Source organism: Lolium rigidum, chromosome 2 (assembly GCF_022539505.1).
Source record: "Lolium rigidum isolate FL_2022 chromosome 2, APGP_CSIRO_Lrig_0.1, whole genome shotgun sequence".
NCBI classification, from domain to species: domain Eukaryota; kingdom Viridiplantae; phylum Streptophyta; class Magnoliopsida; order Poales; family Poaceae; genus Lolium; species Lolium rigidum.
In genome coordinates, this window is record NC_061509.1 from 259,343,558 (window position 1) to 259,415,646 (window position 72,089).

The 72,089-nt window shown below is 47.6% G+C and overlaps 2 long non-coding RNA genes and 1 pseudogene across 7 annotated transcripts; all 3 read right to left on the reverse strand.

Moving 5' to 3' along the window:
* Nucleotides 1-22,421: 22,421 nt before the first annotated feature.
* LOC124693324 lies at nt 22,422-28,501 on the reverse strand. 5 transcript variants are annotated; one of them, XR_006999976.1, is made up of 4 exons: nt 28,385-28,501; nt 28,170-28,292; nt 24,790-26,607; nt 22,422-24,681 (listed from the first exon to the last, which is right to left on the reverse strand). It is a non-coding gene; the product is annotated as an uncharacterized LOC124693324 (long non-coding RNA). The 5 variants fall into 5 exon arrangements; XR_006999977.1 differs by having other exon boundaries at nt 24,790-25,793; nt 25,958-28,292; XR_006999979.1 differs by having other exon boundaries at nt 24,790-24,860; nt 25,555-28,292.
* Nucleotides 28,502-44,789: 16,288 nt separating this feature from the next.
* Nucleotides 44,790-50,852, reverse strand: LOC124693325. 2 transcript variants are annotated; one of them, XR_006999981.1, is made up of 3 exons: nt 49,322-50,852; nt 48,147-49,045; nt 44,790-45,183 (listed from the first exon to the last, which is right to left on the reverse strand). It is a non-coding gene; the product is annotated as an uncharacterized LOC124693325 (long non-coding RNA). The 2 variants fall into 2 exon arrangements; XR_006999980.1 differs by having other exon boundaries at nt 48,147-50,852.
* A 3,152-nt stretch (nt 50,853-54,004) lies between these two features.
* Nucleotides 54,005-55,721, reverse strand: LOC124690823 (annotated as a pseudogene).
* Nucleotides 55,722-72,089: the final 16,368 nt, after the last annotated feature.

The following is a 72,089-nucleotide window of genomic DNA, read 5'->3' on the forward strand; positions in this document are numbered from 1 at the left end:
TCTTGAATTTGATTATTCTAAACAATTGGTATACGTTCAGGGCCACTGAATTCAGATGTAAGTTTTCATGTAGCTTTCTCGTATAAAAAACATTTTCATCCGACATCGTATGCTGAAACATGGCATCATTTTGCAAAATATATCCAAATTCATGTTTCTTATTTTTCCTAACAAATTGTGTTCAAAACTTTTTTTTCCTAACAACCTGTGTTCAAAATATATCGAAACTTCTCCTATGTTCAAAATTTGTTTTTCTAAAATTGAAAAGGCGATCCAGGGGTGCAAATTGTTGCCTACACTTACCGCTGGCGCACCAATATAGATGTATGCCAGCGATAGCAATATAACACTAGCATACCATCCTATTGGTGCGCCGACAATATGTGTAGGGCACGACTCAGACCTGGGCGAGACTTATCCCCAGTCCGCAAAATTGGAGGTACGCCGATGGTATTTTGGCATCACCGACGCACCAATATTTGGTGCGGTGACGCTATTTTACAGTCGGCGGACCCCGTATTTGGCGCGTCGGCTGTAACTCGGCACAAAATTGAAGGGTTTTTCGCTCCACGAATCCACAAACAAGTCCAGAGGGTCCTCCTCGAAACTAGTGTTTGTAGGGCTCAACGTCAAACAAGTGGAGGGATTCTCCTAGCAGAGATCCATCTCGTGCATGACGGTCGATGCCGGGACATTTGCTGGTGTAGAAACAACCGGCACCACTGAGTGGGTGTGCGTGGTCATCGATGCACGCAGCGAGGCTATGTCCGAACTGATAGTGGAGTTTGTGTCGTGGGAGTTCGCCATGGTTGAGCGTGCACTTGAGATATCCAACACCGAGGTTGGAATCGAGGTCACTATTGTTGGCTCGAGGTCGAGGAAGTAGCACTCGCAACCGCCACCGACAGAGACCTTGGCGGACGTAGCTGATATAGCGGCATGGACAAGTGATGACACCGAGACGGCAACATCACGACTTGGGCATTGCATCGAACATGTTGTGGGTAGGCAAGCGGCGAGGTTGCCCTCGTGCACTGCACATGCAGTGATGACTAAGAGCATCTCTATCAGAACCCGTAAACCCCGCCGGAACTGAACTTTTCCGGCGGATTTACGGGTCCGGGCCGAATTCGCTATAGACCAAGCCCGAAACGGCGGCCCAGCCCGTAAAAAATTCTCGGGGGCCGAGAAACGCGAGCGTCACCCCGTATTAAAACGGGCCGCGAAGGGGAGTTCGGTTTCCAAACCCTACTCCCCTCCACCGCTGCCGCCCGCTCCGCCGCCTCGCTCCTCCGACGAGAAATCCGTACCTCACCAGCGCCGCTTCGCCGTCACTTCACCTCCCCATGGCTAGCTGCGCTAGCTCCGCTAGGGGAGGTGGTGGTTTGGGCAGCGGTGGTTTGGGCAGCGGTGGCTCGCCGCCGCAGCCCCCCATTTCTGCACGGAGGCGGAGCGGCAGAAATTCAACCGCTCGGAGGGCGCCCCCGGGGAAGCTCGCCAAGTACGCGAACGGAGGCGAGGGGTCCTCCTCTGGTGGGTCGTGCTGCCCCCTTGCCCGCCCGTGTACGAAAGCTCGTCGGAGGAGGAGGACGAGATGCCGGCGCGGGAGCCCAACCTTCTCCGCGGGTGACTACGTCTACGACGACCAGGAGGAGGACGCCGTCATCGCGCAGGTGGCGGCCATCTCCGAGGCGGAGGCGCGAGCTCGCAGGCGCCGGGAGGAGGCCAACGCCGTTCGCCAGGTCCGCTAGTACGAGGCGGCGCGCTGGGAGGAGCGCGTCCGCCGCGTCAAGCTCAAGATCGTCGAGGTTGACTCGGAGTAGGGGCCGCCACCTCGCATTCGTCCGCCACCACCGCCGCCGCCGCACGCAGAGGCCCTAGGGGCCCCATTTTGATCAAAATTAGGTCGCGCGGCGGTGCCTGTTACTTAATTTAGGTTCTTAGTATAAATTATGTAAAGTTTGATGCTCAATCGAAGCATCAACTATCGTCTATATGTGTTCATGGATGAATTCTTCCTCGAGAATTTAAATTTCGTGTTTTCAGTCCGATTTTACAGTTTTTGTTCTGCACGAGTGGCAAAATCAACCTAACACACGTTTTCAGAAGATTGAATAACAATTTTTCGGTTCTAACTTTTTCCAGTCTGTACTAGAAATGCTCTAAATTTACCAAAATTTACCGCAGGCTAGTACAAATACACACGGCAAATATAAAACATAAAACACTCGGCAAATTACAATTAAAACTCAGGGCAAACAGGCATCCATGTGTCCCAGCCGTCTACAATTGCCGGCGGAGTCGATTTGCCGTGTGTATTAAAAAAAGCCTACAGCAAATTACCGAGACTCATTCTCAACCATTTGATCCAGTCCACCTATCCAATCCACCGTACAAAGAAAACACAAGATCCGTGGACAGCTGAGCCTTGTGCTCTGATTGGTTGAGAACCTGTGGCCCCTCTCTCTCTCTGATCACTGCTGGTGGAAGCAGATAGGACGTCGGCCACCTCAAACAAAACAAAGAGACATGTTTGCTGCTGTTCAATATACTGTACAACCTTAAGAAGGGATACAACCTCCACGCACCACCGCTGCCGCCAAGTCCGACGGCAACCGGGACCTGCTCCTGTACAACCTCGCAGTCTCCGACTCCGGCGCCGGAGCGAGCGCCGGAGCGACGGCGGAGACCGAGGACAAAAGTCCGCATCGGCTGCGGCGAGCGGAGCTTGCATATCTTCATCCTGGCGATGGTCTCGGGGTCTGCCCCCGGCCGATGCGCCACAAAGACATAGGCTTCGCCGCCGGCGAGCCACAAAGCTGCAGGACAGCGAGTTCTTCCGGTGGTTGCTCCGGCGGCTTCGAAGATGGGCGGCGATCGATGGTTTGCTGCACAAAGGATCCCAGGGACCGTTTTGTAATTTCTTCTCTTTCGGGTTTCTTTCTGTAAGTGTGTGTGGACAGCTGGGTTTCCAGTGTCTTCTCGTGTATGCGTACGTGTCCTGTACGACCTGTTAATTATGAATGAAATAGAACACGTTTTGGCTCTCAAAAAAAAAAAAACCTCCACGCACCACAGACTAGCGGCACGCCTATATAATGGCACCTCGCGAGCTTCGTGCTTCATCATCGGAAGCTCTATCATCCACCAAAACAAGCTAGAGAAGAAAAAGCTTCCAAGTTCCATCTAGTGTGAGAGCTTCCAACATGGCAATGAAAGCCCTCGCACCGGTCTTGCTGGTCCTTGCCTTTGCTGTAGTGACCGCCCACGGCTGCAGCAAAACCGATCTGTGCGCCAACAACGAATGCTGCAGCCAGTGGGGGTTCTGCGGCACCGGCGGCTCCTACTGTGGGACTGGGTGTCAGAGCGGCCCGTGCTACCGTACCATTCTCCGCGCCGTGCTTGGCGAACCTACATGCGGCAGAGAGGCCGGCGGCCGCCAGTGCCCCGGCGGCGACTGCTGCAGTCAGTACGGGTACTGCGGCACTGGCGGCGCCTACTGTGGGTTTAAGTGCCAGAGCGGCCCCTGCTACGGAGCCAAGCTCCCCGCTCAGGTGGCAGGCGCGGTCACTGAGGCCCTCATCAATCAGGTGGTGCCGGCGGTGTAGACGTCATCTACTGCTCCGTGCCCGCCTTCAATAAAATAACGCCTCTAATAAAATAAGAAATCTACTTTGCACGCAATTTCATCGTCATGGCGACAGGAGGGTGAGGAGCACGGCCAGTAGTGTATATATGCATGCATGCATGCCTGTGCATGGATGTGTGGAAACTCCTTTGCATGTACGTATATATATAGGTGCTATATGTGCATCTATAAATAAAGACGGACCGCATGAAGTCCTTTGTGTGTCGTCAAAGCTCCCAAAGCACTAAGCTAGTCACGGTAGCTCGCTCTGTGTGTGCCTCTCCAAGACATACATGTATGATCCTTGATGTCGTTTCTTCAGATTCAACTCAAGGTAATTTCATCACTATGTTAAGTAGATGGCAATCAGCCGGCCAGGCTCGGCAAATTGCCACGCTTCTACTTATGAGTTCATTGATCAACATCCCGTAATATAAAACAACTCTTCCCTTCTCGGTCGCCTCACTGGCGATTCCGAAGAGTCCCATCGCCACCACCAAACACCACTCCGCTGTTGGAGGAGCCCGTCCAATGGCGGGCGGCAGCAGCAAGGTATCCCTGCATGTTCTTTTTCTATGTTAGAGGTCTTCGCTTATTCTCGATCTGGTTATGCTATGATAACAGCGATCTAAATCATGAAGCACGGCGTCAGGGGCAGATGAAGTTGGACCTGGTCAAATACATGCAGGCCAACGCGTAGATGCCATATTTTCGGTACGTACGAGCGAGGATGGGAGCAGAGGACGAGTCGGAGGCTAGAAAAAATAGGAGATAACAGGTGCTTACGGTGCGGGACTGAAGGCCCTGTCTCCACTAGTGATTTCTTTGACCACCTCGAAGTTGCAAGATGGGCTTGATCATAATACACTACCGGAAAACGTGTTTTTTATACTTTACTGAGAGTCATATTTATTTCTAGTCAGCAAAGATCGACTTTGCCGAGTGTTCTACAAAATACACTCGGCAAAAAGTCCATACACGCAAAAGGCAAAAAAACACACTTGGCAAAGAAAATACACTTGGCCGAGTGCCATGCACTGTAAAGAAAGAAGAGACAGCCAATGTCCCTCCATTTGACGGCAACCTTGACAGCCTCACCCTTTGCCAAGTGCCAATGAACGGGAACTGGGAAAATAATTTTTTTGCCTAGTGTTTCTTCGATGGCACATGGAAAAGATCCTCTTTGCCTAGTGTTTTTAGATGGCACTCGACAAAGACCCTCTTTGACAAGACTTTTCGCAAGAATGGGTGCTACGAGGCATCAACTTGGAAATGCGCATCTATGATAAAACAACACGTTGTGGAACTAAAAATATTTTTTTTGCAAAAAGTCTGTAACAAGAGAAAGTTGACACTTAGTTCAAATCAGACCCGCTTCAAGCGAAATTGGTAGGACACCGTAAAAAGTACCATGAAATCCCAGAAATCGAATGCGTGCTACGTGAAATATAGTGGGGGAAGTGGTCTTCTATTTTTGTGTGTATGTTTCGTACCATTTGAAGGGAATATATGCCGAGAGGCAATAATAAAATGGTTATATATTATTCCATATATATAATAGATGTTTATTTTTCATGCTAGAATTGTATTAACCGAAAACGTTAATACTCGTGTGCTTAATGACAGCATAGGGACCGTTTCGACAATCACAGGAATTGTCTCGGGATATCGAAATAGTCCATCAGGGCTGAATGTTAATGTTTGTTAATTCAAAGAATTGGCAAATATTCAGTAAAATAATTTAAAAAGTTTTATTCTTTTATGAGAGAAAAACATCTTCATTTTTAGTGGAGTTTTAAAACGATTATGGGGACCTTTTGAGTGGGTGAGTCGAGTGTCCACCACATAATGAGGTAAGACGTGGGGCACCCTCTAGGGGCGGCGCCCCCTTTGGGCGGTTGCCCCCTCCTCCTATATATAGATGGGTGGAGCACCTCTTTCTTGCTTGCTCATCTGTTGGACCTTTGGTTGGTCTCTTCTCCCTCTTCCCGCTAATCTACCATACAAGCTAGGGCTTAGGAGAAGCCTTGCTCAAATAGTTTGTCCACCAACACCACCACGCCGTAGTGGTGTTGGAGTGTCCAGGTGGATACTCTACTTCCGCTGCCCTGCTGGAATTAGGGATCGGAGGTCGTCGTCAAGCTGTATGTGTGCCCGAGTACGGAAGTGCTACCCGTTTGCAGCGCTAGTCTTCATCATGATCTTGAGATCGGCAAGTGATCTTGTACACCAACCACGAGAACCGTTCTTGTTAATGCTTTATGTCTTCAAGGGTGAGTTAATCTTAACCACGGTTTATCCGTTACTTCCATATCCTAGATATGATCTTGGTGCGTTGTTGGTTGCAACCGTATGAAATTTTTTATTGTCCGTGAAACGAATCCATCACCATTGCATATTGCGCTTCTTGTAGTTGCTGCACAGAAACCGTTTCGGTGCTTTAAATATGAAAATTGGTTTTTCGTGGATATAAAAAGGAAAAGCATAAATCCAAAATTGCTTCCCATCCTAAGCTCCATGCCTCTGAGCAATATGATCTCGTTCCGGCAAGCATTACCATGCTTAAGGTCATGACCTAGCTCATTCACCCTAAAAGCTCTAGAACTTCATAGGTGGTAGCTCATTTTGTGAAGTGTTTTTTTTAAATAATTGTTGTATTCCATGTTTGTAATTTATTTTGCAACTACGTTACATAAAGTGACGCCTCACGAAGATTTTCCATTTTTCTGATTTTTTAGTGAATTTTGCTCAAACTGGGAGTCGCTGGAATGACTTTTCGTAAGAACGGGCATGCGAAGCACACTGGAGGGAACCGCAAGAAATGCTTAGTTTAAATCTGGCCCATTTGCACCAAAATCAGTAGGACGCCATAGAAAATACTATGAATTCCCAGAAAGAGAAGCATGCGCATGTACGAAGTAATATTATATTTTTGTGCGTAAGTTTTGTACCATTGTAGATTACGTTTATTGTACCTTCTTCACAAAAATAAAACCGTTTCCATGCTATGAAAATGAAAGGTTCTATCAAGGATAGAAAAAAGAAACCTTCACAAAAATAAATCCGTTTCCGTGCTATGAAAACAAAAGGTCATGGATATAAAAAAGAAAACTCATAAAGCAACATTGCTTCCTGTCCCAAGTCCCATGCATGCATGTGCGCTAATATGGGCGTGCGCTAATATGGACCAAATTCATTGGCCATAAAAGACATAGAACTCCGTAGAATGTGACTTGTTTTGTGAAGGTTTGTTTTATAATTGTCGTATTTCAATATTGTAATTTTTCCTCGCAAGTAGGTCACCTAAAATGACACCTCTCGAAAGTTCTATACTTTTCTCCTTTTTAGTGAACTATGCTCAAACTAGGACAAGCCAAAATGATTTTCCATAAGAACAGGCCTTAGAGGCACACCTGAGGGGACCACACCAAATCGACATCATATCTATGATAAAACAACACTTTGCGAAACTAAAATGATTTTTGCAAAAAATATAGAATAATCGAAAGTTGACGCTTAGTTTAAATCTAGCTTGCTTCCAACGAAATAGGCAGGACATTGTATAATACACTATGAGATCGTAGAAAGCTAGCGCAACGTAATATGGAAGTGTTCTTATATTTTTCTTCATAGGTTCGTCGCATGCTTCTTGTAGCTGCTACACAATAAGTCTGTTTGGGACGCTCCCCCCCCCCCCCCCCCCATACCGCTCTCCTCCCTCTACAGTGCCCTTGAGAGGCCACCGCTGTTGACCGGGCCGCCGACGGCCGCTCCGCCAGAATAGCTGGCCGGAGTTGGTTTAGGTGGGCGCCGGAGTAGTCTAGGTCCTTAGATCCGTAGGTTTCTTGGTGTTTTCCGGCCTCTGCCGGCGTTTTGGGCGATCTGCCCGTAGTTGAAGGTGGAGCTCCAGATCCCTGCCACCGGATCCATGAAGCTTTTAGGGTTGTTGCTGCTTGTTCTTCTGCTCCTGCGGCTGGAGGGAAGAAGGAGTGTCGGCAACGCCGCCTTCCCCAATAATATGGTGGCTCCTGGCCCTGCTCATCCTCGATCTCTCGGCGTCGGTGAAGCCCTCCTGTCCGGCCGTGGTGGCGAGGGGGAGCGCCGATCTGATGCGGTGAAGCGGTCTTTTACTCCTCCCCTTGCTGGCCATGGTGGTCTGGAGGAGTTGGAGCAAGATCTGCTGTTTCTGGATCTGGGAGGTGGTGGTTCCTGTCGCCGGAGCTGTTCGAGGTGGTGGGTGTTTCGGCTGCACGCTCTCCCGGCCTGCCGTGGTGGCGAGGAGGAAAGGTGCGGCGGACCAGCTACCCTTCAAGGACAGCATCGACGACCCTTGCCTACGTGGTGCTATTCTTCTGAGTTCTTCCAAGCAGCTGGCGATCTCGCCGTTGCTATCCAAGGCCGTGAGGACGGCAACTCTTCAACCTCCGGTGAGGAGGCCATGATCCGACTCCGTCGCGGGTGCTTGAAGCCGCTATCCTGCGAAGTGATTCGTTCCCCGCAGGATGGTTGTGGACCGCGGCAGCGGGTTCTCGTCGGAAGGGGGCTCCCGAGCAGTTGGCCCCTGTTCCTCGGCGGTGACGCCTTGAGGACGCCGGCGGCGAGTGGCAGAGACACTCTTGTCCTTGATTGCTCCAATCTAGTTCTTTCCAGGGTGTTTTCTGTAAAGTGTAGGCCCCTTTCTTCAAATATTAGGTTCTTAGAGCGAGTTGTTGCAAGGGGCTTGCTGCAAAATGTAATCCTGCCACGTTATTGAAGTGTTCTCTGGGGTCTTCTAGGCCCCTCCTTGTGTGCAAAAAAAAAGTCTGTTTGGGCGCTGGGAAAATGAAAAAATATTTATTCATGGATAAAAATGGAAAACTCATGAAGCCAACATTCCTTAACATCCGAAACCCACACATGTGCGTAATATAGGCTCGTTCCGGCAAATGTTACCATGCTTAAGGTCATGAGCTATCTCATTTTCCCTAAAATTAAGGAATATACCTTAGTAGGAGGTAGATCAGCTCACTACTAGGGAATTGGCTATAGACGCACGAGCGTTAGTGGCGCGCCCTAATTTCAAATTTTTAGCTATTTTGGGGCAATTTTGGATTTGTTTTTGGATATATGCACATAGCTGTAGCGTGTTGGGCACGTTGCATGTATAACACTATCTGTAGTGTGGGTGGCATGGCTCAGACCTGGGCGAGACTTATCCCCAGTCCGCAAAATTGGAGGTACGCCGACGGTATTTTGGCATCACCGACGCACCAATATTTGGTGCGGTGACGCTATTTTACATTCGGTGGACCCCGTATTTGGCGCGTCGGCTGTAACTCGGCACAAAATTGAAGGGTTTTTGGCTCCACGAATCCACAAACAAGTCCAGAGGGTCCTCCTCGAAACTAGTGTTTGTAGGGCTCAACGTCAAACAAGTGGAGGGATTCTTCTAGCAGAGATCCATCTCGTACATGACAGTCGATGCCGGGACATTGGCTGGTGTAGAAACAACCGGCACCATTGAGTGGGTGTGCGTGGTCGTCGATGCACGCACCGAGGCTATGTCCGAACTGATAGTGGAGTTTGTGTCGTGGGAGTTCGCCATGGCTGAGCATGCACTTGAGATATCCAACACCGCGGTTGGAATCGAGGTCACTATTGTTGGCTCGAGGTCGAGGAAGTAGCACTCGCAACCGCCACCGAAGCTGATATAGCGGCATGGACAAGTGATGACACCGGGACGGCAACATCACGACTTGGGCATTGCATCGAACATGTTGTGGGTAGGCAAGCAGCGAGGTTGCCCTCGTGCACTGCACATGCAGTGATGACTAAGAGCATCTCTATCAGAACCCGTAAACCCCGCCGGAACTGAACTTTTCTGGCGGATTTACGGGTTCGGGCCGAATTCGCTATAGACCAAGCCCGAAACGGCGGCCCGGTGATACGTCCAAAACGTATCTACTTTCCCGAACACTTTTGCTATTGTTTTGCCTCTAATTTGTGTATTTTGGATACAACTAACACGGACTAACGCTGTTTTCAGCAGAATTGCCATGGTGTCTTATTTTTGTGCAGAAACTCAACTTTCAGGAAAATCCCCGGAAATAATTGCAATGGGCCTATTTTCACAGAAGATTGACGGAGCCAGAAGACGAGACGGAGGGGGGCCACGAGGCGTCCACCCTACAAGGCGGTGCGGTGGGCCCCTGGGCCACGCCGCCCTATGGTGGCGTCGCCTCGGCCACCCTCCGACGCTCCCCTCTGGACTACTTAAGGCTTTCGACCTAAAAACACAGGGGGGTTCGACCAATTTGCCAGAAGACATCCAGAACTCCGCCGCCATCGCGAAACTCCGTCTCGGGATCAAAAACTCCGTTCTGGCACCCTGCCGGGACGGGGAATTGGAGGAGATCATCGCCATCATCGCCACCGACGCCTCTCCATCAACCATCCATGTTTCCCCCATCCATGTGTGAGTAATTCCCCCGCTGTAGGCTAAAGGGGATGGTAGGGATTGGATGAGATTGTTCATGTAATAGCATAAGATTGTTAGGGCATAGTGCCTAGTATCCGTTGTTGGTACTTTTATGATATTGTTGCAACTTGTTATGCTTAATGCTTGTCACTAGGGCCCGAGTGCCATGATTTCAGATCTGAACATGTTATTGATTCATGATGATATTTATTGTTTTATGATCTTACCTGCAAGTTGTATATACATATTGCTGTCCGGAACCCGAGGCCCCAAAGTGACGAAATTGGGACAACCGGAGGGGAAGGCTGTGATATGAGGATCACATGTGTTCACGGAGTGTTAATGCTTTGCTCCGGTGCTCTATTAAAAGGAGTACCTTAATTACCGATAGATTCCCTAGAGGCCCGGCTGCCACCGGCTGGTAGGACAATAGATGTTGTGCAAGTTTCTCATTGCGAGCACGTACGACTATATACGGAACACATGCCTATGGTTATTTAGTACTTGGATACTGTTTTATTACTATCTGCAAATGTCCTACCTTGATTGTTACATGAGTTCTCTTATCCATGCAGCGCCCGTTCATCCATCTCTGTGCCTACAGTATTTTAATCCTGCTGTTTACTATAATCACTACTGCTGTCTTTATTACACTGCTGCTTATATTTCACTATCGCTACTTGCTATAAAGCTGTTGCTACTGATAAACTCTTGCGAGCAAGTCTGTTTCCGAGTGCAGCTGAATTGACAACTCCATTGTTAAGGCTTACAAATATTCTTTGGCTCCCCTTGTGTCGAATCAATAAATTGGGTTTTACTTCCCTCGATGATCTGTTGCGATCCCCTATACTTGTGGGTCATCAAGACTATTTTACAGCGCCGTTGCCGGGGAGCATAGCTTTATTTGCAAGTTCACCTGGATTGATATTGTTCGCTGCAAATCCTCCATCATGGGTAAATCTCGCGATGCTAAAGTCGCCATATTACCATCCACTACAAGAAAAGGTACAACTCTGAGTACCTCTGCTGCTCTTGATTCACCATCTGTGATAAGTCAACTTGTTTCACCACCACAAGCTTCACATGCTTTGGTACTTCTGCTGAATCTGAAAATTCCTCTTATAATTTTGATGATGCTTCTAGCTGTGCTTGATGATAATGGTTCATTAGGTTCTTTTCTAGATGCTACAATTGCTAGGTCTAGACAAATTGAAAATACTGAAATTCCTAATGAAAATACTTGTTACACTTGTTAATTCACCGAGTCTCGTTGAACACTCTAGTGATGATCTTGATGAAGATTATGTGGAACTTGATGATGATTTTATTGATAAATGTAATGCTACTACTGGTGCAAGTAACATTAAAAAGCTTCTTGCACAACATGCTTGTTAGATATAAACTCGTCTCCGATCCTAAATTTGCCACATCTCCTATAAACATTAAGGATAAGGATTATGATTTTTCTCTTGATTTATCTCATATATCAATTGTTGAGAAAACACCTTTTTGTGGTACTGAAAAAGAAAGTGCTGTAGAACACATGAATGAGCTTTCTACTTTGAGTAGCTTGTTTTCTGATGATATCAAGAAGCGTACTTATTTTGTTGCTAAAATTTTTCCTTTCTCATTAAAGGATGATGCTAAAACTTGGTATAATAGTTTGCCTCTTGATTCTATTGATAGTCCAAGTGGTTTGCTTGATGTTTTCTTTCGGAAGTATTTTCCTGCCAGTGCTCAACATATTGCTTTGCAAAAAATTTATAGTTTTGACCAGGAAGATAGAGAGAAATTGCCTGAGGCTTGGGCAAGGTTTTGCTCTCTTCTTAGAGCTCGGCCTGGACATGATTTGGAAAAGCATGACTTACTTGATATATTTTATAGTGGACTAACCATTGAGTCTAGGGCATACCTGGATAGTTGTGCTGGTTGTGTTTTCGGGAAAAGAACTCCGGACGAAGGTCTGAAGAATTAATGGCTAGAATAAGCCAAAATCACGATGATTGGACTACACACTGAACCAACCCCAACACCAATATTGAAGAAGAGGGGTATGATTAAATTAAATGATGAAGATATGAGGGAAGCCAAGAAATCTCTTAAGGAGAAAGGTATTAAATGCGAAGATGTGAAGAATTTACCCCCATAGAAGATTTATGTAAGATAATTCCCCCTTCATCCACAATTGAGGTACATTCTCTTCAACGCTTTGATAAAGAAGATATTCCTTACTCAAAACCTCCTGATCAATGTTTAGATGAATTTGATAATTATGTTGTTAAGCAAGATAATTTTAATATGAGAGTAGAGAATCATTTAATGGAAAATTCTCAAGCTATTAGTGAATTGCATGATATTGTGGAGAGAACCTCCAATGATGTTAAGATGCTTGTTAAACATTTTCATATGGTTCAAACTCAAATTGATCAACTCACTAAAGTGCAAAATGACTTGTTAAAAAATACTTCTAAAGAAAAACATGCTTATGAAGTAACAACTAGAGGCGGTGTTTCTACTCAGGATCCTCTATATCCTGAAGGACATCCCAAAAGAGTTGAACAAGATTCTCAACGAACTAAAGAAATTAGTGCTCCTTCTAGGAAAAAGAAGAAGAAACATAAAACTGTTGTAGAATCCTCTGAGCCTGTTAATGATCCTAATAGTATTTCTATTTCTGATGCTGAAACTGAAAGTGGCAATGAACATGATAAAGATAATGATAAGAATGATGCTTCGATAAAGAAGAGGTTGAAGATGAACACGAAAAGCATGCTAAAAATAAAAAGTATACTAAAGAAGATTTTCTTGCTAAGAAACATGGTAATGAAAGAGAACCTTGGGTTCAAAAGCAAATGCCTTTTCCTGTTAAGAAACTAAAATCAAAGGAGGAAGAACACTATAATAAATTTTGTGATTGGATGAAACCTTTGTTCCTGCAAATCCCTTTGACTGATGCTATTAAATTGCCTCCTTATTCAAAGTATATGAAATATATTGTCTCTAACAAAAGGAAAATTCCTAATGAGAAGATTTCCACTATGCTTGCTAATTACTCTTTCAATGGCAAGGTTCCAAAGAAGCTGGGAGACCCAGGTATACCGACTATCCCTTGTTCCATCAAGAATAATTATGTTAGAAGCTGCTCTATGTGATTTGGGAGCGAGGAGTTAGTGTTATGCCTTTTTCTCTTTACAAGAGACTTTATTTAGATAAGTTGATACCAACTGATATATCTTTGCAAATGGCTGATAAATCTACTGCTTGTTCTGTTGGTATATGCGAGGATGTTCCTGTTCAAGTTGCTAATAATTGCTTAATATTAACTAATTTTGTTGTGTTGGAAATGCACGAAGATGATAATATGTCTATTATTCTTGGAAGACCTTTTCTTAACACTGCAGGGGCTGTTATTGATTGCAATAAAGGAAAAGTTACTTTTAATGTTGATGACAAGGAGCATACTGTTTATTTTCCCAAGAGGATTGATAAAGTATATGGAGTTAATACAATTTCTAATTTGAGAACTATCAAAGTGGGAGTTATTGATTGTCCTATATATGAGCCTATACAAGGATATCAAAGCATTATGATTGGATCCATATCAATACAATATAAGGTAACATGATTGATTTGAGGTTTATTTCTTCTTATGTCATGTAAAATTTATTTGGTGGCAAGACTTGATCAACCTTGTTAACAAGTACATTTTATATGCATAGAAGAGCTAAACAATATTTCTTTCTTTCTCCCCACTTGTTTGCTTGCTATAGTACTACTTGTTTTGTAAGATGCTTTAGTTGTTTAGAAGTTTGAAAATCTTTTTCTGTCCTGAAATAGTAATTTTAACACCCAGAAATGTGCGTTTTTCGAAGTTTTCAAAAATTTACAAAAATTATAACGTTGGTCTTATTTTTCGAAATGCAACCTGGGAGTGCCTGGGGCTGACCAGTGGGGCACCCCAGGGCTGCACCCCACCTGGCGGCGCGGCCAGCAAGGGGGGCGCGCCACCCTGTGGTGAGGGCCCCTCCTGGCCCCACTTAGTCATCCTTTCCACTCATTCCACTCTCTCTCCCGAAAAAACTCGAACCAGTTCGTTCTCACTCGCGTTTTTGCCCGAGAGCTCAGGATTTCTTGATCTCCTTACTCAGCCCAGATTTCGTCCGAAATTTGGCACATTTGTTCTCCGGTATGTGACTCCTCGATTATCCAAATAGAATTTTGTTTGGTTGAGTATATCTTGAGTATTTTGCTGCTGTAGGTGACATGTTAAGTGAGTTTGCATGCTTGTTCTAAGTTGTAAAAATTAGTTTTGATGCATGTTTAGTACTCTACCAAGTTCCTATAGTAGTTTTCCTCATTTATATTTCTCAAAATCAACTTTTATAATGATTGTTGAATTTTTTTAGAAAATGGAGTGGAATAGACACCAACTCAACCAACATGAATTGGAGGTGCGTGAAGTTATGAGAGTCCACCATGAAGAGGGAGTATACCCCTCTTACTATCCATGCACCGATTTCATGAAGAGTGCAGGAATTTTTCAAGATGTTCAAAATCTAATTTCTAATGCAGGGTTAGAAGATTTTGTTGTTGGTGAACCTTACCAATATGCAAAACTAACCATGTCAGTGGTGCAGGATTTTGAATTCCATTGGTCCCAATCTAACCCCATTGTTCGATATAAAATCTACAACAAAACTATCAACTTGCCCTTTGATGATTTTTGTGCAGCTATTAAAGTGCCACAATGGGGATCATGTGAGAAGATTAGGGGGCTGCCGCAGGAAATCTTGAGTCTATACAAGATGATCTGTCAAGGGAGAAGTTTCTCAGATGAGAGTGGTAAAATTCGTAGTATTCAACTCCCAGCTATTCGCTATTTTGCATACTTTATCACGAAGTGCGTACTTGCTAGAAAGAATGCGAATAAGTTATCCATCCATGATTTGGTTTTCTTAGCTGCTGCATTGCAACGTGATAGAACTTATAATTTGGGTGCTTTGATAGCTTTTAGGCTTGCTACTAACCGTGATAAAGGAGGAATTTGTGGAGGTCTCATTGCCTCTCGTTTGCTAGCTATGCATGGTGTAGAACCTCACCCTCTTGATGTTCAGCTCTCTATAGAGAAACTTGATATTGTTTCCATGATAAAACATGACTTTGTTTCTAATTGGTCTAATTTGAATAACCTGTCCTATGAGATAACCTTTTTCAAGAAAAAGTGGAGAGTAACTAAATCTGAAAGGCTAGTTGGATTGCCTGCACCTGCTTTGTTTAACTTTGGTTCCAGGGAAAATTGGTCGGTCACAGAAGATGAACTTGATGCATACATAGAGAGGAGCGGCCATCATGCAGGGGACGGCATGGAGGAGGCCGAGGAACCCCTCAACTTGTCATCCGACGCAGCAAGTTCTTCACATCAGCATTTTGGGCATGTGGAGCCTTCATCCTTTTCTTCTGCACAGGGATCTTATTATGACCACGCCATGTATGATCCACCGGCGTGGGACCCTGACCCTCGCTGGGGTTGATCTCCACTTAGGCCAAAAGCCTAAGCTTGGGGGGGAGGTATGCCGGCATCACTCATTCATTGCATATTACAATTGCCGGTCATTTGTATATACTTGTTTCGCTTCTTTTGGTTGTTTCTCTTTAGGTTATTTTTATCTCAGTAGGCTCTTATTTTAGTTTTTAAAGGTTGTTACTACTGTAGTAACCTTTACTTTTACCTTTTTATTTCATTTGTGTGCCGTGCCTCTAATATGAGGAAGATGATATTTGGGGAAGTGCTATCTAAAAAACAGATTCTGGACTGATACTAAAAAATTCTTAAAAATAGCCAGAACGTTATTTTGAGCAGCCAATTTTTGTACATGTTCCCCAGGTTATCATCCAACTTTCATTAGTTGAGCACTTTTCGCGTTGAACAGCGAAAGATTTTCTTAAAAAATGATTACTGTACTGCTGTCAAGTTTGACGGATTTCTGCCACTTTGTGTTTATGTGACTCTTTTAGTTTTCATTCTCTTGTTTTTGCTTTGTTTCTTTCCTAAAACACAAAAAGACCATAAATATTTCTGTTGTTTCTCTTTACCATTTGTTTATTTGGTTTCTCGTTCCTATTTTGCTTTATTTACTACCGTTGGTTTGCTATGAGAAAATCCAAAAAGATTTTACTTTGTTTGCTTATTTCCTTTTGTTCTTGTTTCCAATTCGAAAACACCAAAAATATTTGTTGTTCTTCTTTGGTTTTGTAAAGTTCACTATGGAGTTCAGCGGTCTTTGGTGGTTGGAGCTTGGTTTTCATTCCATCTTATTCAAGCCACACAAGTGAAAGGCAATAATGACGATATACGACAACTCGACTGTGGTGAGAGGCTGGTATGAACTCTATTTGTTTTCATTTTTGTACATATACTCATCCATGTGAGCATGCTTAGTTGGTTCATGTGAGGTATATGTCATTTAATGAAAGTCTAGTAGTTCATGATCTCTCATGTTTAGTTCCAATTTATTAATATGAGTAGCATGTCATGAATACTTGCTTGCATTGTTTTATTCATAGATAGGTATGACATTGTGGTATCCTCCTCTGAATAATTCATTTGAATCGACTTGGCACATGCTCACGCATGCATATGACTGAAACAAAAGTCAATTAAGCCTCGGTGATTTACTTTGCTTCAGAGTTCTTGTATCACTTTTATGCCTCCGTTAATTTTATTTTGTCGCAAGCATGATTATGACAGTTATTGCTCTCTTGATTGTCGCTTCCCGATCTATTACTAGCCTTCACTTGTACCGAGCGGGAATACTTGCTCGTGCTTCCAAACCCTCGAAAACCAAGTTATTCCAAAGTGTCCACCATAAATACCTATGCATGGCATTTCAAACCATTCCAAGTAAATTTTCATGTGCTACCTTTAAAACCTTCAAAGTACTTCTCAATTTGTGTCAATGTTTTATAGCTCATGAGGAAGTATGTGGTGTTTTATCTTTCAACCTTGTCATTTACTCCTGACGGACTTTCACCAATGGACTAGTGGCATATCCGCTTATCCAATAATTTTGCAAAAAGAGCTGGCAACGGGGTGCCCAGCCCCAATTAATTAACTTTCATTAATAATTCTCTTCACATGTTTTGCCCTGATTTATCAGTAAGCAACTTAATTTGCAAATAGACACTCCTCCATGGTATGTGAATGTTGGAAGGCACCCGAGGATTCGGTTAGCCATGGCTTGTGTAAGCAAAGGTTGGGGGAGTGTCATCCATAATGAAACTAAAATACATGTGTAAACAAAAGAGAAGAGGGATGATTTACCTTGCTTGGTAGAGATAACGTCCTTCATGGGAGCCGCTCTTGAAAGTCTGGTTGACGAGGTAGTTAGAGTACCCACTACCATTCGTTGACAACAACAAACACCTCTCAAAACAATTTTACTCCTGTTTTTAAAATGAAAAGCTCTAGCACATGTTAATCCCTGCTTCCCTCTGCGAAGGGTCAATCTTTTACTTTTATGATTGAGTCACCATCCTTTCCTTGAGCACCTTCTTGAGAGCATAATTGTCATTCTTAGTGTAATATGCTTGTCCCAGAATATGGTTAACTGTGGTATAACTTTGATGCTTTTATCTTTGATAATCTTTATTTCTAGTCATTCCATGAAATTCAGAGGTGCCTGGGCATTTTTGTTTTGCTGTACAAATACGGGCAAGCGAGATACCACTTTATCATATCTTTTTATGAGCATTGCAATCCTGCTGATAGATATGATTCATGATGCTTATTATTAGTTTTTTGGTATCTTTTTCATGATTGACATAACTATTAGATGACTTTATTTGCATGTATCTTATTGTGAATTGCCTAAGTACTCGTCCATATCATGAGAATATTTACATCATATGAACAAATGTGTTCGTGAAAGTTCTTTTATCGCACTCAGTTGTTAACTGAATTGCTTGAGGACAAGCAATAAGCTAAGCTTGGGGGAGTTGATACGTCCAAAACGTATCTACTTTCCCGAACACTTTTGCTATTGTTTTGCCTCTAATTTGTGTATTTTGGATACAACTAACACGGACTAACGCTGTTTTCAGCGAGAATTGCCCTGGTGTCTTATTTTTGTGCGAAACTCAACTTTCAGGAAAATCCCGGAAATAATTGCAATGGGCCTATTTTCACAGAAGATTGACGGAGCCAGAAGACGAGACGGAGGGGGGCCACGAGGCGCCCACCCCACAAGGCGGCGCGGTGGGCCCCTGGGCCGCGCCGCCCTATGGTGGCGTCGCCTCGGCCACCCCCCCGACGCTCCCCTCTGGACTACTTAAGGCTTTCGACCTAAAAACGCAGGGGGGTTCGACCAATTTGCCAGAAGACATCCAGAACTCCGCCGCCATCACGAAACTCCGTCTCGGGATCAGAAACTCCGTTCTGGCACCCTGCCGGGACGGGGAATTGGAGGAGATCATCGCCATCATCGCCACCGACACCTCTCCATCAACCATCCATGTTTCCCCCATCCATGTGTGAGTAATTCCCCCGCTGTAGGCTAAAGGGGATGGTAGGGATTGGATGAGATTGTTCATGTAATAGCATAAGGTTGTTAGGGCATAGTGCCTAGTATCCGTTGTTGGTACTTTTATGATATTGTTGCAACTTGTTATGCTTAATGCTTGTCACTAGGGCCCGAGTGCCATGATTTCAGATCTGAACATGTTATTGATTCATGATGATATTCATTGTTTTATGATCTTACCCGCAAGTTGTATACACATATTGCTGTCCGGAACCCGAGGCCCCAAAGTGACGAAATTGGGACAACCGGAGGGAAGGCTGTGATATGAGGATCACATGTGTTCACGGAGTGTTAATGCTTTGCTCCGGTGCTCTATTAAAAGGAGTACCTTAATTACCAGTAGATTCCCTAGAGGCCCGGCTGCCACCGGCTGGTAGGACAATAGATGTTGTGCAAGTTTCTCATTGCGAGCACGTACGACTATATACGGAACACATGCCTATGGTTATTTAGTACTTGGATACTGTTTTATTACTATCTGCAAATGCCCTGCCTTGATTGTTACATGAGTTCTCTTATCCATGCAGCGCCCGTTCATCCATCCCTGTGCCTACAATATTTTAATCCTGCTGTTTACTATAATCACTACTGCTGTCTTTATTACACTGGTTGCTTATATTTCACTCACTGCTATCGCTATAAAGCTGTTGGTACCGATAAACTCTTGCGAGCAAGTCTGTTTCCAGGTGCAGCTGAATTGACAACTCCGCTGTTAAGGCTTACAAATATTCTTTGGCTCCCCTTGTGTCGAATCAATAAATTGGGTTTTACTTCCCTCGAAGACTGTTGCGATCCCCTATACTTGTGGGTCATCACCCAGCCCGTAAAAAATTCTCGGGGGCCGAGAAACGCGAGCGTCGCCCCGTATTAAAACGGGCCGCGGAGGGGAGTTCGGTTTCCAAACCCTACTCCCCTCCACCGCTGCCGCCCGCTCCGCCGCCTCGCTCCTCCGACGAGAAATCCGCACCTCACCAGCGCCGCTTCGCCGTCACTTCACCTCCCCATGGCTAGCTGCGCTAGCTCTGCTAGGGGAGGCGATGGTTTGGGCGGCGGTGACTCGCCGCCGCAGCCCCCCATTTCTGCACGGAGGTGGAGCGGCGGAAAATCAACCGCTCGGAGGGCGCCCCCAGGGAAGCTCGCCAAGTACGCGAACGGAGGCGAGGGGTCCTCCTCCGGTGGGTCGTGCTGCCCCCTCGCCCGCCCGTGTACGACAGCTCGTCGGAGGAGGAGGACGCGACGCCGGCGCGGGAGCCCAACCTTCTCCGCGGGCGACTACGTCTACGACGACCAGGAGGAGGACGCCGTCATTGCGCAGGTGGCGGCCATCTCCGAGGCGGAGGCGCGAGCTCGCTAGCACCGGGAGGAGGCCGACGCCGTTCGCCAGGTCCGCTAGTACGAGGCGGCGCGCTGGGAGAAGCTGGAGATCGTCGAGGTTGACTCGGAGTAGGAGCTGCCACCTCGCATTCATCTGCCACCACCGCCGGCGCCGCGCGCAGAGGCCCTCGGGGCCGTATTTTGTTCAAAATTAGGTCGCGCGGCGGTGCCTGTTAGTTAATTTAGGTTAATAGTACAAATTATGTAAAGTTTGATGCTCAATCGGAGCATCAACTATCATCTATATGTGTTCATCGATGAATTCTCCCTCGAGAATTTAAATTCGTGTTTTCAGTCCGATTTTACGGTTTCTGTTCCTGCGCGAGTGGCAAAATCAACCTAACACACGTTTTCAGGAAAATGAATTACAATTTTTCGGTTCTAACTTTTTCGGTCTGTACTAGAAATGCTCCAAGGGGCGGTAGAAGTCAAGTCGTCAATGCCGTGCTTGGTACGGACGTGGAGTGGTGAGACTCGATCAGCGTGGATGCAGCCAGAGTGGCAATGCTTGTGTTGGTATTGCTGTGGATGTTGGCACATCGCGGATGCGTTTGAAAAGCAGCATGACACCTAGCCAACTTCTCCTCTTAGAGCATCTCTAGCAGAGCCTGAAAACAGGCCAAAACTGAAAAATAACCGCCAATTTACGGGTTCGGTTCGAAAAATGGCGCAGAACAGAGCCTGAAAACGAGGCAAAACTGAAGAAAAAAAGTTCAGTCTGAACCGAGAAACCCAACTCGGCCCCTATTTGTAGGGGGCGAAATGCCGAACTGAAGGCAACCCGAACTTTACGCGCGCTGAAAGTTCATGGCAGTTGCTCTTCATTGTCGTCCTTCCGCCGCCAGACCATTGTCAAATTCACCAAATTCCTCCAAATTTTGACTAGTTTCCGCCGGAGATGGACTGCAGCCTACTGAGAGAAGCACATCCTCAGAGGAATTGGCCGCTGGTCGCCGGAATCGGTGGTTGTTTGCGCGACGGCGGACTGCGCTGGCGGGACGTTGCGTGCAGGCGTTGGGCGGGCTCGAGCCGCCATGGCAGGGGGCGGAGGCGGGACGGGGCGGAGGTGGCCGGGCACGGGGCGGTGCGCGCCAGCGCGGGCCGGCGCCGGCCGGGCACGGGGCGGAGGCGGCCGAGCACGGGGCGGCGCGGGAGGGCACGGGGCGGAGGCGGCCGAGCACGGGGCGGCGCGGGAGGCCGCGGGCGGCGCGAGCCGGCGCCGGGAGGGCACGGGGCGGCGCCGGCAGGAACGGGCGGAGGCGGCCGGGCACGGGAAGAAGATGAGGAAAAAGGAGAAGAAAAAAAAAAGAAAATAGAATATTCTCAGAAGATGTCTTTTTACAGTTTGGCTTTTCGGTTTCTATTCTGCGCCAGTCATTTTTCGACCCGTAATCACGAGTTCAGTGACCTGAACTCGAGTTTTTCAGTTTTCGTTTTTACAGGCTCTGCTAGAGATGCTCTTACACAGGGCCACACCTCGCCATGTCTGCTACACTCTCGATGTGACGCCTTCCCGCCTCGCCGAATCACATGGTGCGGGGCCGTCTCTTCCGCCGACTCCTCGACAGCCGCATATATGGATCTCTCCATGGCCGCTTCGGTTGACGAGTCCAGCTGGGATCCCCAATCCATGGAATTGAGAGGATGGATAGAATTTGAAAATTGTGGGGATTTTTTTGTGTGGATTTTTCGTGGAGGAATTGGCTATGAATACCAAAGGTTAACAGCACACTACTCGCATAGATCAATCACTCATGGATTCTACTTAGTAGAAGCCATGGACTCAGCAGGTTCTATAACCAACTAGATTTAGATGTGCGTCTTGGCGCACGACCCCGTGGATTTCACATCTTGTATAACAAAAGTAAAAAATCAGGTGAAAAAATGATAATATATGTAGATTTGACTTACCCAGTTCAAAGTCATTATCTTGTGAAGTTGAACCATGTAAGAAAACGTGGAGTGCAAAAGAATAAACACATGAATAAGGCATGGCGTTCCAGAACGAAGTACAAAAGCAAATATCTATATCTGGATTAATTTTTTTTCTTCTTATAACCAAATAATATTTAGATTGTAAAAACATGTTTCAAGGCACCATAGAAAATGAGACCAAATAAAAATAACCAAAAAAGATAAGGGAAAAATGTATATGATATATAGAATGACTCGAATAATCTTAAATGGTCCCTCAACACTTTGGGAGAATCTGAATAAACATACAGAGGGACTGTAAACAATAACAAATATTCAAAGCATTCCTTTTCTACCAAACGTGTTTGAGAACCACCATAATGTAGAGGAAACATGAGTGGTTAACATTCCATTGACCATCAAAGAGGCAATTACAGGCATTGAAGTAGAAAAATGTGCCAAACACAAGTGAGAAAATAGGGAAATATATTACAATAGGTACATGAACACATTGTTCAGAGATTACAATAGCTAAACACAGGGAGGGGGTACCATTCAGGTTTAAAGCAGAGCTGTTCAAACACAATGACTCCATGATCAGAGATCAATACTCAAAACAGACACTAGAGGTAGTGACACACAAGAAGTAGTGATAGTTCAGGTAACGATGATCAAACCTCGTAATCTGTAGGATGCCCATCGAAGTTATAGTGGTAGGCCTCTTCCTTTAACTGTTGCATCGATATAATGTACTGGGCTGAAGTAATCTTGGAAGCCATAAGTTGTCATAAGTCAGAACACTAAGTCAATCTAGGAATACACAGTTAAGGTAAACCATTGGCAAAATAATAGTACATGAATGTTGCTAATAGATTGAATAATGCAGTAATTCTCAGCAATATGACATCACTTGATAACATCAAATAGATTGAATCACATGCTTGATGAGGGAATAATACCTGCTCTCAGCTGTAGCACAAAAGTTAAAGAATGTTCAGTTTAATAAAGCCATATTTTGGTTGTGGGCAAACAAATATGCAAGCAAATGATGGGACTTCCGTTTTCGAAAGAAGAAAACTCTATACAAATAGCATATCATAGATATACTGGGGAATAAAATTACACATTGAATTCAACCTAATTAAATTAAATTATTGCTTAAACTGAAGGGGCGTTGCTTGTTCATAATTGTATCTTACTCCCTGAATGTTAGTACATGCCTTTTTAGGAGAGTAGTAAACGGTAAATTTCTCAGAAACCAGCCCTCAACCGTTTCAGTATGTTACCTTGGTGACATTTTCTTCCCTCGCTCAATACTTAAGTTCACCACTCGTGTGTAGTCTATAGTTACATAGATCTGGACACAAATGTAGGAACCCAAGAGACTGAAATATTTAGGAGATAGCATTTAAAATCATACTGATGTACATGAATAAATTAGGAGAGAATATAGAAAAATAAAGTGGTGTGCAGGAAACTATTTTTGAATTTTCATAAAGAACATCCAAATACAACAATCTCTCTAACTCTTTATTGTACCTTGAGGGAAAAATGGCTCTGTACAAATGGTGGGATCACGGAAAACGCAACATTCCATTAGGAACTTAAACATAAGGCATCCTTGTAACCTTCCCAAGGGAGTTGTCCCTAAAATAGTAGATAAATCTTTTGACCACATTTACTTGAATAGTGGAAAGGCCTGTTCGGCAATGCTGAGAGTGCAACTAAGCAATGTTCATGCTAAAAGAAAAGGCAATATGCGATGAACGAAAAATTAGGATCTACAGAACAACATTATCTTTTCTTCTTACTCAGCAAATCTCTGAAATAGAAAAACACAAGGTTGCGTGGAAGGCAGCAACTCGAAGTGCTAGATAAATATATGCACAGGAGAATACTCAATTATATCCCTTCATAGCAAATCAATCCAAGATTTTATCTCCAAATGCCATAGTGAGGTTCGAACATCGGCATGGGACACCCAAAAAGATAGAACTATTTTCATCATCTACAGCGTGAGTAGAAATCAAAGACATCTATAGCGTGATCTGCTTCCATTGCCTAAAGCTATAAATAATAAACCACCGAATTATCTTTGTGAGTAGAAATTTTGTACAACAGATACAAAATCAAAATATCACCAAAATGGGGCTGCAGTCCTATGACGGCATCCAAATTCTTATGGCCATGCCTGAACTGAAGCATCACCTAAATGACAGATGATATTCCTAGTCATGAGGTATAAAATCAAAGACATATCAAGTTATATATAACAAACATCCAGATAACATTCATGAGTTGAAGCATGCTCTGAACCTAGCTGCTGAAGTTTGCCCGGGAATAATTGCACTGATGCTCATAACCTGAAGCATTCTCTGAATTTTTGTATATCAAATAGCTGCAGCAAACTTATACAGGAGAAATGCACATACAAGCAACCCTATCGACATGTAAGCTCATCCATTTGTTCAATTGCATAAGCAGTAGGTTCACTGGTTGATAAATAAATTTGTGCTGCTAGCTGCATTGTAGCCGAAGTGAATGTATTAGGGCGATCATTTACCTGTAGGAATATCCATAGCTTTGAAGGGACGTAGGATCTTCAGTTAGGTATGGGTCACCAGATGTGGAGAGACAAGCAAGATCTTTCCAATCACCTCACTGCCTAACATCACCAGAAGGAGGAGCTCATATGGACCTTCCAAATCATGTAGATCAGCAGGCGTCGACTGCGGGGCAACACATGGGGTCAAAATGAACACTAAGCAGTGGATGAAGAGAGCGTCACTCATTTTACCTAACTGACTGACTAACAAATAATTAGGGCGCTCATTTACCTGTAGGAATATCCATAACTTTGAAGGGTCGTGTCTGAATATAATCATTCATTCCAATTCTTTTTGTACCCCTGAAAAATAAAAACAAGACAAAGAAGTTCTCAGAGGGCTATCCATAAACTGGAGCATGCAAAATTTGTACAAAATAGCGACCATGATTCACGAATCCTAATGATTAAATTGCTGGATTGTAATTCATGATATCTACGAAAATGAAACTCTCATTTACTTTCTGTACCTGACCATACTTGTAATATAAACTTCAGAAATATAAATTAGAACAAAAGTAACAAAACATGGTATCGAAGATCCCAAAGAAAAGAAAAGCTCAACCACAAATAATGCGACACCAAGCTCTGCTATTGGAGCATCAAGAGATCGATGAACTACTGAAACAGAAGCAATCAAATGAGCAATAATCAATTGAACAATAACTAACTAAGTCTATGAATGCTTTCGTGAGTTGTTAACAATTGATGCAAGAAAGGCTAAATTAGTGCAGGCAATTGAGTGAGTAAATAGTAGAGGTGCACCAGAGGAAACAACGCATATTTATTATTGTATTTCAAACTAAAGATACCCATTCATACTTCAAGAAAAGTGGCATCTTCAAAACAACCGAGGTACAAAAATCATTTTTTTCCCAAAACTACAAATGTGTTAACTCTTATGTTTGATTTCATGAACAAATGCCTTCTTTTATTTCACAAGTGCATGTAATGCAAGTCTATAAGAGCACAAGTCAACAAGCAAAGTCACGCTTACTTGGAAAATGTCCATCTTAATTCTGAAGCTGAAAAGTGACTAACACATCAATCTTATTTGCCATTTAGTCTTACAAACATCAGACAGTAGAATTGCATGCAATTCTTGGTAAGAGACTTGTAGAAGAATCGCTTATCAGGACAAGTTCAATTGGCCTTAATTGCCACAAGTAGCATCGCAGATGGAATATTGGCACCTGCTGCTACCCAGTTGTCAAGAGATTGATGCATGCATAAGCTCTGAAGAAATAATCAAGGAACTAAGTTAAAGAGGTAGCAGCGGTACCGAACCAAGTTAATCAAGGAAATAAGTTAAAGATGTAATCAAGCAATAAAAATCAAGAACACTCTAAAACAATTAGAAGTAAGCTCACATATTTAGAAGGTAAAAGCAAGGAACTAACCTCCTCTCCTATCCTGGCAGAACCAAATGAAATACCAGGCTTGGGCATGTCAATCATAATAAGCAACAAGGAATATCATGCTCTTGAGGTTCTCACAGGTATCTTGGTAGTTATACTCGGCGTCCTCACACAAAAAACTCAAGAATGACACTTCTAACAAATAAACACCATTTGCATCAGAGTGTTTTCTGATGTCTGGGGTTTCATCGCCCACAGATCAAGAGGGACAACAAGCAATTAGGATGCAATGATCCTTACAGAGAGAAATAAACTTAAAAGAAAAAGAAACAAATATGAGCAATGTGTATAAATAAAACCAAGCACAAATCACATTAGACCGCTGAAAGTAATATGCCACAAAAATGTCAAACCTGCAGGGTCGATCTCTTCTTCCTGTCGTCCTTCTGAACTGGCTGTGTGTTCTCCTCAAAGCGCTGGCCTTGTTAGCTTTACTATTGATTGTTCAGTGGTAAAATAATATTTGAAACAGTGGCAATAAACTGAAATTATTCAAGCATACAGAAATAAAACCATACATCAAATACATCACATAAGGCAAGAATGGAGCAAACCTACAAAATAAAAGATGCGGCAATAATTGCTCATTCACTTCCTAAGTACATTTCCTCTTCCATCACCTGCAATAATTCCTGCAAGATGCGAAATTGTTTTTCGTTAGACATTTCATAGCACGTTGTGTGCACATAACCAAACCAAAGCATCCAGATGCACTTGAAATTGCACTACCCATATCAAATCCACTGGCTCGTATATTATATATTCTAGAACTTTCTAACGAAAAAGAATCAAAGTTTATGACCAAATCCAGAAATGAAGGAAATTTTCAAAATTTATATCCATAAATTGATGCCAAGAAACCAATGGAACAATTAAAAAATACAGAGTTAAAAAAGGAAATTTAACATGGCTATGTGAGGTCAAGTGATATGGCAAAATATATAGGAAACATTAGGCCAATCAGACATAGTGAATGGCAAAGATATAGGAAGCGGATTCGGGAATAGAAATTTATTCTTAAACATTAGGTACATTAGAATTCTAAATTGGAATTCAAAAAACAAATGCCAGTACCCTCCACCGCCACTAAGAAGTGAGCATATCCACTTTGTCTAATTGCATAGTGTAAAATAGCATTAATTTTCTACCAGTTTATTACTTTCCAAGTGCACCTAGAAACATAAACCACCCTTTCAGGTGTTGTTCGGAATGGGTTGTCCGACAGGAGAACACATCAATGCCTCACAATTTATCTATAGTTTAAGATAAATCAGCATAATATGAAAAATACACCACCACATAAATACAAAATGTTTTCGAGGCTAGCAGACACTCCAATGGCTTCAGGCATTTGCAAATATAACAATTCATATTGAGTTATACTACTGGAAAGTTTAGTCCGCGTAGTTTTTCTATTTGATGACTCCTATCCCATGCCCTAACGAACAATGGCTTCATTTTCATCTCCACTTTTGAAAAGTATAGCATCTGCAGGTTTTCATTCTATTAGAAAACTAATCTAATTCACTATGGAGAAATGCTAAAATATATATAAATATAAAAAAGTCAAGCCACTGGAGTGCTTGCAATATAACAGTGAGTGCACCAAAATAACAAAGATAAGCAGAATATTAGCACAAAGAGATAGGAGTCTAGGACAAATCTTTAACGAAGAAGCACCGACACCGGGCATATGGCCTGAAGAATCGCTTGGACTGCCCGATGGTAAAATGTTCCCTAACAATATGTTATAGTGGCTATTGTAAATTGTTCACTTCAGCTATTCTATCCTAATGAAATAGCAACACCAGGTTCACTGCAAAATGTAAACATACCCAGAGATTGGCATTAATCCCTACACGGTAATGTTGATGTCAAGCTAATAGTTCACTTGCAACTACATCTGGTGCAGCACATAATCTTGAATACATTTGGAAGAAATCCACAAAACCAAACTGTAACATGGGAGCAGACATGCCAACTTCAGAACTACCAAACTGAATTGTACCAGAGGTTTTGAAGGCACCAATTAATTTCACGAAATAATCAATTAAATAAAAATTAAGTTGTTCTTCTCCTGGTTGAAATTGTCAATGAACTCGTTAGTGAGTATCCAGCATGTGCATCGTCCAGATGCCATAGAAACCAGAGAGAGGAGGGGAGAACCCGGTATCCTCTAGTTTAGAGCCCATACCTCCTTGCCGACACGGAGATGACGCCGACACCAGGGCCATGACGTCCTAAACAACGAATCCATGGTGGCTTCCTCCGCTCATATTTGTCGTCATCTCGGGGAGAGGTTGTGGTCATCGTCCTCCTGCAATTAGTGGGGAAGAGGATGAGAGAGTGCAGAAAATAGGAGAAAGTTGGGGCTGATAGCCAGCGAATCGGCGGCGCCGTACGCCGTACCTCAGCAGGTTCCCGGGCAGCAAGGGGACTGAGTGTGCTGGTGCTGTTGCGTGGTTGTTGTCTGAGGTGCTGCTGCCTGCGTGCGCGTAGCAGAGGCGTGGCGCTGCTGGCTTGGCGAAGGCAGGGACGCGGGGCGGGATTTGAGAGAGAGGACGACCTTATCCCATGCCGGAGCTCGCCGTGGCGGAGTTCGACCGCGCCGCCCTGGAGGAGCTCACCCGCGCCGCCCTCGTTGGCCATCCTTCGACACTCCTGCACGACCGCGCCGTCCTCGCCGGAGTAACCGAGGTCGCCCGCGCCGCGCCGCCACGTCGCCCCCTGCTGCCCTCCCGCGCCGTCCTTGTGGAGAGGGCTCTTCGTTCCCCACCGCTGGCTGCCCACTCTTCCGCCACTTCTTCCGGTATCCGTCGCCTCCGCCGCCACCAGGAAGGTTAGGACGGGAGAGGATAAGGTTTGGGAGGGAGAGAGAGAATGTGGAGGCAGAGATATTTTCATCCTCTCTCAGCTGAGCCAATTGCGTTTATGTCCCTTGGTTGAGCCAATTACACTGCAACATATCCACCCGCGGCGATCGACAGACGGGCCCAGACGATGGTGAGGCCCACCGCCAGAGTGAGGCGGGCAGCCCACGGCCGTTCCATGTCTCTATCTCGCGGGAGAAATGGGCACGCGCGGGCAGAACCAACCGGCAGCCTCGGACTGAGCCACATCACGGTGGACCGGATCCCATTTCACCCACACTGACCGATGGGCGGGTCCGCGCGAAGCTGCGGCCCAAACACAGCCTGATGCGGGTAGAATAGCGCGGTGCATGGGGGTTATCTAGTGAACCACCCAACCAGTGAAGTAGAAAAGAACGGATCAGATTTTACCATGTGTTAGATCGGACGGTGGAGAATCTCAAATCCTTGTGAGACCCCCTATGGGAGCATCAATTATACCTTTAAATTACAAAAAGAGAAAACAAAGAAAGGAGTCCGAGGCAGAAGCTGTGGAGGCCGAAGCCATCCAGTTCCAACTTCCAAGCCAATCTGTTTGTAGCCCTTTCGCTTTTTTTTTTCAGCATAATATAATATTCGTAGCCGTTTCGTGTGTATGTGTAGTTGGTCCTTTTCGTGCAGACCAATCCCACTTTTTTTTTTTTGAACACAAGCAGGATCCCGAAGGATCCAGCAACTTTATTTAAATAAACATATTACAGCGCAAAGTACATCCAGGCCGTAAAGAAACAGGAAAATAAAAGACAAGTCCCTGGACTTTTACATACAGGACCTCAAGCTGAGGAGAGGAAACTCGATCAGGTCCCTGCCACCGATCGAGCTCAACTCCGCCGATGCCGGGGACGAAAAACCACTTGGCCCAGCGAAGCTGCCACCGCAGAACGACGGCGAACGAACGGGAGCAGCAGTGCCTCCTTTTGGGCATGACGCCAGGAGGAAGAGGGCGGCGAACAACGCCACACAAGGCCGCCCTTTGTCCAGAAGATTCGTCGGAGCATCGAGGACCGCCCATCCATTGCCGAGCAGACGCTCTAGCAAGCGGCGTAGCCTCACAGCAGGCTCCGACGAGACGAAGCTCCAGGCCAATCTGCAAATCCTCCACCTCCACCTTCTTTCCCGCCGGCCACCGCCACCACGACAGCCACCCCACAGACCAGAAGGAGGGCTAGAGACCCAGCAGACCATGGACCATAACCAAACCTCAGATCTGCGCATCCCACCGTCGCCAGCGACCAGAGCTCCGGCCACCATCACCACAGCTCGAATCACAGAGACGAAAAACAGGAAGAGCAGCTCCGGCTTATTGGGGCAAAAGACGCCGAAAACAAAGAAAACCTACAGCTACTACTGCCCGGACCACTCTCCTGCTCGCCGTCGACAAGCCGTAGCCGCCGGCAGCAAGAGGGACCAATCCCACTCCAGCGCAGCCCAACCCGGCAAGAGTATTATTGATCGGCAAGAGCATCTCCACCACCGCGCCACATATAGTCGCGGCAGGATCGCCGGGACTGCTGTATGGGGGGCGCCGACAATGCATCCTCTATTTGGGGACTCCCTGACGCCGTAGACAATCTTCAAGAACAGCTCCTTGTTCATCCTAAACTGGCGCCGAAATTCCTTCGGCGAATGAGTCGCGTTGTCGTTGAAGTAGTCAGCGTCAAGCAGCATAGCGCCGGCTTGACGATGCCGGCTTTGAGCCGCCGCGCAGAGGCACGACGAAGAAAGGCTGGCGAACGCGCATCATGCTCGTCAGAATCAGCTGCTGCTGTTGCCGCAGAACAGCATGAGCGTTCTACTCCTCCGTGAACAGCTGCACCATCATCTCGTCGTCGTTGTTCATCGCGGCAATGGGACGAACACCTTGCGGGCGGGGCGGTTGTGCCGCGGTGGCGGCGAGCTCTGTTCCGAGCGAAACAGCGGCCGCCGGTCAAGAGGGTGGCGGCCGTGTCGATGGACGGCGGTTCCTAGACAGGCGGCGGTGTCTATTGCAAGCAGGGGGCGCGGCGGCGACGGCGACGGTGGCGATCTAGAGGGGTGGGAGTCGGCTCGGGCGTGGGTAGGAGGTGAGAAATCGGTGTGTCTGGCTGCCAGGCGGAGCCCACGCTCGTTTTCTGACGTGCCGCGAGGCGCCGGCGCGCCCGATTCGCGCCCTACGCGAAGGGGCCGGCACGGGGATGCCGGCGATTCTATTGGGTACGAAAACTAGCCGGCGCCGTTTGGGGCGCACCGGTGCGAGCCCAAAAACCACACCGGCCCGCAAAACTCTATCGGACGCGCTGCTCTAACAGATATGATGTACAATACCGTAAAACAGCTCTAAGCGAAATATACCATGTGATATTTGTATGCATAAATCAAAAAATATCATCGTGCTGCCCTCCCCAGCTAGCCGACGGCCGCTCAGCTCCCAGCTGCTCGGGTCTACCCAACGTCGCTGCCGCTTTCTTTCTTGGGAAAATCTAAACGTCAGCGCCGCATCCCTAGCGCTTTCGTGCGGCGGCCTGTACTGTACTATGAAAAAAAGCAATAATGCTAGAGTTACGGAAAATTTTGTTACGAACAAGACTTACGGACTGATGTGTCAATCAAAGGTGAAGTTGGGTGAGCAAAAATCGGAGCAACCGCTGCAGCCTCACCAATCAGACTGAACCACGACTTGTCCGTAAGTCTGGCCCGTAGAAAAATTCCGTACGTGTAGCATTGTTGGAAAAAAAGGTATCGATACCTCCTCTAATGACCGATTACATTTTAGCCCCACTTGCTTCTTATCTTATCCCACCACGGAGCCCTCCAGCACACTAATTATCTCTCCATCTCTGAAACCAGGACACGAAGCAACAGTGCAACAGCTGCCGCTCGGGCACGGAGCAGCAGAGGAGGCCGCCGAGCACGGAGCAGCGAGGAGTCTGCCGCCACCGTCGAGCAGCGGGGCAGATAGACGCCGCCATCGAGCACGAGAAGCGGGGGAGGCCACGGTCGCCGGAAGCACGGAGCAGCAGGAGGTCGCCGCCGCCGCCAGGCACGGAATGGGGAGGCGCGCGCCAACGAGTACATCGAGCCACGGTCGGGAGTCCTGGACATGGAGAGCTGAAGCCAAAACAACGCGCGCCGCCGGTGGTGTGCCGCAGGAGCAGCGCATCATCGCTAGTGTGGCGTGCGGGTGCAGCGCCACCGTCACCGGTGGGACACCGCAGGAGCAGCGGTGTCGTCGCTAGTGGGAGCTCGTCGCTGACACCGGTAGGGGCGTCGCGGGAGCAGCGCCGCCGTCTCCGGTGGGGCACCGCAGGAGCAGCACCGCTGTCGCCGATGGGGGCACCGTGAGAGCTATTCGCTGTCAATGGTGCGTGGCGCCGCATGAGAATCACCGCATTGTTCAGGTTGAGGTCACACCATCGTCGGCGCCGCGGGGGCAACGCCACCTCGTCGCAGAGAAAGCAACGGGGAGGCGTCGGGAGGTAGATGTGGAAGAACACGGGGAGGTGGTCGTCGTCCAGGCTCGCGCCGCTCAAACGACGTTGAAGGGGTACAGGTTCAGCTTTCTGTCGGGATAACTTGATAGTTGTAACTATTAATCTGGTAGCTATGGTGTGATAACCTAATAGTTACGGCTAGTTAATCTGGTAGCTCCTGGGTGATAATTGTATATTTTTTTTTTTTGAATCTCAGCAGGAGAACTGCTGGTTTCATATATAGAAGAAGAACGGAACTGTACAGACAACACAACACAGGTGGTTAAACCCACCTCAGGTTCAAGCCTACTCTCGCCTTACAAGGTGCCTCGCACCGGCAAGCACCCAACTATTCGCCTCATCAGCAATGAGGTGAGTGAGGCCAGACACAGTCAACTCTTTATTACAGAAAACACGCCTATTTCTCTCGCGCCAAATCTCCCACGCCACCAGGATGATGAGCGAGGCTGCTCGCTTGTCCGAGGCTTCGAGCGTGGTCACAGCCCAGGACAGGGCGCGGTCGTCGCCGTCCGGAGCTCCGATGGCTGGGCAGTGGAACAGGAGGGCGGTGTGCTCCCAGACCTGACGAGCCCAAGGACACTCAGCGAAGAGATGCGCAGGGGTCTCGAGGTTGCGCCGGCACAGAGGGCAGAAATACTGGTTTTGCATCCCAAAGCGAAGCAGCCGATCCGCTGTAAAGATCCGACGCTACATAAGGAGCCACATGAAGAACTTGCACTTTGGCGGTGCCCAGACCGGCCAGATATGACGCAGAGGTGACTGCGGGATCCCGACGAACTGCAGCGCGTACGCGGAGGACGCGGAGTAGACCCCGGAGGCGGATTTCCACCGGAAAGAGTCCTCACTGTCGGGATCAATGTCGCAATCAAGCACAACCTGTCGAAGTGCGACGAAGTCTGCCAGCAGGGGGAGAGAAATTCGCCCCCGGAGGTCCATGAGCCAGTGGTCTCCGTTGATGGCATCTCGCCACCGTCCCGTTTTTGCGCCCGGACACTTCGTAAGCGGGGGCCATCGCTTCCTCGGTGGTTCCCGGACCGGTTGTCGGACCGAGGCTGGTTGCCCGGCCGTTGCCAATGGTCACCTCAGTCATCGAGGCGAACAAGGCTTGGTCGGAAGGGGAGGGCTTCTCCAACAGGCCCTTCCAGGGCTTGTCCGCCCCGGTCTTCGCAAGCCAAATCCATCGTAGGCGGAGGGCGTTGTTGAACCGTTTCAGGTCAAGCACCCCAAGGCCTCCCACCTCACGCGGCCGACAGATTAGGTTCCAGGCCACCTTGCACTGGCCAGGGTTGCAAACATCTGATGCCGCCCAAAGCCAAGCCCGTCTTAGCTTGTCGATTTGCGCCACCGCCCAAGCAGACAGGGGGTGCGTCGTCATGAGGAAAACCGGGAGCGCCGAAAGGACAGCCCTAAGCAGGGTGAGCCGGCCCGCCTTGGACATAAGCTTGCCCTTCCAGTGTCCAAGTCGAGCGGCGATCTTGTCGATGAGAGGTTGGATGTCGATCCTACGCAGGCGGCGCAGCGATAGAGGCATGCCCAGGTAGGTGCATGGCAGCGAGGTGATCTGCAAGCCACTCGGCTGCAGGATGGTGTCGATGTTGATGCCGTCGCATCGAATGGGGATGGCTTGGCTCTTGCTGAGGTTGACAACCAGCCCGGAGACCTCACCGAAGACCTTCAGAATTGCCTTTGTCACAGCAACCTCTCCGGCGGTCGGCTTGATGAAGAGGGCCACATCGTCGGCGTAGAGGGAGCATCGAATGGACCCCGCGAGAGGCGACAGAATTCCCTCCTCGGTGGCCAAGGCGAAGATGCGGGGAAGCGGCTCCATGGCGAGGATGAACAAGAGCGGTGACAGGGGGTCACCTTGCCGAAGGCCTCTCCGGTGAGCGATGCTGGCACCCTCCTCCCCATTGAAGAGCACGCGTGAGGAGGCTGTAGACAGGAAGGCGGCAATCCAATTCCGCCAGCGCACCCCAAAGCCACGCACCCGTAGCATATCCAGCAAGTACGTCCAGGAGACCGAATCGAATGCCTTGGAGATATCGAGGTTCATAAGAAGCGATGGCGTCTTGGAGCGGTGCAACCGCCGAAGAAGAGCCCGAACGTAGGTGAAGTTATCCTGGATGCACCGACCTTTAATGAAGGCACTCTGCTCAATGCCCACAAGCTCATCGATCCTGGATGCCAGCCTTGTGGCGAGGACCTTCATGAACAGCTTAGCGAAACTGTGCATGAGGCTGATGGGGCGGTAGTTCTTCATGGAGGAGGCGTCATCGCATTTAGGCAGAAGCACCATGTGGGAGACATTGAGCAGGTGTAGGCCAGCAAAATTGCCATCCGCAATTTGCTGAAAGGCCAGAAGGATGTCCGGCCCAACCAAGTCCCACGAGGCTTTGAAGAAGTTGGAGATGAAGCCATCGGGACCAGGCGCCTTGTCCGACGGCATGGCCTTAACTGCGTCGTGGATCTCAGCGAGGGAGAAGTCCGCGTCTAGCACGGAAAGGTCAAGGCTAGGCAGCCCGAGGGATTCCCAGTTGAAGGTGGCCGACGGCAATGGTGTCGTGCCCAGGATGGCATGGAAGTGCGCGTCCACCACCTGCCTCTTCTCCTCCTGAGAGATGGCATCCATGCCTCCTTCGCGACTAAGGGAGTGGATGAAGTTCTTGCGTCTTCTACCATTAGCTTTAACGTGGAAGAAACGGGTATTGGCGTCCCCAGCGCGCAGCCAACACACCCTAGACCGTTGTCGAACCCGAATGCGCTCCAACACCGAGAGGCCAAGGATACGGGACTTCAGCTGATGCCGAAGGTCGGTCTCGTCCGCCGAAAGAGCTCTGAAGTCTTGCGCTGCGTCCAGAAGCCTAACCGCCTCCTCGGCCCGGAGGAGCTGAGCTTTGGTGTCGCCGATGCGCTTCTTGTGCCAAGAGCGAAGAGCGCAGGCCGTCCGGGAGAGCTTTCGGTGAAGGCGAGTAAGCGCATTGAAATGGTTGCAAGGCTGGACCCAAGCATCAGCCACCGTCTGCGCATAGCCCTCAACATGCGGCCAGAACGCCTCGAAACGGAACCCACTGTAGCGCTTAATCTTGCCCGCGCAGGACAGCACCAGGGGGCAGTGGTCCGAGATCGAGGAGGAGATAGCCGTTAGCTGGGCGTTGGGGAAGGAGGCGTCCCAATCCACATTACAGATGGCCCGGTCGAGACGGACAAGGGTGGGCGGGTTCTGCTCATTGCTCCAAGTGAACCGCCGGCCCACAAGCTTGATGTCCTTCATCTCCGTGATGTTGAGCATGGCCCGAAACTTGGCCATGAGACGCCTGTTGAGCCGATCATTGTTTTTGTCCGCTGCGGACAGGATGACATTGAAGTCGCCGACAATAAGCCAAGGGCCAACGACAGAGTGCCTCAACTCCTGAAGGTCATGGAGGAAGGCCTCCTTAGCCACATCGGTGTCGGAAGGTCCGTAGACATTGGTGAGAGTCCAAGCCGGACCACCGGCTCTGGAAGTGAAGGCGGCGGTGATGGAGTTGTGCGCCGAACTGATGAGCTGGGCATCATATCTATCGGGGTCCCAGGCGACCAACAAACCCCCTCTGGTCCCATCGGCCGGGGAGGCGAAAGCCGAACGGCAGCGATAGCCCACCGACTCAGCCCGGATGGCATCGGAAGCGTCAGACAGCTTCGTCTCTTGGAAGCAGATGATGTCACAGGCGGAGCGCTCGACGACCCCCCTAATCGCCGCCCTCCGCGCGGGGTTGTTGAGTCCGCGCGGGTTCCAGTCCAGGATTTTCAGGTCAAGATCCATCGGAGACTAGGCACACAACAGGGGGGCGCAAGCGTTGACGAAACACAGGGCACGAAGATAACTTCCACAACCACGACCGAACAGAGACGGTTACAGACATCCGGAGCTAATCTCGACGGGGATTTGAAGACACAGCACAAGCGAGGGCCGTCGGGCTCGCGACGCACGCACACATGACGGCTACAGCAGCAGGGGTCCGAAACTGGGGAGGCCCTCTGCGACACAGACAGTAGACAGTCTAACATGGAGATGGCAGGGCATCAGCACAGACACGGAGTGCCTAAGCCTCCATGTCCAGGATGGACAGGAGCTCGTTGTCCGGGAGAGCGATCCGCGCGCCCTGGAGCACGCCGGTGTCGAGGCGGATGCGTGCGATCTCGTCCGCGTCCAGAGGCGAAGAGCAGGGCGGCTCGACGACCGCCGCCCCTCCACCGAGCCCCAGCGCGACCGCCGGGCTCTCCTCGAGGACGCACGGCAGGGGCGCGCCCGCCCTCCTGATGCAGCATGTGCGAGAGGAGCGACGCGACGGCAGGAGCTCCCCCTTCTGCTTCTTGCGCCGGCCAGCCCTGGGCTTGGGAGCATCGACCGGCGGGATGGCGCCCATCACGGACGGCGGCAGCATGCTAAGCACCTTGGCGAGGAAGGTGGTAGCACCGTCGACCTCCATCTCGCCAAACTTGGCCGCCAGCAGGTCGAGGACTTCGTGGCCGGCGTGATCGGCGCGCGCGCCGCGGCCGCCAAGGTCACCGGCAGGCTTCTCCAGCGGCGGCGGCGTGGCCACCGGAAGCTGCACCCCAGGTCCAAAGAGGACCTCTCCATCGGTGCCGCCCAGGACGCACGGCAGGTCCGCCCCCAGGCCCACCTCCTGGCCAGGGGGCAGATGGTCACCCAGCGCCTGCCACGCCGGAGACGCCCAACCCTGAGCTGCGTCGATCTCAATGGCCACGGGGTCGGTGCGCGAGAGGTCCTGCCAAAACGAAGCAGGGTCAAACCGCACAGGGAAGATGTCCACCTCCATGGGCAAAGCAGCAGCCTGCAGCAGCTCCGGCTCTGGCCGGCGAAACTCCGCGCGCGCAGACGCCAGAGCGGCGCCAAGGGACGGGTCCGCCACGGAGAGCACCGCCGACACGCCAGCAGCGCTAGGCCTCACAGCATCGGCAGCGAAGGAGTCAACAGGCTCCTGGGAGGCACCATCCTCAGCGCGGCGGCGCCCGCCGCCACCTTGACGCTGCTGCTGGCGGCGGTTATTGATGTTACCGCCGCCGTTCCTCCGCATCCCACCCCGGCCGGCGCGGCCAGCGGCGCGTCGCGCCAAGGCCGACGAGGCCGGCACCCGCCACGGCCGGGTTGGTCGTCGTCATCATCACGATCGTCGCGGCGTCGGGGGCCAAGGCGAGCTCGCATGTCGGGCGCATCGTGGCGCGCCCTAGGGCTGGCGTCCTCCACCCCAAGCCTCCGGCCGAAGCGCTCCGTGGGCACATGCGCGTCGAGCGGCGCAACCTCCGGCGAGGGATGCCGGAGGCGCGGCTGCCGGGCGTGTGCCGCTCCGCCGGCGAGAAGTCCTTCGTCTTGTCAAGGTGGATGAGCAGGGGCTCGCGCGTGTCCTCGAAGCCCTCCTCCCGGGGCGTGCCGTCAGGGAGGGAGCAGCGCATTGGCGGCGCCGCGCCCAAGCGCGTGAGGAAGGAGGCGTCGCAGGTGCGCGGGATGTCGTCGGGGCTGAAAGCCCAGCACCAGACATAGCATACCTGGGCATCATCGAGGGCTTCCGAGCGGTACTCGAGGACGTCGACCTTGACGGAGGAGCCCAGCACCTCCTGCATGACATCCTTGGTCCAGAAGTTGAGGGCGACGCCCTCCACCGCGACGCGGCGGTAGAAGCGCCGGACGCGGTGCGACGCGCGGATGGAGGCCTCGCCGCCATGGGGCCATGGTGAGGGCAATGCCCCGGCAGAGACGACGCCCGCGTCCATGGCTTGGTCCCGGTGCCGGGACATGTCGAAGCGGGCGAGGAAGCGGCCGGGCCGAGCCTCGGACACCTGGAAACGCTCGACGGGGATGTTGCAGTCACGGGCGATGGCCCTGGCGACGAGGTCGGTGGAGAGGTCGTTGCGGCGCGCGGACGCGGTGAGCACGACCGCCTTGGAGTGGAGCAGCTGCGCCGCGCTCTCCGTCTCAGGCGTGCAGACGATGACCGCCGACGATCTTGCAGGGCGCCGGTGCGCCTCACCAGGGCGGGCCGCCATGGGCCTAGGCGGAGGAGTCTCGGCTGGGAACAGAGGCCGCAGACGCTCGGCAGCAGTGCGGCACGGGGTCGGCCCCGCGCGGCACTCCTTGGCGATGTGGCCGCTGCGGCGGCAGGAGCGGCACCGGACGGGGTCGCGGCAGTCGGAGACGTGGTGGCCGGGGCTGAGACACTTGAAGCATTCCCCCCGCACGCGCTTCTTATGGAGGGGGAAACGGGAGCGCCTCATCACGCCGGTGGCAGGAGGGGAGTTGGGGCGTGGCCGAGGGGCGGCCGAAGAAGGTACGGTCGGCGAGCGCCTTCGTCTCCTCGAAATGACCAGTTGCCAATCCGAGCTTTGGCCATGAATGCCATGGGCAGGAGGGGCAGGTGGAGTAGATGCACGCGCAGGCGACGGCTCCAGGAACGGGCCGTTCCGAACGACCATGGAGCGCACGCGCAGCTGGCCACCATAAGACCTACCTTGGATAGCCACCGGTCCGCGCAGCGCTGCAGAGCCATTACACCCCGGCAGGCTAGCTCCAGCCGGCGGCGTAGAGGGATGGGGGCGCTCCACGCCCAAGGCGGCGCAGATCTGGATCTGGCCGGGATCTCCGCTCCGCCCATGGGATCCAAGGCTTGGCCAGCTGGAGGGGGAGCGGGAGCGGGGGGCTGCGGCAGGGGCAGCAGCAGGAGGTGAGGTGGCCGCCGCAGACCGAGCGGTCGGCGGCGAGGGGCTGGTGGCTAGGTAGGTGGCCGCCGGGGGCAGCGAGCGGGAGCGGGGGCGAGCGTGCTCCATTTTTCTCATCTTGTTCCGTCTTCAATACAACAAAAAACTCTAGTATAATTGTATATTGTGACTGGTGGCTATTGCTAGGCTGATCTGCTAATTGTGATTAATTTAATCTGGTAGCTCCTGCTTAATAATCTTATAATTATGACTGATTAAGCTGGTAGCCTTTCCTAGGATATCCTGGTAATAGTAATTTGTAGTTGTTACTGTGATAAACGACCAATTAATCTGGTAGATGATGTTCATTATGTTAATCTTGTAATCATGCTTGGTTAATTTGGTGACTGAAAATAGTACGGTGAAAAAGCAAGTTTTGAGTATGGTAATATCGCCAATCAATCACTAAGTTGTCTACAATCTAGAGTGTACAATCTGATTTTTTTAACCGGGCAGCTAAATAGTACCTAATTGGATAATCATGGGATGACAATCTGGTAATTAGTGATGAAGGAAAATGTTATTAAAATATACCACTATGAGATTTAGTTTTAAAGATTTCGACACGAGAGTGAATTGTTTGAGAGATTAAGCTTTTCAAAATGCAAGTTAAAATTTATGATATAACTCTATTTGTTCTCACGGGCATTCAAGAAGAGTGGAATGCCACGCATGCCCTGTCAGATTTTTTTTTGGGCATGCACTGCTGCCGATTTACACAAAAATAACCCTCTGTGAGAAAAAAAAGCACGAAATGATCCTCCGGCCAAACTATTTCACGCCTCTAACCTTTCTGTGTGGCGCTCTTGGAAATGCGTCACACCTGTCTATGTGGCGTCCGTGGGAACGGCGCCACACATTGTCGGTTGGTAGGCTCGAGCTGCCACGTATAACAGAATGTGCGAGTCTGCCACGTATAACAGAATGTGTGGCGCCCTTGCGAAGGGAGCCACACAGAAGGGTGTGGCGCTCTTACAAAAGGCGCCACACAGAAGGGTGTGGAGAAGGGTGTGGCGAAGGGCGCTACATAAAAGAGTTAGAAGCGTGAAATAGTTTGGCCGGAGGGTCATTTCGTGCAATTCTTACCCAAAAAGATTATTTTTGTGTAAATCGCGTGCAGTGCTACCTCATTTACTCCCGGCTTGTCAAGCATTGCATGCAATACACCCGCTGCACGGGGTCAGCTCCTGTGCGGCGCCGCCGTGTAGCACATCCCTTCTTTCTTTCCATTGAATGAGATCAGGGCTTGCTCCTAGGCCCTCTTGGCTCCTCCACTGGAGCTTACCGATTTTTTTTAATCTTTGCTTACCGATTTTGCAAGCTCCACATGATCTGCACAGCTCGTCAGCTTCAGTCATTGAATGAGATCAACGTAGCTTGAGTCCTTCGAATGTTCAGCAGCCCTAGGCTAAAGATTTTGATTCCACCTTTGAATGTTCAGAGACCCCAGTCTAGGCGTCGCGCTAGCAGTATTATTCTGCAATTAGTAACTTCACGTGGCTGCACAATGATGTCGGTGTCGAGCTTTTAGGAATTGAGAAATGCTGCTGCTGTTCAGTCGACGGCCTCCGCGGACATACCGCAGGCCTATATTAATGGTTCAACATCGGAAGCTTCATCATCCAAGAAACTCCAACACCAAAAGGAAAAAAGCTTCGTTTCCAAGTTATCTTACTGCGAACATGGCCATGAAGATGAAGGCCCTCGCACTGGGTTTGCTGGTCCTTGCCTTTGCTGCAGTGACCGCCCTCGGCTGCAGCAACAGCGATCTGTGCGCCAACAACGAATACTGCAGCGAGTACGGGTACTGCGGGACTGGCAGCTCCTACTGTGGCAAAGGCAGGGCCGGCTCTGGCCCAGGGCAGCAGGTGCGACGGCCCGGGGCCCAGCCAAATTAGGGGCCCATAGAGAATACTGCACCACTGCATGGGTAATTGTACAAGAAAAAAACATCACAGCCTCACAGGCCCATCTATCCAATGGGAAGCTAAAAGCAACATGCCTCCCCACGGGCCAATCATTTATCTAATCCAACCTACACACACGACGCAGCTTTTCGTTCAATTGTTCTTCATAGTCCAGACGCCTCTTCGCTTTTCTATCCCAAGTTCCCAACACAGCGTGACTGGCCTAGGTATGGAGGTCAGAGCAACGCAATTTTCTACAGGTAAGTTTAGAGTTAATTTAAATTAGCCCCGGCTCTACCCTCTACTTTCTTGCGTTCTCAATCCTAATTTGGCATAGCATGAGAATTCTAATCAATTAGATGTCAATAATGTTTTCTAGTTGAGGAAAACGATGGTGATGCCCATGAAAATTGTAGAGACCATGATAATCTAGTGGGGACATAGATTTTTTTTAAGAACCTAGTGGGGACATAGATGAACATTAAATTTGTGTATGAAATCAACATTTTCTCCGCTATAACTATAGGGCCCATTTATAAAATTTGCCCTGGGGCCTCTAAAAATCTAGAGCCGGCCCTGGGCAAAGGGTGCCAGAGCGGCCCCTGCTACGGAGGTCAGGTGGTCGGCGCCGTCACTGAGGCGCTCATCGATCAAGTGCTGCCGGCAGTGTAGACAGCATCCTACTGCTCGTGTCTGCCTCCGATAAAATAAGAAATATTGTTTGCATGTACGTATATTTGTGGTATATATGTTTGCATGTATTAATAAAGATGAGCCGCATGCAATCCCCTATGTGTGTGGTCATATATATGATATTGCTAATCAGCTAACCGAGCAACTACAGCTAGTCACGGTAGCTCGTTCTGTGTACCTCTCCAAGATATGGTGCTTCAAATTCAACTCAAGATAATTTCATCACTGTGGTAAGTAGATGGCAATCAGCCAGGCTTGGCAAATTGCCGTGCTCCTACTTATCGAGTTCATTGACCAGCATCTTGTGTCTGCTAAGGGCATTAATTCTCGATCTTCGGCTTAACATCATAAGCTCTTCTAGCTTGCCAAGTTTTTTGGTTTTTGAGCATGTGTGTACTGAATTTTCATGGTCTGTCGAGAAAGGAGTAAATTACGAACGGTATGGTCAAGCTAATCGAACTAAGAGCATCTCCAGCCGCGTCCCCCAAACCGTCCCCCAAAGCGCGCCGGATCGAGCGTTTGGGGGACGTGTTTTGTTCGTGCCGCCTTTGGGGGATGTCGCTCCCCAGCCGCGTCCCCCAAACGCCGGCCCCAAATGAATATTGGTGCACGAAAATAAAGGTTTTCATTCAATTTTGATTATATATTACAAAGTTTGAATGAAAACGGCTAGATTTCATCTAAACCTAGACTACTGACCGCCCGGCGGTGCGTTCGACGGCCCCGCCCCGTCGTCGCCTCCCCTACGCCGCAGCTCCTCCTGCACGCGCCTCCTCTCCTTGCGTTCGGCGGTGGCCAGACGGTGCCGCTCCCGCCGCGCGTCCTCCTCCGCCCTCCCTCGCCGGGCCGCCCGGAGGGAGAGCTCGACGGCGCGACGAATCGCGCCTCTTCGCGGGCACGGGCGTCGTCCTGGAGCTTCTTCTCCGACTCGAAGGACTCGACGAGCGCGTGTTGCTGATCGGCCGTCTCGTCCGGGTGCGGCCCGTCGTCGTCGGACCACTCGAACTCGTCGTCGTCGTCGTCCTCCACCTCGGTCTCCTCCGCCTCGGCCTCCTCCTCCTCCATTGGCGCCTCCTCCTCCACATCCGCTGGCGCCTCCATCATCGCCGCCGCCAACACGGCGTCCTCCGCCGCCAACCGGTCCGCCCGCCTCCCCCGGATCGCCCTCGGCGCCGCCTCCCGCCGATGACGCTCCTCCACCGCCGGCCGATGCCGGCGCTCGATCGACTCCCGCCGCGGGCGCTCGATCGCCTCCCGCCGTTCACGGTACGGCGCCTCCCGCTCACCGCGGCCGGCGCTCCTCGGCCCACCACCGCTCCATCTCCGCCCGGTGCCGGCACCGTCGCGCCTCCGGTAGAGTCGAGGCGTCGGACGCCGCAACGGTGGCGTCCTCGCCGCTCTCGCCACGCTGCTGCCACCGCGGCCTCGCCGGCAGCGGGGCCATGGGCGCGAACGCCGCCGGATCCGCCGCTCGCCGCATTGCCTCCCGCCGCTGCTGACGGTGTGCACGCCATCGCTCTTCCCGGGCCGCTGCTGAGGGGTCGGTGTCGACCTGCGTTTCCGGGACTGCAAGTGGCGGGGACGGCGGTGGAGGGAAGTGGCCAGCGCCGGGGCGGTTCACCATTGCTACTGGTGGTGGAGGAGACGGCGGTGGAGCGACGAGGGCTGTGTTTGTTGCCGGCGGGGTGTGGTGGCTACCATTGAGCCGGGAGGCCTTTTATAGACGCCGGCGTCGGGAATAAAGCGCGGGAACAAGCGAGAAGAGGCGGGAAGAAAGCGCGGGAACGGGCGGTGGCGTGCGCACGCCGGCGACGCGTCTCGTCGGCACAGCACCGACGAGACGTCTCGCCTGCCCCTCCGTCGCCATTAAGGCAAAGATGCCGCCGTGTGTCACTGCGCGCGAATAACTTCCGTCGCGAGGTAGGCGACGGTTAGGTTAAAATTAACTGTGCCGCTGACGCGTCGGCCCCGCCACTCCCCGCCACTTCCCGCCTCGCTTTTCGTTGTGTCCGGCGTGCCCGGTGCGTCCCCTGTGGGACGGGGACGGACTCGGGGCGCCGGACACCGAATGGGGGCGCGCCGGACAAAAAAAGGCTTTGGGGGACGCGGCTGGAACGCATTTTCTGTCCGGCGCGCCCCAAATCGCTTTGGGGAACGCTTTGGGAGACGCGGCTGGAGATGCTCTAAGTTACCTGAATATAGGGATCCCACTATATTCAACTACTCAGTGCATTTTTATGCCGGGGAGAGCTTGAAACAACTGCCAAGGTTATTAGGACTATTCTCAAGTCTCAACACTCTGCGGCTCGTGAGCTCTCCACGTATCAGTGTGTGCTAACGACATATAATATGCTAGGAGCTGCAGAAGTTGTTTAAAAGTCTTACGTTGTTAAAAAATTACGGAGAGGCTTGTATGTGGTGAGCAACCTAAACAAACAAATATCAAGAAAAAAAAAGATCTCTGTATTGTGGTGCGATCGTAGGATCAACTGACTAAATTTATACATTTACTTATACTAGTACAAATGCCCGTGCGTTGCCACGGGACACAAATATTGTAATGAGTCCCAAACATGTCTTATTAGGACCTCCGTACGCTTACTTCAATCATCAGTATCGAGTTCTGAGCTAAGGCATAATACTACTATTTTACAACATGCTCATATTTTTTAGCATTATCAAGACATTTTATAAGGTGTACCTTGAGTATTCGCCCCTCCCTCCATGGGTTCCACCTCATCACATTTCCACTTAGAATGCTCTGCCATTATTTATTAGCCTGTTCTCATTCCATTGATTCTCTTACCACCAGCAGTGTTCATCATGTCCCACTTGTGATGCTCCCCCCATTATTCATAGGCTTCTAATTTTAACGGTTCTCTGATCTAGGTGATATAAACAGTATTCACCCACACCTAGCATGACATATAAGCACAAAAAATAAAAGACATACACAAACCTGCAAGATTGTAAATACTCTACAAGATTGTGTTTCTCAATTATGTATATTTGTTTTGGTTGAGCAGAATAACCAACATACCAGACTGTACTATTAGAACGGTCAAGCAGTGTCCACTGAAAGTTTGTGACATGAGAAAAGCTCATTATTCACTCGGGGATTGTAGCAGCAAACAGAAGAATCACCCCGATTTTCTAAGAAAATAGAGAAAGCCATGCCACTGAACTGGATTATGTTGCTTCGCCTCTTAGCACATGTTCCTATGTTTCCATCTTCTACTTGAAGTACTCACCAGGAAGAATTGTAATAGTTTCCGAAACGAAAAAGTTATATCATGTGAATCCTTTGTGAGTTCTAAAGACCATCTAACCTATTTAAATTCTTGCTTTGGTTATCTTTTAATTAAAACATCTGCAGCTTGCTCATGAGCGCCAGTCCACCTTCTAGCTCCATTGAGATCTTTATCTTTCTCGCTGGCTCCCGCCTCTTTGGCATGTGCCTCCGTGAACTCCATTAACTGCAACGTTAATTAGTCAGAAACAAGTCTTGCATTTATAAAGCGATTTATAGCTACGGTACGATAGGAAATCAATAACAAAAGTAACACAACGATGACACCACAAAATGTCAGACATTATGGAGTTAAGCACGACAACGAAACAAACAAGTAATTGGTATTGGTGTTGCAAAGTCATGTGTGAAAATTCTTTAGCACAGACTAAGGAAGTCTGAAGTTAAGAGCTGAAAATGTTGTTTATAACTTTACTGTAGCAATACTATAAGCAAGCTAGAAATTCTCAACTATTTTCGATGGGAATGATTAACTCTGGAATAGTGGAATATGGAACTGCAGCAACTCTACTCACTAATTTTAGTGTCATACAATTCCTTTCTTGCAAGTAGTCATGTTCCAGTATTTTCATACATTACCACATGCTACAGTAAAGTATTAAGAGAAACATTGAAACTTTCAATACAATAATACCACCGTGTGTGTTAACCATCCAGCAACGTTATTTATTGTGTTATAGTCAAGTTGCAAGTAAAGTTCAAGGTAGGAAGCTGGTCAGAGGTTTTATCGGCTTTACTTCTCCATCTCACAAAGAGTGAACAACAACAAAACCAGTCATTTTCCCTACGGTAAATTGGTAAAAAGGCAGTCATGCTAGGAACGGTATAGCATAGAAGGCTGCATATCAAAAACAAAAGACAGGGACAGAAACATGTTTTAATATTTCAGAACTGACATGCATCACAAGCAACAAGATAACAAGAAATGTAATAGAAGTAACTTTTTCAGCTTGAAACCAGTTCACCACGACTACTGTTACTGTCAAACCCGTAGTATATCGCACGGTGTCAAACTAAGACTGTGTGCAACGTTAGTCTTAGGTCATACATTGCCTATCTTGATGATCAGTACAGAAAATTCCTCCGGTGAGAGTAGAAAATGATGCTCATACACATCAAGCATCCTTGTCAAATTTTGTCGCTGAAATTAGGAGGCTACGGTACGAACTGTCTTAAGCCAATGTTGTTCCATAACCAACTGAAGTTTAGATGTACGAACTACAAGGCGAGCTGGTTGTATTTCCTCCTAAAGATCACTTAGATCTCTATATAGATGCTCTAACATGAATTGGAAAAACAATCACAAATGTTATTGTAAACCTGAAATAGTAGCTACAAAGTGTTATTGGATAGTTGTGCTAGGTAATGAAGAGGGCAAGCACGAGGGTGTAAATCTTCACCATCTTTTCACACAAATTATTGTCAAACAAAACATTAATAAGGATTTTTAGAAAATAATAAGGATTGCTGATTCTATCTCCGTTGCTGGTTAGAAAAATTGCTAGAGTGAAAAAAAAATCACTCACATTGACAGCTACAGTCCAGCCAAAAAATAGTCTTGCGGGCTATAAACCAACATTGATGCAATACTTGTGTTCATTATGGTCCAGGTATATCTAGAACTATGTTTCATGACCACTTGATTATATTGATTTTCTATATGAGGTGTCTAAAAGATGGAAATGGCACTTACATCAAACTTTGTTACATTTGAATTTTAGATATCATCGTCATTTGACAACATTAAGTGAAACTGCTCACCATTTGGCAACAAGAATAGGAATAAATCAAAAAATCATTAGATACCAAGTTCTTCATTTTTTAGTAATAAGACCAGGATTCCAGGAACATCTTGACATGGATAGCAACTTTCCTAGCTAATGGACTGCTTTAGGAAATGACTCACGCTCAGTAAGTTCACCAAGCAAGACATAAAAAGGAAGATATATCTAAGATTGTGTAAACAAATGCAAGCTAGAAATTGCACCCTGTGCAAGTCAAGGAGATTCATACAGGCCCCAACAGGATTCAGTGGCCTACTTTTCTTCCTACGGGTTGGGGTGGCTGGGTTGCAACCTGGAAGTGTGGCATTTGGACAGGAAAATATCAACCCTAACGGTACCCGAGCTCCACCCCCCTCATGTAAAACCGATTAGAGACCATATGAGCTCACCATCGTCGCTCCTATCTCCGACAATGCAATATAAGGCGCTGGCAATTCATCCGGAGACCTTGGGCTTTGAGAGCTGGGCGCGGTCAGGAGTATGAGCAAGGGCTGATCCACCATGACCTGGTTGAAGAACTCCAGCGCTTCCTTGGCATGCAGCTTCTTCATCCTATCTTCGCCATACCTGGCCCCCTTGTCTCTCCACGGCTTCAACGACAAGCCTAGGATTTTGAAACACAAACACCTTGGTACGGTAGCAGATTATGATGATGTATGCCTTTATATCCATTGGTTCCTGTCTTCTATAGTTCCATTTGATCTTTTGCCCCCGCGCACAAACACACATGCTTGTTCAGAACTGGTGGTTCTATCTACTCTGCTCCCAGATGCACGCCTCCAACTAAAATCAGTAAATTTTAGAAACGCTTAAGCACACTTAGAGCCGCTTAAGCGACCAAAACTCTAGGCACGAGCCAATTGCTCCGCTTATGCACTTAAGCTTTCCGCTTTCTTGAACCTTGGAATACAAATATGGTGAACAATCCACCATTGCTTCATATTCAACTCATAAAATTATAAAAAAAATCCACCATTGCTTCATATTAAACTTAGAAAAAACATCAAATTTTTCCATGTTGCAGAATTCTAATAACCAATAGTCACATCAAAAATAGAACACACACCTAGATAGGCTAAAATATACAACAAATCCATAGTGGATTTTTGAATACACAGAAACTACACCAAATTTAGTTCATATCACCAACAAAAGAAAATACATCAAATACATATAGTATTTCTGAAGATAAAAATATACTATATTATGTGTATTGTGTGGCTTGAACCATAAAGAGATATAAGGAAAATATTATGTTCAAGCTCAAATCACCTCAGTGTCGAGTTTGAAGCTTTGCAAATTAGTATGATGCTACAACCATATTAATGCATGCCACATGTTTTACCTCTTAAAACATGGAGGAGAACGTTGTGATGTAGGCCAGTAGGCTATGCCCCTGTTGTCCTGCTGGCCGTGATGACCGGATAGAAGACACATAATCATGAATCTCGCAAGACACCAGCCGCAAAAATTAACGACACATAATCATGGTGTGTTACAATAACAATATGCAGTTAAACACTACCTGGAAAGAACATGCCACCATGAACTGGAGTTGGCACTAAGAAAACCGATCTCAAACTGAGTGTACCTCCAATAATTCAGAACACTAAACAATTTGGTATATGATGTTAATGAGCAAAAAACCGTGTGTACCAAGTGCCAAAATAAATTTTGTTCCTGAACATTTAATGAATCTCGCAAGACACCAACACCAAAAATTAAGAGCCACTTCCTGAACCAAGACTCAAAGGGAGCATTGGACGGAGGATGTTTGCTGAATATCTGAACTGTAGTAGGAAAATGTATGTAAGCCTTTAAGGGAAAATTTTCACAATATCAATTAAATTTAGTTTTGTTGCCCTCGACACACTCAAATGAATTGTAGTATACCCAGGTACACAGGTCGCCACCATTAGAATGGTCAATATCAACTGACCTGCCAACGATGTTCCATATACACTGCTAGTGCTCTCCTAGAAACTGAGCATGAAGGAGCCGATCCACGAAATCCCCTTGGAATGTGAACAAACATTGTTCTGTAGAGAAAACGCTCTATAGATAATGGACCACTAACTGCCATAGTGCCATCATAATATTTCGTAATGGCAGCGATACGTTCAATCCAACTGTTGCGCAGTCTGGTACAGGCCAACAATGATCTACAGTGGAGAAGGTCCATATGCACCTTTAGATGTGTGATGATACCAGTAACTAACGTCTCCAATGGAAGTCGTGAAGAACCTTTCATAAATAAGTAACATAAAAAATAATCAAAAAATGAATTGATTTGTCCAGAAAATACCAATAATTTACCTAAGCATTTTTATGCAATCATGAGCTAGTTTAAGAGGGAAAACAGTAATTTACAATCCCATCACAATAACAATGACCATTTGTTGTAGAAGAAACAGAAATTCCCTAGCAAATATTGAGGTAATGTCCATTCATCCTAAACTACTTCTAAAACTTTTCTCTGTATAGATCATGACAATATATATTCCGTAATGGGAAAGACACCTTTAATCCAACTGTGGTGCAGTCTGGTACAGACCAACCATGATCAGCAGTAGAGAAGGCCGATGCATCTTTAGATGTATGATGAAGGCCAATGCTACTTGATCATATTCTTAGTCATTGCAACTTAAGTATATAACACACAGAAATAACATCTCTTCATAACAGTTGAAATTCTAAAGATCAGAGAGCCCTGCAATGCTTTGAACAAAAATTAATGATAAAGTCCTGGTCCCAGGTTGGCATCATCTAGGATCTAGAAGCATTTTATACTCAACAAAAAATGGAACCTCTAATCTGAATTGTAGTCCCTCGGCGATTTCATCAACGTGCACGTGTACGTGCATACTACATAGGCCGGGAGTAGCTCATGTCGATTACATGGGAATGGAGGGAGTAGATCTGATGGAGATTACCTCTTCCTACAACAAAAACACTACCGCAGTACAAAAACGATTGTGCTAGATGAATTGCAGGCTTGTATGTTCAACAGGGCAGTGGTTAAAGAAAATGCGGAAAAATACGCACCTGTATTTGCTGTCACCCACGCACACCTCCTCTTCAGACCAGAAGCGTAACCCGGAGAAGCTTATGATCAGTCTAAGAGATGGCCTTCTTCTTCCTCGGCCCGAACACCGGCCTCCCAATCCGCCCTGTGGACGCTCGGCTGCAGAACGAGTCCGTCGACGCGTCCAATGAGCACGACACGTCAAGAGAGAACCCTGAGCGCAGCAGCTCCTGCCGGCGCATCCCTGTGGGTACGCTGAGGGACGGCAGCAATGTAGGCACGGCAGCTGGCTTCTTCTCTTCCACTGCTGCTGTGGCGACGGAATCCCTCCCATGCCTCTGTGACGCCTTCCAGCCCCGGATAGCAGACACAGACCTGGTCCTGCTCCCCGCGGACCTCGGCTCAGAGTCTCCGCCGCCAGACGCCGGTGACAGCCACCCACTTGAGCTAGACCCAGATATTGCAACCGAATCACCAAATTCTCCCCCAAAACCCCTCCTCCTCGCCTTCACGAGTTTAGCAGGAAACCAAATCGAGGATGCGCTGCTCTGAGAAAACCAAACCAAGCAACGGACCGCGGATATGCCGCCGCATTCGAGACGATCCCCGGCTCTCTCTCTCTCCGCAAATCCGCGAGCAAAACCCTAGCAATTGACGCCCAACCTCTGTGGCATTGAGTGCAGCGAGCTAGCAGACCTCGATCTAGAGCCCAGAAACGCCCAAACCGCCCGAGGAAATAGGCTCCGGCGAGGCCTGATTCGGGTGACCCCGGAGCAACGAGCAGCACAACCCTCCTCGGAACCCCGCGGCACGCGAGCAGCCGAGAGGGGAACCCTAGGGGCACTGGAGGAGGTGGAGGGGGAGGCGGACTGGCGGAGTGAGGTGTCCAGACTCCAGACCAGGAAGGAGCAGTAGCGGCAGCAGATCCAAATGTACTGCCGCTGGTATTGGTTGGTGGTGGGGACTGGTGTTTACACCACGGCGTACATCGATCCACTCCAGGACGACGCGCTACGGGGCGTTGACGGCGGCGCGTCACGGCGGAGGCAGGCGATGTTCCCAAAGATGGGGAACAGCAGGCAGCGTAAGAGGCGAGGACGGGGATCCTTGCGTGTGGGCGGTGGAGCGCGACCCATGTTGGCGCGGCCCATAGACGCGTTCGGAACGGGAGTACGACGAGGACGACGAAAAGATTGGACGTATTGCGGCTAGGCATAATAAGGAACATGTTCCTCCTTTTTAAGTAGTGTAGATTATTGCCTCACAAAACGTGGGTGCTACAAACACATGTATAATTGAAAGAGATAGGCGATGCCATGATCTCATTAATTTATGTCAGCAATTATGTAGCGAGGCGGTGAGCTAGACAATGTCTCATTGCTGGCGTGCCTTCTTGATACTATGATCTCTAATTTGCGTATGCAACTATGTAATGAGATGGGCAATGCTGAACATGCTCTGGTAAGTTCGTCCTAAACTCCTCAATAGTGAGCGGGTCCTTCTCCGTGGGCACATCCATGGGTTGGTCGATTGATGGTGCTCTTTCTCTAAAGCAAGGTAATGCTCAAATAAAATGGGAAGGGGTGCCCATTCAATTTTCTAAAAATGAACAAACTGGAACTCAAATTCAATTGAATCTGCTGTGCACTTATTATACATTTGTACCGATGCATGCAATTTTCTTATTTCAAAACAATCAATATATATAGAGCTGCTTTGGGTTTTCATACATATACTAAAGCTAGAGGAGGCTGAATTAGTTACAACTTGAACTATCCAGCATATAAGTTTATTTATATGCTAATGAAAAACAGTAGTATTGATAATTACATTAGAAATAAAATGGCTCCTCACCTCTATGATTTTGAATGGGAAGTAGCATTGAAGCATTAGTGTGATCCGCACATAAACCTCATATACATCAACCTCAATAAAGTTTATGAGACAGGAAGATGACATTACTATTTGGTCAGTTTCTAGCTAGCACTCGTGGCACCATGCTACATCAACTAAAGGGCCAAAGAATTCAATGATATTTGGTACTCCATTAGCTTCTCGGCGTGCTCCCTTTCCTCTTCGCTTGATTACTTAGAGAACCTGGGGAAAAGAAACAAACGCATTTCAGAAAATATTGACTTCAGAATACTGATATATTTGGTAATTTTGGACAGACATAACAATGTACTTACTTGGAAAATCTTATATGAAACAGAATTTTGGCTAGAGTTGCTGGCGCTGATAGAAACACCGGCTAAGATGATGGTGGCTGTGAAATAACTCATATCTGCCTCAACTTGAGTTACGTTAAGAAGTACACATAAGCCTAACACAATGGTCATTCAGGCTGGAGTAATTTGTCTGGCCATGTTTTATGAGGTTCATGCTAATCATCGTGAAAGGTACTGATAATAGTGGAAACATGGCAAGTATGCAAATACATATTAAGAAAAATGTAGAATGTCAAGGCTATATGTCACCATGATGTATGAGCATGCCGGCTCCACAAAATTATGTTTCATATAATTTGGTACCAACCTTTGTAAACCAGCCCTTAGTTTCTCAATATTACTTGTCACACTTCTATAATTGTCCAAATGATTTAAATTTTATCTAGCCCACGATAACTTAGTCGGACAATATCTCTGCAAAAAAACTGAGTATGATAGAAGAAGTGCGGAAATTTAATATTCAATGCAGACTGCACAACCAATCAAAATACAGAGCTTCCGTTCATATTATTTGAGTATCTTCACAGGAACCTTCTTAGTTTGTTCACCACTGTAACATCAAGTTGTTTATCTGGTACCTCTCACGAATTACCTATGTGATTAATGAATTAGATCAAGGCATTATACACGTAAAAGTCGGCTTGCACAAACATCATATACAACTTTAACAAATATTAGTACTAAGTTTAGTAGCAACCAGTAGGCACTCGGAGATAGGCACCAGCAGTACACGCTCGGCAGCGCATGAAATGGGAGAGATTTCGGGATTCGACCAGGCGAGAGAACTTTTCGGGTTGAGAATAAACAAAAGAACCAGTACTGTGATCCATGTACGTATTATGTGATTTGGTGGAAGAGTAAAACGGTCTAAAAAATCCACCGCATGTAAACAAAGTGGGTTATAGCTTTCCTGCTATTTTCTTTTTCTATTTTTTCACAGCTTAATTTCTATGTTTCTTCTTTATCCTACTATTTTCCTTTTCTATTTTTTTCATAGATTTTTTTCTATGTTTCTTCTTACCTCTCTCCACCACATGTGAGGTTGACCAAATCAATCTGCCAATCCATCTAGAGCGCCTAAGGCCCCAGTAACGCTCAGCTCGCAAGGGATGGCCGCAGGCGTGCTCGGCTCACCGGTAAGAGACGAGTGTTGGCGTAGACTGCATGTCTGCACACGGCTGAAATTAGGAATAGTGGGGAAGTAAGTTAATCTGCAATGGACCACTCCAACCTATACTGGGATAGTATTATATGAAGCTTTGATGTCTTATCACAAGTATTATGCTTGGAAGAAACTATCAGAGGAACCTATGACCATGATGGGCACTAAATCGCAGATTTGCAAAACATAAATGTTATATATTCTAATTAGAAGGTTCATAATCATGTCGCCACATATAAATATCATGATGATAACATAAATTGTAAAAGAAAATTTCATTCTCAAACACTCTCCAGAAGCTCACTTATCTTCAACTTGTTTCTGAGGAATGTATGTCATGAATACATGATTGCTGCAGTATTGAAGTTTGTATTCATTATTCATCTTGGATAAAATAAACTGGAAATTAAAGGGCACTACAATTCAATGGAGAGATCTAGTGAAATATCGGAAAACCCAAGTTAGTTTGTGTCATATATAATGTTGTTGATGATAATACAGTTATCCAACTTTTAAAGTTCTTGTGCACATTTAGCATACGTAAGTTGACTGGAGGCTTTGAAATTTTTGACATTCTGAACTTTACCTGAATGTGTGGTAAAGAAAGTAAGTAATTGAGACACTCTTATATGTTCAGAAAATCAGATGTATTACTTGATAACATGTAATCCTGCACTGCAGTAGCCAAACAATCTCTTGTAATACACTAAATTCGTAGCCAAGAGACTTCAAAATCAAGTATGAAACACAAGGTATGAGGTTGGTGTCAGAGCAGCTAAGATCATTCATTAATCACTAAAGATACAGATGGTTGATTTGTCTTCACCAAAGAGAACTTGAGACCATACCTCAATTGGAAGACCAAGCTCTGAACCTAGATCACACATTATGGCAACCCCAGTTTGGACCACATGTCCAAACATAAATGTTGACCACTGCAGGCTTTTATTTGGATTCCTGGCACCAGATTTTTTAGACGAAGGGATAAAGATGGGTGAGGATTTGAATATACACAGTATAAAAATGATATTCAGAACAGAGAAAACAAATATGCAGAAATAGTGAGCCGTAGGATTCCAAGTTTCTTACATCCAAAACCAATATAGCATACTGCAAAACCTCCTCCTCTTTGGGAACTCCACTGTACCCTTCATAATTTCCTAGCTCTGCGGCATATCCCGAATCTCGAACAAGGGAATAAGATTGATCTGTTATCATCTTAATTAACTTTTACAACTTATCTAAAAGACTTGGAAGAAACTTAAGTTTACCGTGTCAGCAGATATGACACTCGCACCACCACCTGCAATCAGTGTCCAAATGCGACCTTTCAAGTTCAGAGCGTTAAATTTTAGTGATGCACCTGTCTAAAATAATGACAAATGTTATATTACATGTATCTACCTTCAGTATTAACTGAAGCAATGGCATATTATGTCCGTATAATTGAACTTAAGACAAAATGTGGACTCTAATAATATTCATAGGAACCTGACTTTAGAAGAACGAAAAGAACAAAATATATGTATACCTTCTCATCCAGTTCATGGATGTAAACTTTTTGAAACAGGCTCATGACTCTTCCGAAAGGCAGCGGGAACTCAAGGTTACTCCACCTGTAAATTGAAAACAATGGTCAGAATGATATGTTCAGAAAAAAGACACTACTCCATAAGCTATACTCATACTTCTTCAAGTTCTTGAAAGCAGTTGTGTCATCCAGTTCACCTATGTCCACAGGTACGGTTCCCCATTTACCAGGATCAATGGATTCATCTCCATGAATGAGAAACCCAAGTCTGCAGTAAGAATAAATGGTTATAAAATGATTTGGACGGCAAAAACTTCAGTTTGTGTGCATAGGCAAGTGCAGGTTACATTAGAATATATCAGTCAACCATGCATTCGACGGAATAAAATTCAGTCAAACATAAACATATCGTACTTAAATAAAACAATGGCACTGAAAAATTAAATTTGGGACAACTCACAAAAAATACATATGAATACAAAGTCTGCACTATAATACCAATGATTGCATCATGAATTTTGGCCAAAAGGCGAAGTGTTTTAGCATGATCAACTTGGCATAGAATTTTTTTCAAATACCTTGTATGCAGAAGGATTGATGGCTGGGACATACACCTCTTCAATATTTAACAGGGGCCTAAGCTTACCTCATCACATGTGGTGGAGGAGATCTGGGGATGGCTGGTATGGAGCTGCACCTGAGGACGGGAGAGGAGATAAAAGAGAGATGCAGTTTGAACCGTGTGGCCGCGTGGACGTCGCTGGCATCGGCGGGAGCGGCGGCCTGCGTCCCTCGGCGATGTAGACGGCGACGGCGACGCGCCGAGGTCGGCTACGGTGGCATCGGTGCCCAGCACGACGTGCTCCGGCCACAGGCTCCGCTCCACTCATGTTCACCAGCAGCCGCGTGAGCAGCGGCGCGGGCCTCTCCGAAAGAACCGCCGCCACCGGGTTGCCCAACAGCGCCGCCACCATCGCACGGGATGGGGGTCGCGCGGGTGGAGGAGGAACCAGATCGCGTGGAGGGGGAGGCAGAGGCGGCTAGGGCTGGAACTGGAAGATTTTATTACCCAACATGGGTGGCTGCATACTAGAAGGATTTTGCCTTCTACAGTCTAGCTTTTCCTTTTATTTCACTTTGTACTCCTGTGAACTAGAACTTTCAGCGGCTGTGTGCATCCTTGTTATGCAGAGGCCGGGTGTAATACTTGACTTGAGTAATAATAAAGCGCCCTTTATCGAAAAAAGAAATGAGATGGGGGTCGTCAGAAGAGCGAAGGGGGCGCGACCAGGTTGCAAGAGGTGGGCCTGGCCCATGTGACGCATGCGGGCGGTCGACGAGCGGGACGACGAAAGGAACGGGGAACGACCAAACGTATTGGCAGAATACGGAAACAGTTTAGACTTTTTAAGTAGTAGAGAAAATGGAAAAAAATGTGTAAATCATATACAACATGGTTGTATCTACAACATCAACAAAAATTTGAGATGGAAAGCAACAACCTAACAACTATGCCTGGGCATATCTCGGGCCGGGCCGGGCCAAGGAAAGCCCGACCCCTAAAGTTTACGCCCAGGCCCGACCCAGCCCGACCCGGCCCAACGGGATTCATGATTTTCCAGGCCCGAGCCCGACCCGACACTGATATTTTCATAGCGATCTTAGCAGCAGAAATACAGATGTTTTTATCGTTTACAACAAAATGTCAACAGTTCTAACTCACAAGAATAACACTCTGATAGAACATCCAAATCACAACAGCGGCTGGGCGAGGACAGAGATGCGGATCGACGGCTGCGGACGAGGACGCGGATCGACGGCCTCGGGCGAGGATGGACGTGCGGCGGCCGCGGACGACGCAGGGGTGGCGGCTGCGGGCGAGGATGGACGTGCGGCGGTCGCGGACGACGCAGGGGCGGCCGCTGCGGGCGAGGACGCAGGTCGGCGGCCGCGGGCGACGACGCGAGTCGACGGCCGCGAGCGAGGATGGTGGCGAGGCGGCCGCGGACGACGGAGTGGCGGCGGCTGCGGGCGAAGGACGTGCGGGTGGGCTAGCAGCTAGGGTTCTCATGGGGGATTGTGCGGTTGTGCGCGTGTTGGGGTCGTGGGACGTGGGGTTGTTGTTATAAAAGCGACAAGCAAATAACGAAGAACGAAACAAGAACACACGCAGGGGACACAAGATTTAACGTGGAAAACCCCTTCCAACACAGAAGGGGAAAAACCACGGGCGCCAGCCAGCAAAACTTCACTATATCGGGAGGTGTTTACAAACGTCGTGGGTTATCTTATAATCTGATAAGGCCTAGCCGGCGGCTTATAAGATGTATATATAGGCGGTGCCAACGACCAGTACGCTTCGGCCCAAGCCTCCGGCGACGGGCCTCGCTCCGCTCGTCAGAAGTTAGCCTCACTTTAGTATATGAATTTGGATCACAAATACAACAGTTGTGTGGTGCTTGGTGGGCATCTGGTGCGTTTTTGGGCCATTCTTGGGCTAAGGTGGGAAGTGGAGGTAGGATGGCCGGGCCGGGCCAAATTCAGGCTAAAAATAGTACCCAGGCCCAGCCCGAGTTACTCATCGGGCCAAAATTTTAGGCCCAGGCCCAACCCAGCAGGCATATAAGGAATGGCCCGACCCGGAAATTTCGGGCCGGGCCGGGCCGGCCCGTTCGGGCCGGGCTGCCCATGGCCAGATATGCTAACAACACAACACTAATATCCCACGGGAGCCAAAAAATGGGTATGCCCAAAAACGTAATCGGTTAGCCGAAAACAATCACCACTATCACCAAGATCGAGAGGGTCTGATCCAACACATCTCATCCGTTAGATCAAAATATCCAACGCCTAACATTCTTTCCTTGTTTGACGGGAGGCAGACAACACGGACATCCCTAATCCGCTTTCATTTTCCCGACACGAATCACTAATAATTTGACCAGAACTTCCACAACACGCCCACGATCTGGCTCAGCAGACCTGTGGTCACCATGCCCACGATCCCGCTCCCAGCCGAATAACACCGTCACCGCGCCCACGATCTCGCTCCCAACGTCAACGCCGCCACCGCGCCCACAATCTCGCTCAGCCGATCAGCACTGCCACCACGCCACCCGCTGCCCTAGCTCTGGTGTCCGCCATCATCGACCTTGTGGCCGCTGCATCTTGAGGACACCTGGGGCCGCGGACCATCCAAGCACGGCTGCCGTAACTCCGGTGTCCGCCGTCTTGTCAGTACTATCGATGAAGCACTGACTGAAGGATCGCTTGATGGTGCTGGCTTAGCGGTAGCTGGACGTTTAGTTCGAACTTAAGTGTTGGGCTTGTGTGTGTGGGCCGTAGGGCTGGAAGCCCATGTATCCGCTATATGTATGCTATCGTGTGTTCCAAGTTGGACATCGAGAAAAATATTGACATACGAAATCTATTCCCCATCTCTGTGTTCTTCCTCCCAGTCTCCTGCTCATCCCCGTCTAAATTCCAATTCCTCAAACTGTATCCATCGATTTGTGATTCCTGGTTCGCTGGGACATCACAAGTTGGTATCAGAGCCTGGGTACGGTCTGGCGCGCTTCTAATCCTCTCGATCGTGCTTGTAAATCCTGAGGAAGGTTGCTGGTTGCCTTCGGGTGCGACCTGGCGTAAATCCCGATCTGGGTTGGCTGATTTGGAGACGAAGCCGCGACGGCACCTTCCAAGGCGAGTGTGCAGTCCCGCCGGGTGATCTCCGCCATGGAGGAGTTTGAAGGCAGGGTCATGCGTGAGCTGGAGATACTCAAGTCGTTCAGCGCTAAGTTGGAGGGGCTCACCGAGATCAGCTCTCGGTTGGGTGCGTTGGACGAGAAGATTGGTGAGGAGGGGCAGCGCATAGATGCAGTGCAAGCGAAAGTCAATTTGACCATGGCGTCGCTGAGTGAGGTGCGACAAGAGCAAGTGGCGGCCGCGCGGGCGCTCAAGCACTCGACCCCGACGACTGCGGTGGAAGGAGACGGAATCATCCACCCCAAGCCGCCCCCACCGTTTACTTCTCCGTTGGTATCACCTCTCACCTCGCCCCGATTTACTGCTGCTCTGAATCAACCACAGTTCGATCCGGGTAAAAGTAAGGAGGTTCCTAGCAGTAAGGAAAGGGATGATACAAGTACTGTCAGTAGAGAAGCGTCTAGCAATGAAGAAGCCATGGATGCCCAAGATGGATTTTCCCAAATTCAGTGGCACCGATGCTCGTATTTGGTTGGATGGTTGTGCATCCTATTTCTTGTTGTATGAAATCCCTGATAGCTTTCGTGTTACATCAGCTACCTTGCACATGACTGGTGATGCCGCCCAGTGGTTTCATGCTTATAAACTGGATAACGATTGGCCGAATTGGTCGCAGTTTAGAAAAGCAGTTCTCCAGGAATTTGATCTGAATGTACATCGGGAGAAGATGCGGGAGCTTATGGTGTTGAAACAAATAGGATCTGTAGAGGAGTACAAGCGGGAGTTTTCTCAGCAGGTTTATCAGTTGAAGTTGTATGAACCTATGGTGAGTGAAACTATGTTGGTCACCAGGTTTGTCTTGGGTTTAAAAGATGAGCTCAAGGCGGCAGTGGAAATTCAGTTGCCAGATACTGTCCACAAAGCAGCGGCGTATGCCAAGATGCAAGAGGAAATTCTTAGTCGCCAAAAACAGGCTAAAACTACAACTACTCGAGTTCCTTTTCAGAGAGCAGAAGCTCGACTGAATTCGCTACGGGCCGGAGATCTTTGGAAAGCTCGCCAGCTGAAGGAATATCGCAGAGAAAATAATCAGTGTTTTAGATGTGGTGAAAAATATGCGCCTGGTCATGTATGTGCTAAGACAACAGTGCCTCTTGCAACGGTACACAGCATGGAAACACAAGGGCAAGAAATTTTGTCTGACGAGGTTCTTGATGCGGTGGAACAACAGGAGGTTGCACTTGCTGCACTTCAGTTATCTGTATGTGCTCTCGCTGGGACAGATGGCCCTTCCTCCATTCGAATCAGAGCGTGCATTGGAAATCAGACTATTCTGATACTAATCGATTCAGGTAGCTCCCATTCTTTCCTGGATGCATCTTTGTTGACTAGGATCGGAGTTCAGCCGACAACTATGCCTGTTCCGCAAACTGTCAAGGTAGCCAATGGAGCTTATATGCCCTGTGATAAAGAGGTCAAGAATTTGAGTTGGTGGATCAATGATAACGAGTTCACCTATGACGTCAAGATCTTGGAATTGGGGGTTATGACCTTATTTTGGGCATGGATTGGCTGGAACAATGGGGAGAAATGCGTTGCCAATGGAAAGAGAAGTGGTTGAGTTTTGATTACAATGGGAAACATGTGAAGTTACAAGGCCTGTCTACTAAGGAACTGGCTCAATTACAGGAAATGGCATTGGAACAAGTGATTGAGTTACACAGGGAGAATGAAATATGGGCTACAGCATTGATTACCACTGTGTCTTCTCCAACGGTAGTTGTTAATCCTCCGGGGATTCAGAAGCTTCTACAGCAATATGCTGATGTATTTGCTGAGCCTGATTCCCTTCCTCCTTCTCGGGCATATGATCACGCAATTCATTTGGTGCCCGGCGCAACGCCCGTGAATTCTAGACCTTATCGCTATTCTCCCCTGCAAAAGGATGAGATCGAAAGACAAGTGCAAGAAATGATTAAAGCGGGTATTATTTCTCCAAGCCTTAGTCCTTTTGCTTCACCCGTGTTACTTGTTAAAAAAAAAGATGGCACATGGAGGTTTTGTGTTGATTATAGAAAACTCAATTCTATTACTATTAAGAGTAAATTTCCAATGCCAGTAGTTGATGAATTGTTGGATGAGCTTGCTGGCACTAGTTGGTTTTCAAAATTAGATTTGAGAGCTGGATATCATCAAATCCGGATGCTTCCTCAAGATGAGTTTAAAACAGCATTTAAAACTCACCACTGGACAATTTGAGTTCAGGGTAATGCCTTTTGGCCTGACGAATGCCCCCTCCACTTTCCAATGTCTAATGAATTCCATTTTTGCTGATCACATAAGGAAGTTTGTTCTAGTGTTCATGGATGACATTTTGATATATAGCAAGGATTATGAGCAACACATTCAACATTTGCATATTGTTTTTGATATTTTGCGAGAACATCAGTTGTATGCCAAAATGAGCAAATGCAGTTTTGCTAAACCAGAGCTGGATTATCTTGGTCATATTATCTCAGACAAAGGAGTTGCCACAGATCCAGATAAGACACGAGTCATGTTACATTGGCCAGTGCCCAATAATGCTACTGAGCTCAGGGGTTTTCTAGGATTAACAGGCTACTACCGGAAATTTGTGAAGAATTATGGTATTATTGCCAAGCCATTGACAACCTTGTTGCAGAAAAAAGGGTTTCAGTGGAATTCTTCAGCACAGTCGGCATTTGAACAGCTGAAGCAATCTATGGCAACAACACCAGCTTCTCTTATTGCCGTACTTTGACAAACAATTCACGAGTGGAGACGGATGCCTCGTGATACGGGTATAGGGGCAGTGTTGGCACAGGATGGTCACCCAGCTTGCTTTCTACGAACAAAGCATTGGGCGTGAATAATCGAAACCGTCAATCTATGAAAAAGAGTTTCTAGCAGTAATGATGGCCGTAGAGAAATGGCGCCCTTATCTGATTCGTGGCCCATTAATTATCAAGACTGACCATCAGAGTTTGTGTTCACTAGGAGATCAAGTGCTAACCACAGATCTTCAGAAGAAGGCCATGACGAAGTTAGTGGGACTTCAGTTTCAATTTCAGTATCGCAAGGGCAGTGAGAATTCAGCTGCGGATGCTTTATCGCGTGTTGGTCATTTACTCGCTGTTACTTCCTTGTCCCATAGTCATCCTGTGTGGCTTCAAGAAGTTCTCAACTCGTATGCTGTCGATGAAGCGGCACAACAACTCCTGCAGCAGTTGGTTGTTTCTTCTCCAAATGCAGAGGGTTTTTCATTGCACAATGGTGTGATCAAACTCAATGGCTGTATTTGGATTGGTGCTAATGCATCTCTCAAGACTAAACTCATATCAGCATTTCATGCTAGTGCAGTGGGAGGGCACTCTGGGATACAAGCCACATTTCAGCGAGTGAAGAAGTTGTTTGCGTGGCAGGGCATGAAGCAGAACATTGTTGATTTTGTGCATCAATGTGACATCTGTCAGAAGGCAAAGCATGAACACTGTAAGTATCCTGGATTGTTACAACCCCTACCTCTGCCTAGTGGACCTTGGACAGATATATCTATGGATTTTATTGAGGCTTTACCGAAATCTGATGGATTTACAGTTATTCTTGTGGTGGTGGACCGTTTTACCAAGTATTCACATTTTATACCACTCAAGCATCCATTTACAGCTCCTATGGTTGCTCAAGCCTTTGTCAATAATGTGGTTAAACTTCATGGTCCACCTCAGTCCATTGTGTCTGATAGAGACAAGATTTTCACTAGCTCCTTTTGGAAAGGCTTGTTCAAGGCTTGGAATACTAAATTGCAGATGAGCACTGCTTATCACCCTCAGACAGATGGGCAATCTGAGAGAGTCAATCAATGTTTAGAGATGTATTTGAGGTGTGCGGTGCATGACACTCCTTCCAAGTGGCATTCTTGGCTTCCTTTAGCAGAGTTTTGGTATAACACAAATTACCATACTGCTTTGGGGTGTTCTCCATATAGAGCTCTTTATGGACATGAACCACACTATGGAATCTTTGCAAAGTTGGTTGAGTCTGATAACATGGATGTTCAGCAGTGGATTACTGATAATCAAAATAATTATGCATTGTTGAAGGAGCACCTGCTGCGAGCTCAGAGTAAGATGAAGCACTATGCTGATGTCCACAGGACATATCCTTCATGGTTGGTGACTCTGTCTACCTGAAGTTACAGCCATACGCTCAAACTTCCGTGGTAAACCGTCCATGTCGCAAGCTTTCATACAAGTTTTATGGGCCCTTTGAGGTTTTGGAAAAGATTGGCGAGGCAGCTTATAAATTGGCCTTGCCCGATGGTGCCTTAATACATCCTGTGTTTCATGTGTCCCAATTAAAGGAGCATGTGCCTGACCATACACCAGTTTTCTCTGACCTTCCTGCTACCTTGGACCTTGCTGCTACGGATGCTGTTCCTGAAGCAATCTTAGTCCGGAAATTGGTCAAGCGAGGTACGTCAGCTCATTTGCAGGTCCTAATCAAGTGGTCTTTGTATCCAGTGTCTGAAGCAACCTGGGAAGACTATGACACACTCAAGGCACGGTTTCCAAGTGCGCCAGCGTGGGGACACGCTGGGTCTCAAGGGGAGGAACCCGTCGGTACTATCGATGAAGCACCGACCGAAGGATCGCTTGATGGTGCTGGCTTAGCGGTAGCTGGACGTTTAGTTCGAACTTAAGTGTTGGGCTTGTGTGTGGGCCGTAGGGCAGGAAGCCCATGTATCCGCTATATGTATGCTATCGTGTGTTCCAAGTTGGACATCGAGAAAAATATTGAGATACGAAATCTATTCCCCATCTCTGTGTTCTTCCTCCGAGTCTCCTGCTCATCCCCGTCTAAATTCCAATTCCTCAAACTGTATCCATCGATTTGTGATTCCTGGTTCGCTGGGACATCACACGTCTTCGACCCTCTGCCTATCAAAGTGCGCTGCCTTGGGTCTGGTGTCCACACCCGCACTGGTAGATGTGTCGACTCGAGGACACAGGTCGCCCTAGCGTCCAACCATCGTCGTACTTCCAGCCCTACCCTGAACGAAACCATCGTCGTAGCTGCAGTGAGTTATTTTTTTCTGCCTAAATGATTCATAATTTTTTTGCCTGAATAATCTCATTGAATCTCGAATGCACCAGGATACACAATTATCCTGAAAACCATAATATAGAGATTCGCTGAGTCCTTCCTGTTGAGATACATATCCTTGTATATCCGGATGTGTATCCTCTGTAGTTATGTATAGCGATACATATCTTTGTATTTATTATTGGGCCCACCTCCTTCCTTGTATAGTCGAGGACGTGGCATATATATGTACCGCCATATGCATCCGATCAATACATCGAGCATTGCATCTCTCTCTACATGGTATCAGACACCACCTAGATCCTACCCCAGCCGCGCGCCGCCTCTCTCCCCCTGTGCGCCGCCCTCCCCCCACCCCTAAACCCTAGCCGCGCCGCCCAAGCCGTGCTCCGCCCCTCCCCTAAACCCTAGCCGAGCGCCGCCTCTCCTCCTCCAGCCGTGCGTCGCCCCCTCTTCCCTACCATGTCCACTTCCAGCTCCAACCCCTTCGCCGACTCCTCCATCCCCGACCCCGGCCAGCTCCGCGCCGTCGCCATCACCGACCATGTCCCCGTCAAGCTGTCCACCACCGCTGCCAACTACCTCACCTGGAAGACGTACTTCTACCTCCTCTTCCGCAAGTACAACCTGCGCGACCACATCGACGGCACCGCCGATCTCCTCGCCCGCGACTCCGACTGGCTGGCCATCGACGCCACCATCATCCGCTGGCTCTTCCTCACCGTCTCGCCGGACATCTTCAAGACCGTCGTTCGCGAGGGCGATGATGCCCGCACGGTGTGGGTGAAGATCAACGGCCTCTTCACCAATAACAAGCTCCAACGTATTGTCTTTTTGCAGCAGAAATTCTTCGGTACACCCTAGGGCGATCAAGCTTTGGACGCCTACTGCCTGCGCCTCAAGGCCATCTCCGATGAGCTCCAGGACCTTGGGTTACGGATTGGCGACGAGCTCCTCCTCTCCACCCTCACCGCCGAGCATTTCATCTCTCTCTACACTCACAATACATAGTTTACTAGATAATCAATTGTAGAAGAACATAGAAACACTGCACTGGAGAGGCTTGTCCACATACTCTACAACCCTGCTGGTTGTAACAAAACGTCGGCTCTCCTTGTTGACAACACTTTACCAGTGTACAGATGTAGAGACGGCAGCATCTATCTACTGATACATATCAATTTAACTAATAAGCGTGTATTTAAAGTAATGCAAGCTGGTCAAATTTTTTTGTTCCACAAAAAGCAAGATGAGATGTGAAACACGGGTTATACGTTTACACGTCAGGTCACTGGTGCTTTGGTCTTATTGCATGCTTTAAATGTACAGGGTTGATACGGTGAAACTTTCCGTCTACCTTTGCAATGCGCTCACACCTCTCTGGATTATCAGAAATCACACCACAGCCAACAAGCCGTGACTGAAAAGAAAATGGTAGTGAAGTCAAGTGAATGATATATGCATGGAAGGATATTTTCAAATCTGACGTTGCAATGCGCTCAGACCTCTCTAGATCATCAGAAATCACAACGCAGCGAGAGTTTAACTGAAAAAATGGTAGAGAAGTCAAGTTAATAATATAAGCATAGGGTTGCAATTTTTTGGCTAATAAAGGTAGATCTGGAGATAGTACCACTTGTTGACTACACCAAATTCGAGAATGTATTTCGCGGCTAGTTTTAGCTGACTGTAACCCTGTGCTCGATGATTTTCCCGCAAAAAAAAATAAGCATGGAAGGTTATTTTCACAACTGTGAAACCAAGAAACACACTGAGGGGGGGGGGGGGGTCATCCATTTCCAAGCTCTACAACTTCATTCTCTGTCTTAAATACCAAAACCTTTATTTTGCCAAGCTTACACATCTCTAGATCATCAGAAATCATTGCCCCTGCCAAGCGGTAACATGAAAGAAAATGCTAGGAAATCAAGTGAATGATATAAGCATGGAAGGTTATTTTCACAATTGTGAAATCAAGAGCTCACTTTGCATTGAAAAGGGGAATGAAAAGAAAAGAAAAGTACATTCACATATTATCTATTCCTCGATTATCAAACTTTATAGCCAACCTATGGCGCTTAGAATTCAGTAAGGTTTTGTAAGTTGTGGCTTGCAACGGAAAAAAAAAACTACACTATTAGAAAGCTTCCATTCTAAAAGTATTACATGGGCCAAATATTATCTCCGCCTCCACCTCAAGCATTTCTTAGATGAATACTCGGAGTGTGGGAGGTGTGGTGTGGAGATGGCTCTGAGGAGTGGGGTTAGGGGAGGGAGCAGGGAGCCTGAGGCCTGGGCCTGTGGCGAGGCGGAGGAGGAGCTGCGAGGTGTGGGTCTGTAGCTGAATCAGCGGCGTAACTCGTAAGGCACGGATCAGTGTGGGATCAGATAGGAACGAATCGAGCAGAAGTGGGACAAGGAATTACTGGTGGTGGGTGAGGTGGTATTGTGGGAAGGGGCTTCGACCAGCTCTCCCGCGAGCGAGGTACCAGCCCTCGCAGGTGTCTCGAAGGAGGAAGAGGCCCGCGCTGTGGATCCCTTGAACACGTGCGCAGTAGCCGCGGCCGCGCCTCCCCTCTGCCTCCGTCGTCTACTAGCACTGGGATGCAGGGGAGGGGCTGCTTGACGACCTTGACAAGAGAGAGATATAGGGAGCTAGAGAGTGGAGTTTCCCGGTTTCTTTTGGATAGAGAGACCCAGGCACTGAGGGTGTGCGCGTGTCTGACTCGGGGTTTCCACTCGGTCATGTGTGGTATTTTTTGTACGACGACCTGTGTGCCATGGTAAAGGGTTTCTAAAACCATGTTTTGTATTGATCATATTAATATTTTGAGATTAGTCCAAACAACTCTAAGATTCTGAAGATCCTTGTGACAGTTAAAATTTTCTAGTGTATAATTGTTCCCAATTGGTAGTATCGGAAATGTGTCATCGGAATTCTTGTTCATCCCGTGATTTGTGGATGTAAAACATCATGGAGTATTGAATGGGAGATATTTTTATCTAGCATTTCTGAACAAGTATGTTTGCCCATTATCATAGTATCGGGTGAAGCCTGGTGACCGGGTGTATATGTGAGCACATATTCATTGGTTGACACGTATCACATCTAGCAATCCACTGTTACCATCATTGTTGGTAGTATTTGTTCTAGGTTGTAATGTTATTTGAAAACTAATGTTGGTTACTCCTTGACACGTTCAGATGACACATTTTATGATAAAATTACTTATCAGCTTAGTTACATGAAAATTAATAATGTGGCTATGTGCGGAAATGATAATAAAAATCAGCTCGCTATCATAGAAATGAGATTCAAAATACATGTGCAATTGTTTGAAGACGTGTGTTACACGTGCACGTTTACTAGTTGCTTCAAAGAGCATAATAGTGGAGATTAAGGCTTTCCTAAAAAAAAGAGCCTGATACACAATGTGTGGGCACGGTTCGGTGGTACGCAGCCCTCCATATCAAAAGGAAAACTTTTGCAAAACAGAAACAATTGGTCTCATCCTAGCCTGCTACCTTCCACGTGTGGCCGCGTTTGGTAAAGCATTCACCGCAAGGAAAGAAAATAGGCAAGTTTGTCCCGTTTACCTCTCTGGGCGTGGCCGGCTGGCAGCCCTGCTGTAGAGTTACATGTGATTTTGCAATAGAACATACACCTTCGAGTCTTGCACCAAGAAAATATATTTTAATGCCAGAAAACTACATATTAGTAGAATAAATTCATCTTGGAGAGTACACTATTTGAACCGCTAGATTGGGTATCCCAAAAACACGAGTCAATTCCGTTTTACCCCCTAGTTTGACAATTTTGACACCAATTACCCAATTTAATAAAATGTCATCCTAATTACCCTAATTAGGAAAAGTTTTACCAAATTTTACCCTTTTAAAGAATTAAATCTTTTTGAGAGGTCGATCAGCACCGTTAGGTCCATGTGGTGTGACACGTATGCGCCGGCTGCCTCCCCCTCCCGTCCCCTAACCCTAGGCGGTTAGGCTCATGCCAAAAAATTGTTGGGCAAGAATGAAAGGAGGAGAGTGAGCAACAATGGTTCGTCCCAGCCGTCTTGATGGTGCGTCCGGTGCAGCAGAAACAAGTAGAACCAGGCGACGATTTGCTCCGATTGTGAGAAAGAACCAGGAGGAAGAAAACCGCATACGTGTCATGCCACATGGACCTGACGACACAGACCTGTCAAAAAGCTCTAATTCTTTAAAGATGGTAAAAATTGGCAAAACATTTCCTGAATGGGATAATTAAAACGAAAATGTTCTTAAATGAGGTAATTAATATAAAATTTTCAAACTAGGGGGTAAAAAATGGAATTCAGTCAACCAAAAAATACTAAGCTTTACATATTCTTCCCTGGCTGCCCTTATTTGCACCTTTGTTTTTTACCTTCACCATCTAACGTACAATTTCTTCCTCTCAAATTACTTGTCTAGAACTTAGTTCATGCCCGAGTGGCTATTTCTGGTTTCATCTTTCAGCCTATCTCTTTGTTCAATATAGTCACCGTAAGCTTGAATAGTGTCGCCACCCGGTCGGTTCACTAAATATCATGCCCATTTATTTTTGCATTTACCGTTCTAGATTCAATTTATTTCTCGTAAATTACTTGTCTAGCTCTTACTTAGTTGTTCAGTTGCATCATGATACTAATAGTTCATACCCGGCTAGCTATTTCTGGTTTCTTGGCCACCCTATCTCTTGGTTCCATTGTTGTCGTCTTGAGCGTGAGCAGTGTGTGGCCATCGGTTGGTTCACTACATGCCCATGGTTTCCTTTTTCCCTACTCAACACAGTCACAATGTTAATCTGTAGGCAGAATTTCGAGTGCAAGAAATGTGCTAGATGATGTGTAGATACATGTCTTTTGCAAACGGAATACTAATCCAACTAACAAACTCGAGAAAAGTAGAAAATTAAAGCTACTTTATTGCTACAGCCCAACACAAACAAAAGCCACTTTTGATCAAACCATATTTGTCCAAGAGTGGAGCGTCCATGTGCGCGCGATTAAAATCCGATAACAATATTTGTATAGGAACAAACACTATTTGGCCACGGCATGTTCACTCGAGAAGCCACCACTGACCCGCCGCACGTACGCCTATATAATGGTACCTCATAAGCTCTGTGTTCCATCATCGGAAGCTTCATCATCCACCACACTAAGGCAAATAAGAAGAGCTTCCAAGTTAGTTTTATCTACTGCGAGAGCAGCCGACATGGCCATGAACATGAAGGCCCTCGCACTATGCATGTTGGTCCTTGCCATTGCTGCAGTGACCGCCCTCGGCTTCAGTAGCAATGAAAATGCTGTGCCCGGCAACGCGCAATGTGGAGGCAGAAGGAAGTGCGGCGGTGGCCTGCGTTGCAGCAGGTTCGGGTACTGCGGCCTCGGCGGCGACTACTGTGGCGCCGGGTGCCAGAACGGCCCGTGCTATAGAATAGTCAACGTCGATGAGAATGATGTGCCCAGCAACGCGCAGTGCGGAGGCAGAAGGAGGTGTGGCGGTGGCTTGTGCTGCAGCAGGTATGGGTTTTGCGGCCTCGGCGGCGACTACTGTGGCGCCGGGTGCCAGAACGGGCCGTGCTATAGAACAGCCAACTATGATGAAAATGCCCTCCCCGCCAACGCGCAGTGCGGAGGAAGAAAGAAGTGTGGTGGCGGCCTCTGCTGCAGCAAGTACGGGTACTGCGGCCGAGGCCGTGACTACTGTGGCGTCGGGTGCCAGAGCGGGCCGTGCAGCAAAGCAGCCGAGGTCCTCTCCGATCAAATGATGTAGACACCGTTGTGCATGTCGTGGTGCTCTGTGTCTGCCTAGCTCCAATAAAATTGCTTGATGCCTGGATATCTGCATGTTCGTGGAAGGCTAATAGGCACCCGTTCGTATGTATAATGGTACTATGTGTGTACTGAATAAAGATGGACCGCATGCAGTCATTTGTGTTGTCATACAGATCTACACCGTGCTACTGGCAGTGCATTGGTTTTCTGTTAAAACATGCAATCTTTACGCTCGGCAGCCGTGCGAGCAATCGGATATGGACTTCTTCGGATATGTGTCAGTTCTGGATTTCGGGGGCTTTGCTGCGGCAGTTCCCAGACCATTTTGCGATTGCCACAAGAAAGAACATGATACACTACAGGAATGGGACAAGATGCCCACGGCCAAAATGTCGGGACCGTTGGCGTACGGCCTGGCCAGGGCAGCCCACAATGACGGCCGTCGGCGTAGAGATGACTACTTTGACGGCTGCCCTCGGTTTCCACCTGGCCGTCGGCGTAGGGCATGGCTCGCATCCAGGCCGTTTGGTGTGGCCACGGCGTCACCCTAGACGCCGATGGTTGCCCTCGGCATAGCCCCCCCACCTATGCCGACGGCCACCCTCGGCATACACCTTTTTTCCTTTTTTTTCTGTCAAATTTTACTCTATATTATGTTTGTATTATTTATTTATTAGTCTAAATTATATAAAAATGGTTCTATTTTTTAAGAATTGGTCGATGACATATGTAGGTCCCATGCGTGCCGCTCTTTGCAGACGGGTCAACCGGAGCCAGTAGGCCCAACATCTGCTTTTCACGTACATATGTCCTAAACAAAGCAAAACAAAGGAAAAAAGTCTATTGGTAAATCGTCATACGGAGAAAGCTATAGGGATAGATCTGTGGGGTCCCACTTTATGGTTTACAGACCTCCAGAATCACTAGAAAACTTGCATATGTCCCTAACATATGGGTACAAGTGTGTACCCGACGTGACGCTTTTCGTAGACATGGGCTAGCATTTGGTCAAATGCAGGATCTGTATGTGGAAACTCCTGCTACGTGTCAAACGGAGCCTATTTTATGGTAAGTATGTCCAACCTATGGTTTCCATGTACATATGTTCTAAACAAACCAAAATAAATAAAAAAATTCATTGGTAAACCCTTGCATGAAGAAAGCTATAGAGGTAAATCTGCGGGATCCCCGCTCTAGGGTTTCTCAAGATACATACTACTGGACTGTCGGAATCGCTGAAAAACTTGCATGTGTCCCTAACATATGTGTACAAGTGTGATGTAAGGTTTGGATAAACTTGTATGTACCCGGCGTGGTGATTTTCATAGACATGGGCTAGCACTTGGTAAAATCCAGGATCTGTATGTGGAGCCTATTTTATGGTAAAGTATGCCCAACCTATGGTTTCCATGTACATATGTCCTAAAAAACCAAAAATAAAAATAAAAAAGTCCATTGGTAAACCCTCGCAGGGAGAAATCTATAGGGGTAAATATGCAGGGTCTCCGCTCTAGGGTTGTCCAAGATACAGACCACCAGAGCATTGGAATCGCTGGAAACCTGCATCTGTCCCTAACATATGTGTACAAGTGTGATGTAAGGTTTGGCTAACCTTGCATGTACCAGCGTAACGGTTTTCGCAGACATTGGATGATATCTGCTTATCACTAGAATTGGATGGGAATCTTGGTACGCCCACTTTTGAAGATTGTCTTGAAGAACAAGTTACCGATAAGGGTGCTCATGTGATAATGGCCCAAACCCTAACCCTAACCAGTAGATCAAGGCAATTATTCTTGGAATAATGTGCCTAAGTGCCATCAGCGCATGTGGACTACCTTGTTGAAGAGAACGCGATGGATGATATCTGCTTATCACCGGCATTGGATAGGAACCTTGGTACGCTCACTTTTGAAGGTTTTCTTGAAGAACAAGTTACCGAGAAGGGTGGCTCATGGGATAATGGCCCTAACCCTAAACCCTAAATCTAACCCTAACCCTAACCAGTAGACCAAGGCAGTTCTTCTTGGAATAATGTGCCTAAGTGGTGTCGTCACCGCAGGTAAACTACCTTGTTGAAGACAACACGATGGATGATATCTGCTTATTGCCGGCATTGGATGGGAACCTTGGTATGCCCACTTTTGAAGATTAAGAACAAGTTACCGAGAAGGGTGGCTCATGTGATAATGGTCCTAACCCTAACCCTAAACCCTAAACCTAACCAGTAGATCAAGGAGGTTCTTCTTGGAATAATGTGCCTAAGTGGTGCCGTCAGCGCATGTGTACTAACTTGTTGAAGACAACACGATGGATGATATTTGCTTATCACCGGCATTGGATGGGAAACTTGATATGCCCACTTTTCAAGATTATCTTGAAGAACAAGTTACCGAGAAGGGTGGCTCATGTGATAATGGTCGTAACCCTAACCATAACCCTAACGAGTAGATCAAGGCAGTTCTTCTTGGAATAATGTGTCTAAGTGTCGTCAGTGCATGTGGACTACCTTGTTGAAGACAACGCGATGGATGATATCTGCTTATCACCAGCATTGGATGGGAAACTTGGTATGCCCACTTTTGAAGATTGTCTTGAAGAACAAGTTACAGAGAAGGTTGGCTCATGGGATAATGGCCCTAACCCTAACCCTAACCCTAACTAGTAGATCAAGGCAGTTCTTTCTGGAATAATGTGCCTAAGTGTCGT